Source organism: Equus caballus, chromosome 23 (assembly GCF_041296265.1).
Source record: "Equus caballus isolate H_3958 breed thoroughbred chromosome 23, TB-T2T, whole genome shotgun sequence".
Lineage (NCBI taxonomy): Eukaryota > Metazoa > Chordata > Mammalia > Perissodactyla > Equidae > Equus > Equus caballus.
In genome coordinates this window covers 20,772,275-20,844,363 of record NC_091706.1, presented here as the reverse complement: position 1 = coordinate 20,844,363, position 72,089 = coordinate 20,772,275, and the positions used below count along the sequence as shown (strand labels likewise).

The window sequence follows — 72,089 nt, the reverse complement described above, 5'->3', positions numbered from 1 at the left end:
GTGGCTTTTGCCAGGACTGACCAAAGAGTAGCCTTTGTGAGAAGCTGACCATGTTGGCTAAATGATGCTTTGAAAACATTTTATCAAACATCAAACTATGGTCCAAATAAAGTTAATGCATTTGGCAGACATTCTTCCATATTTAATAGGCTGCAAATAACTTTGCCCAACAAGTCAATTCATTCAGCTATGCAAGGCTGTATTTTGAAATTGACTGATCTAGTTTAGTATATTAAAGTATGTCTATCTTTTGAAGGGGCCAAGTGGTAAGAACTCTTAAAATTATTTAGGCTCCAAACCATTTTCTCTCATACTTTATGGTACAGAAATCTAGGGAGCTGGCTATCTATTTTTCCAGGTGCCAGAGCAGAATGGAAGGCCTTTCAGTGAGGAATGTTGGCCCTACTCACAGAACGCCCTCTATCCATGCACAAGGGAGAAGTGTGCCAGCCACTGACAGGTAGAAATACAAGGACACACCAGAACCTTCAATGTTCCCACCAATATGTCAGCTCTGCCATCTGCATGACACAGCACATGGATCTTTAATAAACAATACAGCTGAACGTTGAATTCCTAGAAGCAAAGAGTAGAATGGTGGTTACCAGAGGCTGTGGGGGATGTAGGTCAAAGGGTACAAACTTTAAGCTATAAGACGAACAAGTGCTGGAGACCTAATGCACAGCATGGTGATTATAGTCAGTAATACTGCATCGTACACTTGAAATTTGCTAAGAGAGTAGATCTAAGCATCCTCACTACATACACACACACGCTAATAATAACTGTGTGAACTGACGGATGTGTGAATGAGCTTGATTGTGGTAATCATTTCACAATGTATATGTATATCAAAACATTGCATTGTACACCTTAAATATATGCAATTTTTATTTGTTAATCATTCTTCAATAAAGCCAGGGGAAATTTTAGAAAAAGAAAAATTAGCAAATAAATAATACAGCTTTTCAGGACTCTGGGCACTTGCCTGTCAGAGAATCCAACTGTGAAAATGACTGATCTGCCCTCATCAAAAGTCTGCTTCAGACTCATGGTATTTAACAGAATCATCCTGCCTGCCTATTCCTTAGATTCTCCCAGTGTGTTCGGTTAGATCATCAGAAATCCATGGGAGTAAACCTTATTATTTATGCAGAAGTGCCTTCACTAATCTCAAGTGGGTGACAGATGGTTCCTTAACTCTCAGAGAGGGGCAACAGAAGAAATAACTATTCAAGATTTCTCTAACTCATGTCAAAATGTAACCAAGAACATTGCCCATTATATCACCCAATGTCTGTTATAAGACTTGATACAAATCATTCTTCCTGAAATAACAGAATTATAGTCCTAGCAGGAACCAGCCAGGAGGACCATGCAAAGCACTGGGATTCTCTTTCTGCTCTGTCTTCCAGAAAGCTTAGAGTTAGGGTTTGGGTTCAATTGAGAAAACCCTACTTCACACAGAAACACAGACAGACACACACACTCACACAGTCAAAAGGCAAGTCTACAGAGACGGAAAGTAGATTAGTGGTTGCCTGGGGCTGGGCATGGGAAGGGGGAGTGACTGCTAATGGGTATGGGGTTCCTTTTCTGGATGATGGAAATGGTCTAAAATTAGATTGTGGAGATGGTTGTACAGCTCTGTAAATTTACTAAAAATATCATTGAACTGACCTCTCAAAATTTAATGGTATGTATATTATGCCTCATTAAAGCTGTCTTAAAGAATCAATCTGAGATGGATCATAGACATAAATATGAAAGGTAAAACAATAAAGCTCCTGGAAGAAAATATCATCATGATCTCGGAGCAGGCTAACATCTGTTGGTACTCTTCCTCTTTTTGCTTGATGAATACTGTCCCTGAGCTAACATCTGTGCCAATCTTCCTCTATTTTGTATGTGGAATGCCACCACAGCATGGCTTGATGAACAATGTGTATGTCCGTGTCCGGGATCAGAACCAGTGAACCCCAGGACACCAAAGTAGAGAGTGCGAACCCAACCACTATGCCACTGGGTCAGCCCCTAGGCAGAGATTTCTTAAACAGAACACGAAAAGCACTAGTCATATAATAAAAACAATGATAAAATAGACTTCATTAGAATTAAGAACGTCAGTTAGACAAAGGACATCAATAAGACAATGAAGAGGCAACCAGAGGCTGGGGAGAGATCTTTGCAATATTTCTCTCTGACAAAAGACTCATGTGCAGGATGTTTAATACACTCCTACAAATAAACAAAGAGACAAACACTCCAATTTTAAAATGGGCAACAGACTTGAACAGGTAGTTCAGAAAACATAGAAAGATATCCATTTGGCCAACACACAGGAAAGGTGCACAAATGTCACAGGTATCTCCATTCTTACTTCTGCATCCCTATGCCTTCCACTTTGTTTAATGGTGTTTTTCTCTCTGTTATACAATCTGATATTCATATTTACCAAAATCCCAACAGGAAGCAGAGGGCACACTCAATTTAGGATATTGCAAGAAGGTTTCCTTTCCAAAGAGATTTTTACAATTGTGTGAGTTGGATGGAAGGGCACCACCAGAGGTAGTGTGGGCACTGGGTAAGGAGCAGCAGAATTGTCACCCCCACCACACACACATACCCCAACCAGGTGTGAATGGACGAGGGAGGAAGCAGGTACCGGGGCCCAGTGGAGAGAGTTGTGTAGATGAGCAGCCTCAGGTGAAGCAGTGACCACGGGTCCAGTAACACAGCCAGCCCAAGGCCACCTCACAGGGAAGGAGGCAGGGAAAAAATACCCAGACCTCATTCTCTCATCCTTGTGGCCACCCGGCTGGGGCTCCCACTGGTCAAACCGAAGTGGAAGCCAAAGGACAAGGTGGATCTTGGTTCAATGTCCTTGATCAGGTCTGCCTCCTGGGGCAGAGTAGGTAGAGTGTGGCTCAGGAGGGGCGAATGGAAGAGATCTGGAACTCCCTTGTAAGCTGCCTGGAATCTCTTTTAAAATATGCAGGGAATAAATAATGGACAAATACCACAACCAGTAAAACTAGGCTCCTGGAACAGGAACAGGAGATACTTTGGAGACATTATATTAGCTTTTCATGGGCAATTTGTGGAGGAGAAGAAGGAAGAGGCAAAGGGTAGTCGTTCATTATTATATACCCAACAATGATAATGCCCTACTCAATTTATTTTCTATTGATTGGACGTAGAGCTCGTTCCTGTCCAAAAGTGAATTGACATCCTCAGCAGTAGTTGGTACAACTTCTCCACAAACTCATTTCGGAGCCAGCATCTGGCACTTGGGGAAGGTTATTATCCCAGAGAGAAACAAAGCAAATCTGCTCTTCAATAGGTACCTCTTAGTTTGAATCTTCCAGCCTTTCCCTGGTCTCCCCCCATCACAACACACTTCCTCAGGTACCTCGTCCCACCCCAGTGAGCCCACTCTCTTTTCTTCATCACTTATTCTAACTCAGTTCCCAAACACAGTCTCCATTAGTGCAGGATCCAAGACATTGTCTGTACTGACTTTCTTAAAAGGCTTTAAAAGTGTCCATCGAGAAGCATGCTGATGCACTCTTCTGTTTCACAAGCCTCACCCTGCAAGGTGATCCCAGACTCTGCTCAGCTACTTCCTGTTCTAAACTTCTCTGCATTGTGGTACAAAGCAAACCAAGCTGTTCCATGCAGGAGGCTTCTATGAACCTGAAATAATCTTGTATCCTCATCAAGGTACATGTGTGTCATCTCCCCCACTAGTGTGAAGGTTCACACGAGCAGGGGCCTTGTCCGTCGCGTTCAGCTTGTATCCTCAGAGCCTCACACAGTGCCTGGCACCTAGCAGGCTAAATGTATGTTGAATAAGTAAACAAGTAACTGGATGTGACGTCTTTTCTCTGACTTCTCCTTTAGCAGCACTTGGCCTTAAGTCCGCCACCCACTCTAACTCAGCTACCTTTGTAATGAAAGTCCACTTGTGATAAGTTAAGGCGAACAGAGGATACGCCTTAAAGCATCTCTCTCTCTGAAAAGCTTCCTAGCCAGCTGCCGGAGCAGAGTCCGCCATCTTGCTTCAAGTCACACATGTTGTGCTAAGACAGCCAGCTCAACAGCCAGTCTACATGCAGCCATCTGACCACACTATTTTATCTGGCCCACAGCATCTTCCCAAACACATTCACCAAATACCACTCCTTTCTTCCCTGACTCAAACCTCTCTAATGTTCACCACACAAGAGAAAACACCAGAGCTTGGCCAGTGGTAAAAGTTAAACAATTGAGCACTGAAAGAAAAATTATACAATGATATTTTTAATTTTTGAGTTGAAAGGGACATTAGAGATCATCTGGTCCAATAGCTTTCAAAATTTTAACCACTACCCACAGTAGGATATACAGTTTACATCACAACTGAGCACACATTCGTTCTTTAACATACATATATATATTGAATTGGTGCATGTGACTAGCACTTTTCTAGATGCTAAAAACAAAACAGTAAACAAAACAGATTTAAAAAAACCCCGCCTGCTCTCATGGGGCTTATATTCTAAAATCAACTCACCTGTGTGTGCGTGTGTGCGTTCGTATCTTTTGTTTGCTTGCTTGCTGATTTGTTTGTTTTAATATTGATCACAACCCTCTCAATTATTTCCCAGGCTCACCAATGGGTCATAAACCATAGCTTGAAGACTACTAATATGATCCTATGTTTTCATTTTGTAGATATGGAAACAGGTTTGGAGACACTGAAGTCATCGGGTTTGACTTTGAGCCCATTAGCTGGAAGTGCCTGTACACTTCCGAGTGGAGATGTCCAGGAGACATTTAAATGCACAGGTGTGAGGCTCAGAGAAGATGTTTAGGATGGAGATACAGACCTGGGAAGCAGCCAGAGAATGAATGAAGTGTTGCAAAAAAAAGTGTATAAGTTCTTTTTTTTCTTTTTAACAGTGTGCTGTAGCATGTCCTGAGGAACACCAACATTTAAGGGATGTGCAAAGGAAGAAGATCAAGACAGTCAGAAAACCAAGGGAGAATGGAGGGAAGAAAGTTCCAAAAAGGGCCACAGCATCCACATTGCAAAGAGGTAAAATAAGGCTGACAAGTGTGCATTCGATTTGGAATTAGGGATGTCTGGGGACCATGGCTCCCAGAGCAGTTAGAGTGAGCCAAGGGCAGAAGCCAGGCCACCGCCGACTAAGATGTGAATGGTAGACACTAAGGGTAGACCATGCTTTCAACAAACTTGACATAAAAGAAAGGAGTGAGCAACAGCACAATAGCTGGAGAAGAGGGAGATCAGAGGGTAGGAGAAGGATATTTAAAGCAAGAACGACAGAGACGTATTCACACGGCTGAGGGAAAAGAGCCAGCAGAGCCTGAGAGGCCAAATGTCAGAGGGCAGAGCAATGAGAGATTACGAGACAGGGAGTTACAAGAGCACCAGGTTTGGACAGGAGGAGAGCAAGCTCTCCTGCTGAAACCGTGGGAAGAGGGTGAGCTTGGAGGCAGAAGCAATGAATTCTGGTCATTTCAAAATATATACTAATATTGAATCATTATGTTGTACACCTGAAACTAATATGTCAATTATATCTCAACAAAAAATCTGTATTTTTCATCATTGTACGTAATAGTATAGGAAGCTTCCAAGCCCTGTGATACAGGTTATAGAATACACAAACAGCAGCCTGAATGTACTCTTTCTCACCCAGGTTTCAAGGAGGAAGCTCATTTCCTTCTGTAAAGAGCCTCAGGCATCCCACAGCTGGCTCCTCCATTCAAGTGGCCTCCAGCAATGGATTCCCTTAAGGGAGAACAGATGCCCCTAAAGCAGAGATCTTTCAAACTTCACGCACATCAGATTCCTCCAGAGGGCTTGTTAAAACACAGATTTGGGGCTGGCCCCATGGCCGAGTGGTTAAGTTCACGGCTCTGCTTTGGCAGCCGGGGTTTTACTGGTTGGTGATGCTGGGCGTGGACCTAGCACTGCTCATCAGGCCATGCTGAGGCGGCGTCCCACATAGCAGAACTAGAAGGACCCACAACTATGTACTGGGAGATTTGAGAAGAAGAAGAAATAAAGATTGGCAACAGATGTTAGCTTAGGGTCAATCTTAAAAAATAAAATAAACACAGATTCATAGGCCCCACAGGATTTTCATTTCTAAGGAGTCCCCAAGTGTATTAGTTTCCTAGGGCTGCTGTAAGAAATTACTACAAATTGAGTTGTTTAAAACAACACAAGTTTACTAGCTCATAGTTCTGGAATTCAGACTTTAAGTCCAAGATGGGTCTCACTGGGCTAAAATCAAGGTGTTTGCAGGCCTGTATTCCTTTGGGGAGGCTCTAGGGGAAAATCCATTTTCTTGCTTCTTCCAGCTTCTGGAAACCACCTGCATTCCTTGTCTCATGACCTCTATTCTTCATCTTCAAAGCCAGTGATGGCTGGGCAAGTCTTTCTCACATCTCTTTGCTCTGACACTGACTGTTCTGCTTCCCTCCTCCACAGTTTGTTTGTGTGTGTGAGGAAGATTTGCCCTGACCTAACATCTGTGCTAATATTCCTCTACTTTGTATGTGGGATGTCTCCACAGAATGGCTGATGAGCAGAGTTAAGTCCACACACAGGATCCAAACCCATGAACCCTAGGCCACTGAAGTGGAACGTGCAGAACTTTAGCCACTTGGCCACCTGGCTGGCCCCCCTCCTCCACACTTAAAGACCCTGTGATTAGACCCACCTCGATAATGCAGGATACTCTCTTTATCTTGAGGTCAACTGCAAAGCAACTTGAGGTCAACTGCGAAGAAGTCATCACAGGTTTCATGATCAGGAGATGCTGGATGTGTGTGTGTGTGATATGTATGTGCTATGTGGGTACGGTGGGGAGCAGGACAGGAAAGATCTGGGAGGCACGATTCATATTCTGTGTTCACCTTATTCTAAAAATCACTTATATCCTCCAGCTTAACTCTATCATGTGAATTTGTTTTAGTTTTATTTTTATCATTATTATTATTTTAAAACAAATGTTGATCTTTTACAGCAGTTCTTTGGGGCACTTCTCTTCCAGAGATGAGGGAAAGTGAGTTGAACTATGTGAGAAAACAACCTAAGATAGGCCATGCACTAGAAACTCCGCATGTTCCCTCCACATGAAGATTCATCCGTGGCCTAAAATAGAAATTCAAATCTCTCTCCTGTATGTCCCTATAAACAGATCCATGTTTGCCAAAAACACCATATCTTCACAGCTCTGTTCCGCAAATGATATGTCCAGCCAGCGCTGAGCTCCCTGGAAGATCACGTGCTCGTTATCCTGTAACTCTGCCATAGGCAGCAGAATTCCAGCCGGCAGGGGAGAATGTCTCGTGGGTGGTGACAGAAAAAGGGTGGAAAAGCTAGTGAAGAAGAGAACAACCCACCACATCATCCTGAATTCCTCAAAAGGCTGAACAGCAGAAAGTGGACCAGTTGGCTTGGCACATGTGGGTGTCGGGACATTTACATTTTAAGGAATCAGACATAAGCAAACATAGTTCTACTTCTGCCTCCTGCATTCTCCAGATTAACAGATATGCATATACCACACTCATTCCCAAAGTAGCTCAATGGTAAGCCTTCCCAGGAATTGTGTTTCCTCAGCCACCCACCCCTCTGCTTATGGCAACAGTAAAGCTAAAGAGATGCTTTTTGATCTAGAAAGACACAAGTCCTTCCTCAGCAGCTCTGAAATAGTCAGCAGAGAACAATGGAAATGGCTGTCATTTGTGGAGGGCCTGCTCTGTGCTCGGCATTCTCTATACAATCTGGCATTGAATCCTCATTTCAGCCTGCAAAGCAGGTATTACTCTCCCTCTATTTTTAGTCTGAGAAATATTTGGACTCTCTGCCCCAACACAGCACATACACACAAAACTTTGCTACAATTTTAGGGGTTCATGGGCCCCCTGAAGACCATTTATAGACCTATAAGTCAAGAGACCTAAGTTCCTAAGCTGGCTCTTCTACCACTCCCAGGGAAGCCCCACAGAAGACCCTTCGCTCCTCCACACAATGAGGTGACACTCCAGTCTCTTCCACTCTCAGGGTCCAAGTGTGGGTCCCTCTCCATCAGTCAGGCAATAGTTAAGGACAAAATTAATACAAGGAGATGACAAGCTCCCCTATAACTGATGACAAAACATTTCTCAGGTGTAATCAAATGTATATTTGTTAATAAATATTTCAATTTTAGAATAAAAGTCATTTGCTATCACACAAAGCTTCATTTGCATTCATCAAATGGCTCTTGGATTTCCCTCACGTCAACAGAATTCTGAGGTCACATGGGAAGAGGGGAGACAGATGGTCACACAACTCCCTTTGGTGGAAACTGAGGGTCATTCCAGTGACAACAGATGTTTGCATCATTGCTTAGCCATGTATCACCAGTGAGCAGCTGGGGACTGTTTTGTATTGCCAAATTTGATACAAAGAATTTGTATGGAACCATGATTAGAGATGATCAGCATGGAGAAGGTAGAAAAGTGAGAGAAGTCTTAAAGTTACAGAACCTGCGTAAGTCACCACAATCACACAAGCGGGATCTCAGAGAGGAATGGGCAGGCAGGTGTAGGGGCTTGACATAGCTGCCTTAGTCAAATGTATTCAGAGTAATGAAGGGGAAGAAAGAAGTTCTCCTATCTTAAAAACAGAACACTGCGTCACTATAGGAAAACATACTGCCACGAGTAAATACCAAATAATATATCTGTAGCACTGCCACCATTTCCAAACAGATGTATCTCAGCTGGTTTAGTCTTTGAAAATGAAGAGCTAGTCTTAGCTATGGTGTACGTAACTCGACATTTCCACATTATCTCAATTAATCGGCAAACCTATCCACACAAAGCAGGTCTTCTTATTTTCATTTTTACAGGTGTGAATACAAACTCTCAGGGGAATTAAGAAGCTGCCAGGGGCCCATCCAGATCTCTCTGGCTTAGCAACCAATACCCTCCATTGTCCTGGGCTATTGCGCAACAGCACTGAAAAACGAGTTTATGAAGATGAGAGGGAGGAGATTATACCCTTCAAGCAAAATAACTATTGCAGACTGGCAACCTCTTCTCCCATCTATCTACTCTCTACTCACCCACAGGTAGAATGGCCCACCCATCAGTCCATTAAAGGATTAATGCAACAAGAGGTTTCTGCCAAAAGTGCTGAGTGAGAACAGAAACCATTGTGCCCGTTATTTGAGTTTGCTGGGTTTTAGAGGATGTACAGTATTTATAAGTTAAAATGAACACATATTCTAGTTTACAGAATAACAGTTGAGACTAAATGCAAGAGTGAGCTGGGAAGAAGACCCCTTCATGAACATTAGTGGCCAGAGCCAGAAGCCTGGGACCCGACAAGCTGTGCAAGTGCCTTCTCTCAACCAAGCGACTTGGCTGAAAAGGTGAAGCAGGCGGCTGTGGGGAGAGGCCAGGGCCAGTAACTGAAGGGCCCCAGGAGGGCTGTCATGGCATTCACCATCCTCACTGGAGACCTTGAGAGTGAAACGGGACCCTCAGGGACAACAGGAGTAAGTGTAGACTGTCCTGGGCATCTTGTTCATGAGCAATGATGGGACATTTGGACTTTTCCCTGAAAGGAGAGGGAGCCACCAAGCGTGGCATAACCCAAATTGGCACGTCACAAAGCCCATTCTGGCACCTTGTGGAGAATGGGGTCAGAAGAGGAAGAGGCTATGAAACCTCAGAGACCTACTCCATAGGCCATGTGTGCATGTGTGTTCACAAGCATGAGAAAATGAGCTAAAGAAAATCCAGAAGCTTGGGCTAATTTTAAATCCACTAATCTAAATTCACCTAAATTAGCACAAAGAGGTTGAATTTTCCCAATGCCAAAGCTCACCACCCACTCCTCTGCTCCTCCCCTGGCAAGTTCATTGCATTACAGAAAGTGAAGCCACCCCTTCAGGCCATAGGGCACCATCTGGAAAAGCAGCGAGTCACTGGCCTCAACAGGGAAACAGCCACAAACAGCAAAATGCAGCCAGTTAGTTAATATCTGTCTGGAGTGTGGGAATCATTTGTTTGTTCAACAGATATTTGTTGAGTGTCTCCTGTGTGCCAGGCACTGCAAATATAAAAAAGGATAAACAAGGCACATTTCCTGCCCTCGAGAAACTTACAGACAGAAAGGCAGTTACTATAACACAGGGTGAGACACATGAAGAGGTTGGCCCAGGTGCTAAAGGGCACAAAGGAGGGGCATTTACAGCTCGGGGAGGAGCAGGTGATGCCCAAGCTGAGTCTTAAAGTCTTAAGACTCCAGGTGAGGTCCCCAGACTCAGCAACATCCTGCAGCACCTGGGAGCTCGCTAGGAATGCAGAATCTCAGGCCCACCCCAGACCAACTGAATCAGAATCTGCATTTTAACAAGCTCACCAGGTTATCTGTGTGCACGGTCAAGTCTGAGAAACACTGTCTTAAAGGGTAAAGACGAGTAAGCAGAGAGAGATAGGTGGGAGGGGAGATCTGTGATGCACGGAAGAGCAGAAGCAAAATGTCTGGTGAGAGAGAGGGTTCCACGTTCCCACACCGCAGAGATCAACATGCTGGAAGCACAGAATAAGTCACAGGCAAGGAGTTATCAAAGAAAGTGCTCCTGGGAAGGGACAGAAAGGTCCTTGTGACTCCAGGACCAGGCTAGGTCTTTCCTAAGAGCCCTGGAAGCCCTTGAAAGGCCTCATGCAGGGGACATTTAGAAAGACTGCCTGGCCGCAGTGGGGAAGGGTCAGGTTTGGGGACCACGGAGAAAATTATGTGACACATCAATGTACGTGGCAGTGGAGACACCAAAGAAGTTAGGTGGCCCGGGGGCCAGCTGCTGGTCGGAGAGAGCCAAGAGTCGTCTGGCACAGACTCGAGCACTTGGAAATGGAGCTTAGCTGGTTATGGGAAACCAAGAAATCTTCATTCTAGAGCCACATGTTGTCTCCTAATTATATTGCTTCCCAGCTCCATTTGTGCCAAAGAAGTAAAAAGGAAAGCACTCAAGGGACCTTCACTACTGGCTCTCAGTTCCAAGAATGGGGCTTGAGCAGGATTTTTCGCCTTGAAGTAGGAATTACGTGGGGCATCTGTTGACAAGTGAGATTCCCAGGCCCTGGTCACACCCCATGGAATCTGAATCCTGGGGGAGCAGCCAAGGTGCTTCCACACAGCAGGAAACCTGGGACCTCTGGGGCAGGGTGTGGAGAGCACTCGGCTTCTGTCACTGTGAGGGGTGGCACATCGGGCCTCCCCTCCCTCCGTCACAATAACCCCAGGGGCCAGGAGGTGCAGACTTCACTGAAGGAGCCACTGAGGGTTTGTCCAGTCACCCAGTCCTCAGAGAGCCAAACATGGAAAACAGGCTTGCAGGGTCTTGGTCTAGAACAGCATCTCATGTGATGTGCTAAGTGTGCATCTTTGATGGCAGGCCTGTTTGTCTCTCTGTATTCATTCACTCAATGCTCATCATCTAGTACCTGCTATGACAGATACTTATTGGGTACAGGCACTAAACTTGATGTTTCTGCCACATAAAATAAGAATATCAATTAATATTAGCATGAATTGACTCTTGAACTTTGTCATATATATATGTCATATATATATGTATACATATATACATATATATATGCCTGACTCAGTGTCTTTATACCTTTTAAAAAGATGAGTCTAGAAAAAAATGAAGAAAAAGCATGAATAGACATTTTATGAAACAGAAAACTCATGAGGCCAACAAATATGCAAAAAGATGCTCAAGTGATCAGTAATCAGGGAAATAATATTTAAAAAACAAGATGGCATTTCTTACCCACAAGAATGGCAAACATTTTAAAGTCTGACATTTCCAAGGGTTGGTGGAATTCAGAGAAACTGGAAATTCTCACACCTTGCTGATAGGAGTGTAAATGACCACAACCACTTTAGAAAATGATTTGCCGTTACCTGGCAGAGGAGAAGATGGACATCACGAGGACCTCCGCTCTCAGGGAGAAAGTCTGGAGAAAGTCTAGCACGTGCGCACCAGGAGGGATGTACAAGACTTTCTATAGTAGCATGCTTTGTAACAGAATAAAACTGGAAACAATTCAAATATCCATCAAGAAGAGAATGGGAAAATAGTTCTTGTATATATGTGTATATATACACATACACAAACCACACACACCTATTATACACATATGTTATACTCCTATGTTTGTGTGATATCTTTTATAAACATTTAGTCCCCAGTTGATTTATTACTATTATTATTTCCACCGTTTACTAAGGCATGTGCTAGGTGTTTTCACATATTTCTAATTATCATGAAAACATTGTAAGGTGTAATTGTTACCTTACAGTTGGCGACTCTGAAGTGATGCCTTTAGCCTAAGATCACACCCTTGGGAAACACTGTAGTGAGATTTGTACCCAATAACCTCAAAGCCCAGGTTCTTTCTTACCAATAACATGGAGTCTTTTCCAGAAAAATCTCAATCAGAATGGGGTATATGTTAAGCCCATTATCTTGTTAATGACCCATCACAATAACAAATGACTCCCTCCAATATTGCTCTTGATATGTAGCCCTGTTCTTCACTGAGGCTAAAAACCAAAAGCAAAACAAAACTTCATGTGACAGCAACTAATAATAGCACGGTCTCCTGGGAGAAAAGTGAAAGCCAATTAAAGTCATCTCTACTTAATCTAGGCTGGATTAATTTGAGCTGAAGTATCTATAATTCACGAGAATTAACATGAATGATCCAGAGAAGATGTTCAGATAAAAAGAAAAGCAGCAACGAATACTTCCATTCATAGTACTGTGTAATTGCCCATCAGTTCCCAGAACAGGTCACTCCTTTCAAATCTGTACCTCTCCTGCTGTGATGTCTCACCACTGCTGAGGGCCTCCGCCCATGGAGAGCCTGCTTTCAGGTTCCTGTCACTCTGAAGATCTCTCACCCCTGGCTTTTCATCTCAGCCCACCAATTATTTACTCCATCTCCAGCCTCATCTTCTGTCTTGCCCTCTCCCTTTGAGCCCTGGTCGCAGGTGACAAACACACTCCCATGATATCCTCAGAAACGCCCTTTCCTTTCACTCTGATATGCCCTCACCCATCAAGCTCTCTCTCACTCCCTTTACCACCCATCTTCTTGAAAGAACCCACTCTGTCCCACAGTCCCACTTCCTTGCCAGCCTCTCATATCTTAAGCCAGTTTCCTTGTCTATAACATGGGGGCAATCACATCTCTTCCTAGACCCTTATGAAGCTTCAGTGAGAACATGCACATGACACCAGGTACCAAGTGGGAGCTCATTAGTCCTCCACTTCTTTTTGTTTTTGAGGAAGATTAGCCCTGAGCTAACTGCTGCCAATCCTCCTCTTTTTTTTTTTTTTTTTTTTTTGCTGAGGAAGGCTGGCTCTGAGCTAACATCCATGCCTGTCTTCCTCTCCTTTATATGTAGGATGCCTGCCACAGCATGGCTTGCCAAGTGGTGCCATGTCCGCACCCAGGATCCAGACCGGAGAACCCCAGGCTGCCGAAGTGGAATGTGAGCACTTAACCGCTGCACCACCAGGCCCACCAGTCCTCCACTTCTTGAAACTCTTTTCTCTCTTGGCTTCCATTTAGCTCCTGTTCTTTTCCCTGAACCTACATCTTTGTCTCTTACCTGTTTGTCATTTGCTCAGGGATCTCGTGGCGTCTATGTGGAGAAGAGATGGCTCTCAAGCTCTATATCTAGACTTGACATCCCACCTGTAAATCAACAGGCCCCAAGCCAGAGTCACCTTCCCTGATCACACAGAACCTTCACCGACTGCTTCTCCTTGCCACTCTTTGCCAGTTTCTTAGAGTTGAAACCTTTCAACCTCCAGGAACTCCTTTGTTTCCATCACTAACCACTTACTAAATGCTGTCTTATTCTATACGACCCATGTTTTCATCAAGCCCCTCCTTATCACATTGAGGCTACTTTATCCCTACTCCTGGCCTCAACAACTCTAGTTGAGAGATCTTCAAGAGACTCCTGCCCAACTCATCTCCCTGCCCCTCTATCTCATCCCTCCTCTCTATCCTACAAACCACTGCAAAGAGACCTTCCTAAAGGACAGCCTCTTTCTGCCACACTGCCCCCTCCTTCTGCAGCCCACTGCATCTGCCAAATAAAACCCAAGGATCAGCTCAATTTAGGAGAAAGTGAGTAATCAGTACCAAGAGCCATACTGAGGAATGTTTATCTATGTAAATGTGTGTATATATATCTATACATATGTGTATATATACATATATATATCATGTGTGTCTAGATACACACAGATCACAAAGATCTCACTAATGCTCAGAGGAGAATAGAGTAATTAGTAAGCTGACAATCATCAGTCTCTTCACATATCTATTCCTCAAGGTGGTAGAATTATAAAATCATGACCATGATAAAAGAAAAACACTTTTTACTTTCACAACTTGCTTGACTCTTTAAAAAATTCTTTCATTTCATACCAGAGAGCCAGCAAACATTTGCCTATTATATCCTTTAAGGATAAAAGCCAGAATTAGCACACTAGTGGCCCAATGACCATATCTTTGATGTCTCAAAGCCAATGTTTAAAAATTAGAAGCTTTCCCCTAAAATTTGAAAGACTGGGCTCCCTTGAAGACTCACCTGATCAGGTCACAGCAGCTCAGCACATCAGGGAGTGAGCCGGGGGAGAGTAACCAACAGCTGCCCCTTTGGCCAGGCACCCACTCTACTCTCATCAGTTCACTCAGATCACCTGTCTGATCTCACTAGGAATCTTAGGCTTTGATCCCCAGGTTCAGTAATGAGGTTTTCTTGTGATTTATATAAAATGACATTGGAGCCCTCTGACACACAAAGCATGTCCTGTAATTTCACACTGAGCAGCACTGCCTTCCAGATGGCATCCATTGGCCCCTTATGAACACGTTTAAGGAGCGTGTGTTCCAGCTTCTGCATTTCCAGCTCATTGGGACTGTCGGATGGTGTGGATGTTTCAGAACGTCGCCCACTTTAGATGCATTGTTTCCCTTGTCCAGCAAGACCCTCAGCCATAAATGAACATGACGTTGCTGTAACGTATTTCTTGTTTTGCAAAATGAAACCAGCACCACATGTGCTTCCAAATGTTTATTATTCCCTGTGAATAACTTATTCTAGTACATTTCCAGGGATAGGAATTAGGAGGACTTGTTCTGCCCTCCGAGGTCGTCTTTGTCTTCTTAAAAACTCTAGGACAAAGAATTAAATTCTAAAGTTTGAATTATATTAATTTGTTTTCAATAGTTTTCATCCTTAGACTATTTTGATATTTTTTCAATTGTGTTTTAACTTTTTACTTTGTATTTCATGAGTTACAATTTAAACAGCTTTGCAGTTTAGCTTTGTTTCTTTTTTTGAAGACTGAGATTAAACATTTGACATCTCTGTTATTTTAGTTCCCAGGAGTATCAGCTTTTCCTGAACCTACAAAGGTGTCAAAAGCGTCACTTGCCTTGGCCCTCCCTTTTTGGTGACCTGTTGATTTTAATTTCTGCAATCTGGAAGCTCCTTTATTATTTTGGTTTTCCCACTTTTATGCCAGCATTTGTTGTTATTTTTCAATACTCTCACCCCATGGCCTGGCCTGAGTTCTAATTGGAAGTTTCCACGTGCCTTTCAGAAAAGAGATCTTATCGAACAATCCCCACATGGTGAACATGCTTGCCTGCCAGCTGCTGGCACAGTGTTCTGCAGAGAGAGGACACCTAGTTACATGTGGTGCTTTGCCTTCTTCAGAGAAACCCCGGGACTCTTCAGAGAAACCCGTGGCAGCTCTAGGCACAGACAATCCTCACTGGGCGCTGAACATCCCATTCATTACCCAATTCCCTACCCCTGCTGCCCTCCCAAATCTGGCAGCTGGAGGGGACGGTGCCACACACCTGGCAGGATTGGGATCAAAACACTGCAATTCAAGAGTCTTCCCTGTGCCCCTGCCCTCTGCATGCCTAGCCTCTTCCCGGGATGATGAACCCTTTTAGAAGCCCTGCCAAACCCCATCAACTGCTTCTACAGCTCTGGCCTTGACACTGAGCCAGGAGCAGTGTCTGCCTGGGTCACTGTGCTTCCCCTGCACCAAGGAATCCAAGAATCCACTCCCAGGAGAATGCCAGAGAACACTGTCAGATGGCCAGCAGCCACCATGCTTGCCTGGTGGTCCTGGAGGAATGTGAGTGTGTGCCCTTTGTGTGGCTGCCGGCCCACAGCCTGGCCAGCCATGTTCCCCCACAGCCCACTCACATTCCAAGGTCTCAAGTTCGAAGCACAGTGAACCCCACCATCACACCACAGAAAATGCCATCACTGCCCCAAGCCCTCTGGAACGGTCAAGGCTGTCCAGCCCAGCAGGTTAAACTTTTAAAACAAAGGTCATAAGTCACTCACCAAAAACCTGCAGAAATATCTGTTTTGAGGTGTAGTATAAAAGGGATATAACTTCATATGCAATATAAGTTCAAGCACAGTATAAAGGCACTTGATTCATTTTCATTCTTAAGATGTTTATTTATGAAAAAAACAAAAATCTAGGTACAGTAAGCAGCCCAATCACTACTTGCTTTGTGTGTTATATTAACAAAGGACATGGGTCGAAGTGACCTTTAACCACATCACAAATTTCTGCATGCTCAGCAATGATGGAGGAAGCAAGAGGTGAGGAGAGACCATAAGATAAGGGGAAGAGGGATTAGGCCTTCTCCCAGAACCACGCCTGTCCCTGTCCTGTCTTCCTTACAGGCAACACTCTTTAAAGGGGATCCCCCAGAAGCCACCACCTTGCTCAGTTCGGCACATTCCCCCTTTGCCACCTCCTCTTCAGAGCAGCAGGGGGCGCACTGTTCGAGACTGAAGGGAAGCAGAAGGCTTCTTCACAGGCTTCTTTCTAAATATCAAATTCTTTCACAAATATCAAATTCTCCCCAAACCCAAAAAATGAACACTAGTCCTAGCTAGGTTGTTTTGTGCCTTGGCTACTGGACTCTTGGCCACCTGAGTCTCGGGTAGAGTTCCAGGTCCCTTTTAGGATGTTGCGCCACTGGTCTCCACAGAGCAGAAAAAAAATTTGGTCTGTTGTCCCTGGCAGTGGCATTAGACACAAAGCGACTTCAATTCACATCTTGGCCCTGGCCCTTCCTGGCTGTGTCACCTGGGACAAGCCACTTGGCTCTCTGATCCTCAGTCTCCTCAACTGTGAATTGGGGCAAGAGACCCCCATTAAATGAGATGGCTCTCGTGAAGCCCTCGGCCACCTGCCTGGCACATGGCACCAGCCTAGTAAACGTCGACTCAACCATGCCCTCCTGCTTAACCGCAGTAGAACAGTGGGGTTTCTGGATCATTAACTCATTCAACAAGATTTTAAAGCAAACCAGCCCATACCAAAGCAGACACAGGCCATGTTTACAAAGAATTCTCTCCCAATGTCTTAGACTTAAAGCTTAGGGATTCTTCTGGTTCCCAGTGGAGAGCAAGGGGAAAACAGTGTCGCACCACAATCAGTAATTTATGACTTTTCAAGAGAAAACTATAATTAACGTAAGATGCTAACATCTGCATCCTTTATTTAGTTCTTGTTCAGTGCTTCCCCAGTTCTGCAGCCGCCCATGTGGAAATTGGACCATTACTCCCATGATGATTTTCTTTTAATCTCTGTGTATATATATATTTATAGGATATGGCCATATTATCACATACAACATATATTATGTACACACATACATATGGACCCACATACATAAGTGCACACACACACGCACATACACAGAATGACAGAAAAGTCTGGAATACACATACTACGTATAAACATGCTTGGCACTCAGGATGTGATGTGAACATCACACAGACCTCATTTCATTTCCTCTCAGTTGACATGCAGTGTGCCCAGGAGCCTTCTGAACTCAAATATCCAGGACCACCTGGAAAATCCTCCTGTCCAGCCTAGTTTGGAAAAGGGAAGTTCTAATGAAATCAAGGGTCCTACTTAAGAGAAAGTGGTGCCTCTCAAAGTGGGGTCTGAAGCCCCTGCAAACCAGGAAGCCAGTGGGGAGCTCAGGGCTCCAGATCAAGAAGCTCCCGTTGAACACTGGGCCTCCTAGTGAGTCACCAGGATACAAAACCTTTCTCTAAACCACAAACACCCTCCACAAGGCTGCCTTTTAGCCACTTCTCCTTGGTAGGAATTATCTTAGTCTGATAGCTTTTGTCTTAACAGGAAGCCAACATGATTGCAATGAAGAATGTTTCGTTCATTTAATTTTTATCTGGGACGAGGGTTGAGGGGTGAAAGGGGGAGGCAGAAGCAATACAACACTCATTTCAGTGATTCTCAAATTTTTGAGAATTACCTGAGAGGCTTATTTAAAATGGAGACTTCCCGACCCACCCCAGATTCCAATTTAGTAAATCCAAGGTGGAAACCAGGAGTCTATATATTTTTAACAGTCCCCTGACCCAGTGACTCTAATGGGGTCCTCAGACCACCATATGGAGAAACTGGCTGGACCACGCAAAAATCCCTAGAACCTTAGAACCAGCTTGAAACAAAAGTTAATCTCCACAAACTAATTATTAGGGAGAGTGCTCTGAATCTGCACATGTCTGGGAATTCCTGGAGCCCCGAGGCCTCCCCGGCAGCCCCCACCACGCACCCACTCCTTTCACTCACGGCTCCATTGCAGGGAGAGGGGTGGTCAAGTCTCCAACGACAACAGTGGATCCATCTACTTCGCCTCGCGGTTCTACCAGTGTTTGCCTCACGTGGTTGGACGCTCTGTTGTCAGACACACATGCTAAGGATTGTTACATCTTCTTGGAGAATTGGCCCCTTTATCATTATGTAATGCCCCCCTTTATCCCTGATAACTTTCCTCGCCCTGAAGTCAGCTCTGTCTGAAGTTAATATAGCTATTCCCATTTTCTTTTGATTAGTGTTAGCAGGGTATTTCTTCATCCATTGACTTTTAACCTACATGTGCCTTTATATTTAAAGTGCGTATCTTGTAGATGACATATAGTTGGGTCTTATCCTGTGACTCATGGGTCCCAGCTTCAGTCTGACCCCAGCTCACCCTGCTCCTATTCCCAGAAATCCCTCTCCTACCCTTCTGATCCTGGACTCTGACTTTGCAGCATCCTCCTTGAGATTAAGCAGCTCCCCAAAGAAAGAAATGACCGTGGAAATCCATTAAAACTATTTGTTGTTCTGTCACACTGTGGGTCCAATCATAGCTCCTGAAACATAATTAAGTAAAGTAATTGGCACATAAAGCAGTCTGCACAGCAGACATCACAATGGACTCAAAGGGCTTCAAGATATTTAACTTTTTCTAAATAAGACTCTAGTGCATCTGAATTAATCACAGATTTTTATTTCATGAGGTCAAAGTTACTCAGATTTATTATATGTGTGCCCATGTGATATGTGTCTGAGGATGCAGAAAGGGTCGACACATTAGCAAAGAAAATGTTGCTTCAGGCGGAAATAAAGGGGTAATTTGAAAGTTTTCAAGTCAAAAATGTAAAATGGTATTGCTTATAAAATTAAAGACACTATAGTCATTTGCTGTATTGAAACCAATTACTTGAAAAGATTCATTTAAAACTGCGTTCTGGAACTAGATAAAAGTACAATTTTGTTTTTCAATTATGCCCTTCCAAAAATAATCATGCCATTTAAGGATACACATTTTCACTCTAAGACTGAAGTTTGCCAACCTGGACAGACAGTAAAACACAAGGGAGTGCACAGGAAAAGAATACCGATCCAGACGGTTTTCCTAGAACCTGCCGTCCCTGAAAACAGTCCATCAGACCACACTGAGAAGAAAGAAGGATCGAGCAAACTGAGACAACATTCAGGCCCTAGGTAGCCCTGAAATAGCTAACCATTTAGAATAAACAGCAAACGAAATCAGAAGGCTGTCCAGATGTTCACCAGTGGAACCACTTCTGCGACGGTTCCATTATGTACTGTTAAGAAAGATTGTCTGAAATTTGGAAATAAGTAAAAAATATGACTAGGTTTTCTTTCAGGTCACATAGAGCATTGTCTTACAAAGCCACATAGGGCACCTGATGCTTTATGGAAAATGACTTGACAATATTACCTACTCTTTAGGGTGCAGCCTGTAAAGTTAGATGTTAACTTGAAGAAGAATGATGAGCTGAAAATAGTTTCTGTCCCATTTTCTTTTTGTCCCATAAGCCAAAGGCAATGGTTTTATCACCTTACATAAAATTGCATATCTCAGTCCTGTCTCAGGAAACCTTATTTGGGCATCGTTTCATTTCATTGAGTATGTATACTTAAGCCTCTACATTCTCCTTTGAATCAGCTTTGCCATTCTGCCAGTTCCCTCATTAATGAGGTAAATAAATCTTTGACACATGCTTACTGTATGTTTGTATATGAAGAGTCATAATTTTAATTTATTGAAAATTATACAGTAAGACTTTCTTTACCACTCAGTCCACCCATCTCCCTGCCCTGGAAGCAAATGTCTGCTCTGTTCTTTCTCACTGAAGTCAGAGCTTGAAAATTACTTCCAAAATACCATAAAGACTGGGAAGGTTCCATTTGGCTTGCATAATTGTCCATCACCACTGACCAAGGTCACAGTGGCTCCTCCAGCCAAGGCCAAACAGCTCCTTCCACAGACCCCACCATCCTCTGACCAGGTTAAGACTCAGCATTTCACCAAGGTGCACCGATCTAAGTCTATCTTCCACGGAAGCAGAACAAAATGCAAAGAAAAGAGAGACAAGACACACTTGCGTCTCTTTAAGTCGGGTGTCCTATTTCATTTCGCTCCAGGGCATGGAGTTTGTATCAGACTCATCACTGTAGAAGCATGTGTATGTCACTGGAAGTGACAGAGCAAGGCTAAATGAATGAATCCGGACTTATCCTCAAGAGCACAAAAGGGAGTGTGGGATAAAGGAAGTCAAGGAAGAGAAAGAATGAGGCCATGTGAGGGCACGTGAGGGAAACACAGTTTTGCAGAATCAGCCTCTACTCTCAGCATCACCTCCCACACACTGGCTGTTCTAGTGCTCTAAGTAGACTCCCAGTGAGGCTGCAGGTACCAGTGCAAGACTCAAAATTTCTTCTGCTTTACTATAAGCACACCAAGAAAAGATCTGACTCAGGGAAACACCTTACTAGATTAAAAAAAAGAAAATGTATTTTACAAAGCAAGCCACAAAGTGTGGGGTGGCTAAGCACATAGAGCATTACCCTAAAGAATAAAACCTATGAATTCCACTTCTTAAATTGCTGAAATCAACACTGAGTGGTTATTTGGGGAAAACCATGGTTGTCACTTACAGAAGACGTGTTAAATATGTCTTGAACACAGGGACTCAGGAGGAGTCCCAGATGGTTTCCCTCTGTCCAGTCCACGTGACTCAGGAGGGAGGGAGTGCTTTCTCCATACAAATGCCGACTTGTACCATCAGGACTGACCTTGGGCACAGCCTGAATTAGGCCAACAACCTCATCAGGAGCAAGACGTAGAAACAACCTTCCTTGTTCTGAGGGTTCTGTGTGTCACACAGCTTCTAGGCCATTCAGAGGAGCTGCTCCTGCCTCTGGGCTGTGCCTCAGCATAGCTTTTCTCCTTCACAAGGAATAGGCTGCAAAGGTTGCTGTCCAGAGAAAGAAAACTCTTCTGGAAGAAGGGAGGAGACGCCCGCAAACCCTGACCCCTTTGTGTGAGCTGCACCTTCACACATGTGAGCGTCTTTTAAAAAGGCGTCTGTGAGTGAGCACTGCTCACCAGACATGCCCATTCTGAGCCCCAGAATCTTGATCATCACTACATGGGGGCCACACGCAGTCTGGAAAACTGTATATAATCATCTATTTCTGACAATATTTGATGTGTGGTTAAATATGATTTAGGACATGAAAGCCATAAAACGTTTAATGTCCGTAAATGGATAGTGTCCGTACAGGCTCCAGAGTGGGTTAGGATATTAGTTCTCACTTCCTCTTCCTTATGGACACAGTAACAGCATAACCAATGACCAAGGGAAGGGCCCTATAGTGACTGGGTCTAGATCCTCTGCTCTCAGTAACCACATGCAACATTTCTTCCTCAGGTCTGGTATACTCTGAGGAGCCTAATTCTGGCTTATTATGGACCAGAGAGAGTCCTCAGTGTTCATTGGACGCAGGCAGTGAATGGTTACAAAGCACTGAAACATCTACCTCTCTAATGTGACCACTCCTTGCCAGCCATCTTTCTTGTAGTTAGCTTCTCTCTGCAGGATCAGCATGTTGTGGGGTGGGGAGGGAAGATGAAACCCCTCTGTGAGAAAATAGAACATATATATATTGGTTTCTGCCCCCAGTTCTTGGCACAGGTTTCCTAAAACCCTTGTAACTTCCTAAGCAATATAAGCACTAGGAACATCTTTTGTTATAATATATGGTCTTTGACCCTGGTTCCTGACACAGAGTTCCTGAATCCCTTGTAACTTCCTGGGTGACAGCAGTATCTTTTGTTCTAATGAGGTGACTCCTGTATGGATCCTGGATGGGGGCTGATCACCATAAAGACCAAGCAATGATTAGAAGCTTGGGTTTTAAGCCCAGCCCTCACTCTCTTGAGAAGGGAGAGGGTTGGAATCGGAGTTAATGATCCATGATGCCACAAAAATCCCAAAAGTATGGTGTTTGGAGAGTTTCCAGGTTGGTGGACACAGCCATGTACTGGGGGGGTGACATGCCCCAACTTCACAGGGACAGAAGCTCTTGTTCTTAGGACCCTCCCAGACTCCACTCTATGTATCTCTTCATCTGGCTGTTCACCTGTATCCTTTATCATATCCTTTATTGTATAATAAACTGGTAAACATAAGTAAGTATTCCCCTGCATTCTGTGAGTTGTTCTAGCAAGTAATTGTATCCAAGGAGGAGAAGGTCATTGGAACCTCCAATTTGCAGTCAAGTTGGACAGAAGTTGTGGGCAACCTGGAGACCTACTACTTGCGATTGGCATATGAAGGGGGTACAGTCTCGTGGGACTGAGCCCTTAACCCATGGGGTATGACACTACCTCCAGGTAGACAGTGTCTGAATTGAGAGAAATTGTAAGACAACCAGCTGGTGTCTGAGAATTGCTTGTTTTGGGGAAGCCCCCTGCCCCAACACATGTGGTGTCAGAGCACTGTGTGTGTGAGTAGCGTGAGAGTAAAGGAGAAACCCAGGAGGACAAATGAGGCTTTCTTTACACTCTCTTAGCAGGATTCTTTCTTTCTGTTTGATGGGCAGTTGAAAATGGGTTTTCTGTTATGTAGAATCTTCTTGAACAACACCATTGCATACATATCATGAATATTTTATTAGTAGGTAGAGACACGATCATGAAGAGCTATGTGTGCCTTGCTGAGGTGTCTGACATTTACCCTATGGGCAATGAGAAGCCATCAGTAGGTATTTAGTCAGTGAGTGACGGTAAGTTATCAGTCAGTTCATAAGGTAGCATGAGCAGTGGTGTGTGTAAAATAAAGGGAAGCTGGATGGAAAACCGGATAGGAGACACTGATCTACTATTTCAAATTCACTTCATTGTAATTCAGATGTTTCTCAAGCAAGGAATTTCTTTTCAAGACCCATCTCAAGATCCCCAAACCCACTCACTTCTACCTCAGTGGCACTATTTCCCTGGCATTAGTCATTTTGAGAAACAAGGAAGGTGGTCTTGGGCATCAGTGGGTTTATTGTCACAGACTGGCTGGCCAAGAGAACATTCTTGTCTCTATCAGCAGAAGAGACCAGAGCAAGACTTCTTCCTAGCTGCTGACCACAGGCCTGGTCATTTCAATGACAGACCTTTACCTCCACTCTCATTCTGCAATCCAAGTCATGCCCAAGGAAAAATTTTGACCAAATTTTCACTTAAATAAAGAAACATACAGCTCCCCTTGTAAATGTAAACTTAATCAGTGTGTCATGTTGGTGTAATAGTCATGTGGTCCCTAGAGTCCAGTGACCGAGGACAGTCTTTGTCCAGTTTCTGACTGCTTCAAAGGACCCCTAGTTCTTCTCTAGTCACCTCTGGACTCTCCATATCCCTGCAGACATGATTCAGTGGATCAGCTCCCAGCTGGACAACTCTTACGGGCCATCAGCAGTTGTCCCTTCCAGCTTCCCGGTGCAATCTTCAACAATCAAAGGGCATATAAAAATTGATCACAGGAGGAGGATTAATGGGCAACATCATATCCCCGGGGAAATGTCCAATTGGGGAAAAGGTGAAAGTTAAAAGCAACATAACATAGAAGAAATTGTACAAAGTTTAGTATCAGATTCAGTCCCAACCTTGTGTACCCATAGGCAACTCACCACACCTCTCTGAGTCTGTTCTCTCATCTATGAAATGATAACAGGAACCTGTGTTTGTAAAGTTGGGTTAAAGATTACAGATGATATATTGAGGCACCTAACTCAGTCTGTACCCGGGAGGGGTGGTGGCCATCCAGGCAGCTCCCACATATTCTGGTTCTCCTCTCCTTCCAGGCATGTGGTAGAATGAGACTTTCCAGTTCTATTTGAAGTAGGTCTTGGCCATGTGACTTGTGTGGCCAATGAAGCTTAAGGAGCCAGTGAGATATTTACTCCCTTCCCCACACTCTCTTCCCACTACTGTGATGGTCATGGAAGCTTTGAGATGAAGCCTCTGTCATCCTGGGTCACCATGTGACCATAATGAGAGAGGGCCCTACAGACCCACAGAGGTCAATGCAGCATGAGTAAGAAAGAGACATTGTAGTCAGTTGCTGAGATTTGGAGTGGGTTTTTTTTTTTTTTTTTGAGGAAGATTAGCCCTGAGCTAACATCTGCTGCCAATCCCCCTCTTTTTGCTGAGGAAGCCTGGCCCTGAGCTAACATCCACGCCCATCTTCCTCTACTTTATATGTGGGATGCCTACCACAGCATGGCTTATCAAGCAGTGCCATGTCCGCACCTGGGATCTGAACTGGTGAACCCTCAGCCACCGAAGCAGAATGTGTGCATTTAACTGCTGAATTACTGCGCCAGCCCCAGATTTGGAGTGTTTTTGTTACTGCAGCATGACCTCTCCCATTCTGACTGAGAGAACAAGTACTCAGTGAATTCTAGCTAACGTGATTCTGTTTCATTATTTCAAAACGCCGCCTTCAAAAGGAAGGTGAGAATGCCTGAGGGGTCAAAGACTTGGACTGAACTGAGTGAAGACTGAACCCAAGGCAGTTCACCAGGCAAGGACTCTGATGCCTTAGTTATTTAGACTTAACAGGAGCAAAAACACATAATCCCAGTTCCTGAATCTGAACTATGCTTCCATGAATTTAAAGGGTCACATTGAGTAGGGAGATAAATACACAAAAGAGTTTCTGCAGATTAAAAGCTCTAGAGCATGTGTAACTGAAAGTTCGGTCCCTGAACTCAATGCCAATCAAAATAATGAGAACAGAGTCTTGAGTGGAAGAGGAAGGTTTTTACTATGCCAGGCACAGGGAGCAAAGCAAGGACTCATGCCTCAAAAATTGCTAGCTCCCCGATGAGGAATGGGTAGGGATTTTTATTTGGGGTTTTGGGTAGGGGAGGGGGAACACGTAGCTTGTGCAGGTCTGCGCTTTTCCACCAGCCTATGTTTGGCCTTGAGAGGCTGCTTGCAGGGAGGCGGGGTGGATGGTGAGCTAGGAGGATGGCAGGTGGGCGTCCTTCACTGCTGTCTTGCCTTCCTATTTGAGGAGGTTCCAGCGCCGAGAGCCGAGGAGTTGAGGTCTGGGAAGCCTCCGCTCCCTAACATTCTTGAGACAGCAGCTTTCCTGGCAAACTTCAAGGACACATGATTAGCTAAACTTTAGTGTGCCTCCAACTCCAGGCCACCTGGGCTTTTAACAATTTGTAACTCCCATTTAGTTGTAAAGCTGAAGGAGTCAAAGTTTAAAGAAACAGTTATTTACATATGAGTGGAGCTAGAGAAGCAGGAAAGGGGGTGGTGGGTTCTAGTTTTAACACCATAGACGCTGGGTTCAATGTGGGGAACTGATATCAGGGCTGATGTTGAGAGCCTGTAACACATGGACCCCAGCCAGAAAGATCGTAATCCAAGAATTGAGGTCAACAGCCCTGGAAAGTAACTCTTAAGTATTTCCAAACTTTAAAACTTCTCAATAGATCAAAAACATGTTTCCTAATCTAGCGGGAAAAAAGCTTAATTGCTAAATAGTATTCAGTACCCCTAAGCATGAAATTCATTGCTATTTTCCTGGGGAAAAACAAAGACACATTAACCCTTCCTCCTTTATCTGCAGCCCACCTCCACCCCCGAGAAAGCACCTGCCACTGGGAAAGTCCTTTCCTTGTACTTTTCACCAATTGCCCTTCACTCACCCCATGAACAGGGAGTGTGTCTGGGCACTGGAGGGGGAGGTGTGAAATTTACTGGACTCCAAATGTTCTAATTTATTTATAATCGAGAATATATGAAAGGGAAGGAAAACACAACCCTGCACAGTGAATTACTTTCCTCCCCACACACGTTGCCAATGTCCAAGCCCTCCCCGCAGACTGCAGATCACATTCAAACAAAATGAGAGAGGTCACCTGCCCTCCTCTCCAGTGGTCCTGTGGGGTGGGCCTCCGGGCCCTGAGTTTGTGGAAGCAGTCTGTGGGCTGAGGTTCATGCCCTCACCTAGAAAACACCTAAACCCGGTAGACAGGGATCCTCACCTGAGGAGACCAACAGGGAATCAGACCTCAGGACTGAGCCAGGCTGGAAGGACTGATCCATGGGCCGAAGGCAGCATGATGGCTGGTGTGAGACCCGCCATGGGAGCAGAATGGGGAGCTGCTGTCAGCATGGCAAGGACACAGGCTGTGGAGGAGAGCCTGACCTCAGAGTCGGAGGGTCTGCCCAGAGCAGGCAGACAGTCCCCAGAGAGGGCAAAGGGCAACCAACAGGGATGGAGGAGACCAGAGGGCAGCAGAGGCCACAAACCCAGCAGTACTGTGGTGCAGGTCAGGAGCTTCCAGACTGGAGACAGAAGTCAAATCCTAACGCCACCACATCTGGCTGAGTAACCCCAAATGGTGGGTCCTCACTGTGCCTGTTTCTTAATCTAAGAATTGGAGATGATAGACCTACTTCACAGGATTGTTGTGAGTGTTAAATGAGATATTTACAAAATGCTGGTGCATTATCGGGTACATAGTAGGTGCTCAGTGCATCTTTCTTTTTCTTTCAAGACTCTACTGAAAGCAGCAAATTCTCAGTCCCCAAGCTAAATACCTGCAGATGTGCTCTTGGGTTTTTCTGTAGTTTGTTATTTTTAGTTTGAATACCTAAAAGTTGGTTATTGATTGTGTACAAGAGTACAGTTTCAATGTTACTTCCCCTAAAGTCTTCACACCTGTCTAATCTTAAACGTATTCCTAAATACCCTCCTCTAACAGACATTATGTCACATACCTAAAAAGAAACATCTTTATTTCACTAGAGGCATGTCCATCTCTGCCACAGTCTCCACTACTCCCATTTGTCTTTCCCCTGGCCTGATTTGCACATTAATGCTACCTGCATGGGCCTGCAGGCATCTGAGTTTGTGACCCCTGCCCTTAAACCAAGAATCAGAGTAAATAGCAGGCAGAGGCTCATGCATATGAGAGGTGAAGGCGAACAGGCCACTATGGGCCAAGCTCATATTGCCCACCCTCAACCCTATCACAGGCAGCCATGAGTCCACGATGACCACCCTACATCCCATGGCAGCAGAGCCAAACCCAGCAGAGCAGCTCTCAGTCTTTAGGCGGCACCAGACAAAGGGTGCCTTGGCAAGTTGGCTAGGAAAGGAGGTGCATCAGCAACCTTCTGGGGGCAGCCAATGCAAGTAGCAAGTCAGCAGCATCAGCTCAGTCTTTGAAGCTCCACTGAAGCTCAGAACAGAAACAACTACCCAGGTAAATAAAGGTACGTGAGCCAGTCTCCAATCATCTCCCCAAGACCTCAGAGGGGAAAAGATGCTTGAAATCGGACCTGATTTTCAAGCTTCCACTTCGCTTTGGCTAAGATGACTTAAGCTATTGAAACCTTGAAAGCACCTCGTCCCACATGTTCGCCATTATCCTGGCCGCAGTGGAGTGAGCAGTGACCAACACTTTCTTCTCTGGATTTCTTGCAGCTCTAGCGGTACAGCGGGAAGAAGCAAAAGCAGACACCCCCCAACAGGCAGATCCAGGCTTTGCTAGAGATTCCCGGGTGTCCTGCAGCCTGTGGTCTTGGTTAGCTCACTGTGATGCAGCTGAATGAGTCTTGGGGTTTTATTCACATGAAACATGACTTTGTTCCAAGCAGAAGGCTGGCTGAGCCCCTGCGGGCAGCAGGGAAATCAGGAGGCGACATTGCATTTATTGAGGGAGGTGCCCACTTCTCATGGGATGCTTTGGGGGGCTAGGGACCATATTCAAAATATGTAACAATAGAGATGACAAGGCAGCAGTGCCAAATAGAACAATTGTCCCAGCAGCCAACAGCCCCCTGGAGAAAGTAGTATTATTATCCACATCTTGTGGTTTTGAAAACCTAGCACAAATGTTCAAAAAATAAAAATACTGGCACAGAACTAGTGAATGGCTCTGTGAATGTGCGTCCAGCCTGCTGAGAGGCCTGGCCACTGCCTCTAGGAAGACAGAATGAGGCCGGCGAACAGCTGTAAGATGTCTTTTAGAAAACTGACATCTGTTCTGGCTCCTGGATCACGGAAGTTTCCTGGATGAACCTTGGCATTTTGGGTTTTTCTGTTCTTACATGACAGGCCATATTTCCACTGGAATCATACTGCCATCACATTGTAGGGCAGGACTTCAGAACTCAAACCCAAACATAGTGAGGTTCCCTGCTGGCTAGTGACAGAGCTGGGTACAGAACACCGGCCTCTGGCTCCCACTCCAGGAGTCTCCAGGCATCAAAGTCTCCCGTTTGTGTCCATCTGACCTCCATGGCATCGTGCCCTGTTGGCAATCTCAGCTTCATCTGCAGTGAAGACAGGTGCAGACATATCACAGCCCTAGCATCACTTTCGTTGGTTGGAAATGATAACCAAGTGACAAACTTCATCTCAGAAGCTTTACATGAAGATTCAGGAACTGGGAACTGGACTCGGGGGTAGGGAATGGCAGTGGTGGATGCTGAGAGTGGAAACTCATGTATTCCTACAATGATCAAATGAAGGCCTGTACCCTCCAGAGTATGGGAGCACTCTCACCTTGATTGGGGCTGTCGGCTTGCGATAGTGTACTGGAGTCATTTACTGTAAGCATTTCAGGCCACAGTAATGAAGAAAAAACAAAGCCATAGTGTGTCTATTCTTCACAGCAAATGCCCCTCGAAGGAGCCTACGCTGAAATTTAAAGATTTTCAAGAAGCATCCATAAAGAAAAATAACCAAGCCTGATGCAACCCAACTGACAATGTTTTTTAAAGCTGAAGCAAGTAAATTACATGGCAAAGCCTGAAATGTCTGCCCCACTGCCAGGCAAGCACTGCACACACACACGCACACGCACACACACGCACACACACTCAGACACTCAGTTTCAGCTCCTCAGACACCGTCAGCCGCATGCCCACAGCCTCCTTCCTGGATATACTGTGACAGCCACTAAGCTAATGAGATTCCAGTGTCGCCCTCAGTTTTTACATCTGTTTTTCAAGTTTTCCTCCCAAGACCATTGCTCAGAAAGCAGTGATGGGCAGAATGCATACCATCAGCATTCTTCCTCCTCCCCTTCGCAAGAGCAGGGTGCCCACGTGGCAGCCTGGAACAAAGACCCTCAGCTCCTGGGAAGGGAGGGCTGGGACTCCAGGGACACAGCAGAGCAGGGGGCTCTGTGGCCACTGGGCCGGGTACTGATCCACCAAGGCTGCTGCTGCAGAGACTGCCTACCCATTGTCCTGGGCAGGAGAGAAGAAATTCTGCCTCTCTAGAAGAATGCCCTGCTGGGAACCAAGAGCCAGAGCCAGCAACAGGGACAGCTGAATGCTTGCGCTGGCGAGATCATTCAGAGTCGAAGCAGTGTAAAAGAGAGACAATTTCAAATTGGAGGATGGGGGTGATCTTTCCAAACGGATAAAATGTGGGAATGAGGCTGTAATGAACGCCCGTGTAAGAAGTACCCACACGTGAAACATCATGTCTGTAGGAGGTCTGGGACATGAGCAATCCACCGCAAAACCCCCGTCTGGCCGAGAGCACTGAGCGCAGTGCCTCGGAGCTACAAGCAATTTGTTTGCTGGTTTTTATAACCAAAAACCCCATGAAAAGTGCCTCTTATCCTTTTAACCAAAGTGGGTGGAATTTTTCCTACAGGATCATTTTTAAACACTGGAGGGAGACAGGCTTCTTCAGTGATCATTCTGAGTGGGGAGTTAAGCGAGGGTATATTGTTCTTTGTGGGTTTCCATATTTTCCATAAGATGCATGCATTTATTAGAAAATGTAGTTTTTCAACTTCTTTTAAGAGCAATGGAAGGAAATGTTAAACTGCCCCAAAGCACAGGTACACATGCACGCAAATATGCACATCTCACACACATAAATACTAAATACTCCCATTGTGTCTGTATTGTAATGGGACCCACCGGAGTGATCGCCTTGGAAACAATGCAGGGTGACAGAGCCACAGCTGGGTGCAGGCTGCTGCCAGACAGCCTGAGGAGTCCCTGACAGGAATGCTGACAGGAAGTTTTCAGGAGCACTCATGGCTGGCTTCTTACAGGATGTGCTGTGAAATCAGGTTGAAGGTTTAACCAGGCAAGAGAGTGAAGTGGGAGCTGGCAGGGATGAGGTGAGACGAGACAGCCATTCCCCTCCTGAAAATGAGTCATCCCCAGGATGTATCCCACAAAAGAGCACTCAGGTCAGATTTGGTCCCTTCCCTGCCCCTCCCTTTGACAGATAAAACAGCCTGTCAGGGAGTCTGTACATTATTAATAATTATTTCAGGGATCCCAGGGGTTTGTGAGTTTAAGGGGAAGAACTAACTCTATTTCCTCTGAAAATCCCAAGTCCCAGGCCTTGATTCCTCTTACAAGACATCAGCAGGGATGTGGGAGCACTAAAGACTCTTGCCTCCTTTCTCTGGGCTCTGAGAACGTTCCAGCAGCTGTGCTGATGGGGGAACAAATACCTGTGGCCTTCCTCCAACAGTTCTCTTCTAGCCAACTGGACCTTTGACGTGACAGACTCCCACATCTACACGAGTCTCCTCTTACACGATATGGGAGGTGTCAAAAATGTGGAACAAAGGGGCTGGCCCCGTGGCCGAGTGGTTAAGTCTGTGCGCTCCGCTGCAGGCGGCCCAGTGTTTCGTTGGTTCGAACCCTGGGCACGGACATGGCACTGCTCATCAAACCACGCTGAGGCAGCGTCCCACATGCTACAACTAGAAGGACCCACAACGAAGAATATACAACTATGTACTGGGGGGCTTTGGGGAGAAAAAGGAAAAAAATAAAATCTTTAAAAAAAAAGAAAAATGATGCATTAAAAAAAAAAATCTGGAACAAAATCTATACTCAAAACTGGTTTGCTCAATTTCAAATTCTACTAGTTTATGTTCAGTAGCTAAATAAACCACCCCTGGTTACCTAATTCTTGAGATTCATTTAAACCATGAAATTATATTTTCTATATTTTTAACGTTTTGTTCGATTATTTGTGAATGGGATCTTTCTTTTATATCCAAATTTATTGCCTTTTTCTCTAATAACTGGAAAGTTAGATATCTCTTCTTAGGCTAAGAGTTACCTGGATCATTTGACCTGAGCTTAAGTATATTTGTGAAAGAATTATCATCTGGAATTTTATTCACCTTAAATCTTAGATCTTAAACCTGAGTTCTCAGAATCAGGTTCATCAAAACAGCTACAACACTCATGCAGAAAACTAATTTAACTCAAAGCAATATGTACCGCTGTTTTATTAGTTTATAATCTAATAGAGTAAGGTACGTCTAATCTTCATTATATACCCTCAAAAATATATTAACAAACAGGTGATTGGAATCAGGAAAGAAATCTAATGTAGAAAGTCATGAATAAGTTCTAACTCTGCACCATACTGAGTACTGGAAGTGTCAGTAGTGAGACTGAGGAACTAAACATTTAATTTTAAATAATTTTAATTAAAAAACTCATGCCCATTCAGTTATTGGAAAATTTTTAAGTATATATAGAAGAACTTGGGTATGTGAATCTACTTTTTCAACTGTAAATTCTGTAAAGTCTAAATACAGATCAAGTATTTCTGATGAAAATTTAGCATCCCACTGGAGACACAAAATACACATGGGATTTCTGAGACTCAGGGTGAATAAAAATAGTGTAAAATCTCATTAAAACTTTTTAACATTGATTATGTATTGAAATTAACATATTTTTATATTGAGTTAAATAAAATTATGATTCAAATTAATTTCATCTTTCTTTTCATTTGGTATTAGTTTATTGAGGTCATATTGGTTTATAACATTGTGTAAATTTTAGGTGTACATTATTATATTTCAGTTTCTGTATAGACTGCATCGTGTTCACCACAAATAGTCTAGTTTTTATGTGATACCATACATACGGGCCCCTTTACCCCTTTCACCCTTGCCTCGCCACATTCTTCTCTGGTAACTGCCAATCTGTTCTCCTTATCTATGTATTTATCTTCCACATATGAGGGAAATCATACTGTATTTGTCTTTCTCTGTCTGACCTATTTCTCTCAGCATAACACCCTCAAGGTCCACCTGTGTTGTTGCAAATGTCACAATTTTGCCTTTTGTTATTTCTGAGTAGTATTCCATCATATATATACACCACATCTTCTTTATCGACTCATCCATGGATGGACATTTGGGTTGCTTCCACACTGTGCCTATTGTGAATAATGCTGCAATGAACGTGGGGGCGCATAAATCCTTTTGAGTTATTGATTTCATGTTCTTTGGATAAATACCTACTAGTGGATTAGCAACACCATATGGTGTTTCTATGTTTAAATTTTTGAGAAATCTCCATATTGTTTTCCGTAGTGGCTGCATCAGTTTGCAAGCCCACCAGCAGTGTATGAGGGTTCCCTTTTCTCCAAATCCTCTCCAACACTTGTTATATCTTGTCTTGTTAATTATAGCCATTCTGATGGGTGTAAGGTGATGTCTTATTGTAGTTTTGATTTGCATTTCCCTAATAATTAGTGCTGTTGAACATCTTTTCACATGCCTGTTGGCCATCTGTAAATTTTCTTTGGAGAAATGTCTGTTCATATCCTCTGCCCATTTTTTGATAGGGTTGCTCATTTTTTTTGTTGTTGAGTTGTATGAGTTCCTTGTATATTTTTTAAATTAACCCCTTGTTGGATATAAGATTTGCAAATATTTTCTCCCAGTTGGTGGGTTGTCTTTTCATTTTGTTGATTGTTTCTTTTGCCTTACAGAAGCTTTTTAGTCTGATGGAGTCCCATTTGTTTATTTTTTGTTTTGTTTCCCTTGCCTGAGTAGACATGGTGTTTGAAAAGATACTGTTAAGACTGATGTCAATGAGTGTACTGCCTATATTTTCTTCTAAGAGTTTTATGGTTTCAGGTCTTATATTCAGGTCTTTAAACCATTTTGAGTTAATTTGTGTGTATGGTGTAAGACAATGGCCTACTTTCATTCTTTTGCATGTAGTTGTTTTCCCAACACCATTTATTGAAGAGACTTTCCTTTCTTCATTGTATGTTCTTGGCTCCTTTGTTTGCAGGATATTTGTCAAAGATAAGCTGTCCAAAGAGATGTCGTTTTACTTCTGGGATTTTAATTCTGTTCCATTGATCTGTGTGTATGTTTTTGTGCCAGTACCATGGTGTTTTGATTACTATAGCTTTGTAGTATATTTTGAATTCAGGGAGTAAGATACCTCCAGCCTTATTCTTCTTTCTCAGGATTGTTTTGGCTATTCAGGGTCTTTTGTTGTTCTATATAAATTTTAGGATTCTTTGTTCTATTTCTGTGAAGAATGTTGTTGGTTTCTGAGTGGGATTACATTGAATCTATAGATTGCTTTAGGTAATATGGGCATTTTAACTATGTTTATTCTTCCAATCCATGAGCATGGAATAATTCTTTCTAATTCTTTACATTTTTTTTCAATTTCTTTCAATAATGTCTTATAGTTTTTAGTGTATAGCTCTTTCACCTACTTGGTTAAATTTATTCCTGGGTATTTTATTCGTTTTGTTGCTGTTGTAAATAAGATTGTTTTCTTGACTTCTCTTTCTGCTAGTTCATTATTAACGTATACAAATGCAACCGATTTTTATGTTGATTTTTTATGCTGCAACTTTACTGAATTGAATATTTCTAATAGTTTTTTGGTGGACTCTTTAGGGTTTTATAGATAAAGAATCATGTCATCTGCAAATAGAGACAGTTTTACTTCCTCCTTTAAAATGTGGATCCTTTTATTTCTTTTTCTTGCCTAATTGCTCTGGCTAAAACTTCTAGTACTATTTTGAATAAGAGTGGTGAGAGTGGGCTTCCTTGTCTTGTTCAAGTTCTAAGAGGAAGAGCTTTCAGGTTTTCCACCATTGAATATGATGTTGGCTGTGGGTTTGTCATATGTGACCTTTATTATGTTGAGGTACTCTTTTTCTGTATCCATTTTATTGAGAGTTTTTATAATGAATGGATGTTGGATCTTGTCAAATGCTTTTTCAGTATCTATTGAGATGATCATGTGATTTTTATTCACCATTTTGTTAATGTAGTGTATCACATTGATTAATTTACAGTTGTTGAACCATCCCTGGAATAAATCCCAGTTGATCATGGTGTATGGTCCTTTCAATGTATTGTTGTATTCGATTTGCTAATATTTTGTTGAGTATTTGTCTATCCATGTTCATCAGTGGTATTGACCTTAAATTTTCCTTTTTTGTGTTGTCCTTGTCTTGTTTTGGTATCAGGGAAATATTGGCCTTGTAAAATGAGTTAGGAAGCATCACATCCTCTTCAATTTCTCAGAATAGTTTGAGAAGGATAGGTATTAAATCTTCTCTGAATGTTTGGTAGAATTTGCCAATCTGTCTTGTCCTGGACTTTTGTCGTGTGGAGGTTTTCTTTTTTTTGGGTGATGTTCCTGAGCTAACATTTGTTGCCAGTCTTCCTCTATTTTGTATGTGGGATGCCACCACAGCATGGCTTGATGAGCAGTGCATAGGTCTGTGCCCATGATCCAAACCCTCAAACCACAGACTGCCAAAGTGCAGCATGCAAACTTAACTACTATGCCACGGGGCTGGCCTGAGGAGGTTTTAGATTACTGTTTCAATCTCTTTACTTGTGATTGGTCTATTCAGATTCTCTATTTCTTCTTGATTCAGTTTTGGGAGGTGGTGTGAGTCTAAGAATTTATACACTTTTTCTAGGTTAGCCAATTTGTTGGCATATAGCTTTTCATAGTATTCTCTTACAGTCTTTTGTATGTTTTTGGTCCCTTGTAATTTCTCGTCTTTCATTTCTGATTTTATTTACTTGAGTCTTCTCACTGTTTTTCTTATTGAGTCTGCCTAAGAGTTTGTCAGTTTGGTTTATGTTTTCAAAGAACCAGCTCTTAGTTTCATGGATCCTTTCTATTGTTTTTTAGCGTCTTTTAAAAAAAATTCTGCTCTGATATTTATTACTTCCTTTATTCTTCTTACTTTGGGCTTAGTTTGTTCTTCCGTCTCTTCTTCTTTTTTGCATAGTGTAAGACTGTTTATTTGAGATTTATTTTATTTGTTGAGGTAGGCCTGTACTGCTATAAATTTCCCTCCTGGTAGCGCTTTTGCTGCATCCCATAACGTTTGATATGTCGTATTCTCATTTTCATTTGTCTCCAGGTATTTTTTGATTCCTCTTTTGATTTCTTCATTGACTCAATAGTTGTTCAGTAGAATGTTGTTTGCTCTCCACATATTTGTGACTATTCCCACTTTTTTCTTGTGGTTGATTTCCAGTTTCATACCATTGTGCTTGGAAAAGACGCTTGACATGATTTCAATCTTATTAAGTTTATTGAGGCTTGCCTTTTTTTCCAAACATATGATCGTGAAGAATGTTCCATGTGCGCTTGAGAAGAATGTGTATCATGCTATTTTGGGATGGAACGTTCTATATGTATCTACTAAATCCATCCTGTCTAGTCTTTAACTTAAGGCCATTGTTTCCAGCTTCAATTTCTGTCGGGATGACCTATCCATTGATGTAAGTGGGGGATTAAAGTCCCTTCCTACTATTGTGTTGCTGTCAACTTCTCCCTTTAAGTCTGTTAATGGCAGCTTTATATAATTTGCTGCTCCTGTGCTATGTGAATATATATTAATAAGTATCATGTCTTCTTGCAGGAATGTCCTTATTATCATTATATAATGCTCATCTTTGTCTCTTGCCCTCTTTTTTGTTTTGAAGTCTGTTTGTCTGATATAAGTACGGCTACACTCACACTTTTCTTTTGCTTGTTATTTGTTTGGAGTATCATCTTCTATTCCTTCTCTCTGAGCCTATGTCTGTCTTTAAAGCTGAGATGTGTTTCATGGAAGCAGAATCTTGTTGAGTCTTGTTTTTTAATCCATCCAGCTGTTCTGTGTCTTTTGATTGTGAATTCAATCCATTTACATGTAGAGTGATTGTTGATATATGAGGGCTTAATACTGCCATTTTCTCTGATGTTTTCTGGTTGTTATATATTTGCATCTTTTCTTCTTTCTTGTATTTCTGACTGTCATTTCAGTTTGGTGGGGTTTTGTGATGGTTTTTTCAGTATTTATGGTTTGTGAGCTTCCTCCAATTTTTTGTTTTGTGGTTACCATGAGGCTTGTATAAAAGATCTCCTAGATGAGATACTCCATTTTCTGATAGCCTCTTACTCCATTAGACTAGGCAGGGTCTGTCTTTTCCTCTTACCTTTCTATGTTTTTGTTGTCACAAATTATTCTTTTTTGTGTTGTGGGTTTGTCACCAAACTGAAGTGGTTAGAATTATTTTTGATTCTTCCTTCACCTTTATCCTTTATGGTATAATTATGTATTTACTAACCTATTGTCTGTCTGTCTATTTATCTCCTCACTCAAAGCTTTGTAAACTTTTGCCTTTTTGTTTCAGGTAGGAGGGTTCCTTTCAATATTTCTTGTAAGGCAGGTCTGGTGACAATGAATTCACTTAGTTTTGTTTGTCTGGGAAAGCTTTTATTTCTCTTTCATAGCTGAAGGATAATCTCACTGGATAGAGTATTCTTGGCTGATTGTTTCTGTCTTTCAGTATTTTGAGTATCATTCTATTCCTCTTAGCCTATAGGGTTTCTGCTGAGAAAGCCACTGAAAGCCTGATGGGAGTTCCTTTGTAGGTTATTTTCTTCTCTCTTGCTGCCTTTATTATTCTTTCTTTGTCATTGACTTATGACAGTTTTAATATTACATGCCTTGGAGAAGGGCTTTTTGCATTGAGATAATTAGGAGTTGTATTAGTTTCATGTATTTGTATATCCATTCCTTCCCCAGGTTTGTGAAGTTCTCAGCTATTATTTCTTTGAATAAGCTCTCTGATCTTTTGTTCCTCTCTTCTCTTTCTGGTATATACATTATCCTTATGTTACTTATCCTCATTGAGTTGGATATTTCTTGTAGAATTTCTACATTTTAAAAAAATCTTAGTTCTCTCACCTCCCCCACGTCAGTCATCTCTAGATTTCTTTTTTTTTCAAGGTACGCTTTTTGGAGAGGAAGATTGGTCCTGAGCTGACATCTGCTGCCAATCTTCCTCTTTATTTTTTCTCCCCAAAGCCCCAGTACATAGTTGTATATCGTAGTTGTAAGTCCTTCTAGTTCTTCTATGTGGGATGCCATCACAGCACGGCTTGATGTGCAGTGTCTAGCTCTGCACCCAGGATCTGAACTGGCAAACCCTGGGGCTGATGAAGTGGAGCACATAAACTTAAACACTCAGCCATGAGGCTGGCCCCCATTTCTAGATTTCTATCTTTGAACTCACTAATTCTCTCTCCCATATGGGCTGCTCTATTTTTAATGTTTTCTACATTATTTTTCATCTCATTAATTGTGTTCATCTCCAGAATTTCTGTTTGGTTTTTTTTTGGAGTTTCAATCTCTTCGGTGAAGTATTCCTTGTGTCCATTAATTTCACTCCTGAGCTGACCGAACTGTCTTTCCAAGTTTTTTGTAGGTCATTGAGTATCTTCATGACAGCTATTTTGAATTCTCTGCCAGTTTGATTGTAATCTTTTCTGACTTAAAGTTTGGCTTCTGAGGAGCTGTCATTTTCTTTCTCTTCTGCCATGTTACTATAGTTCTTCATGTTGTTTGATGAATTGATCCTCTATCAGCACATTGTGGTAGTACTAAACTTTCTTATTTGAGTACAGCTTTGGCTACTTTGGTTCTGAGCTGCTTCTGGTTGTATTTGAGAGCCTGCATTTTTCACTCTCCACTGCCTCTGCCAGAGGCATCATCAGTGCCCTCCTTGTCCCGCTTGTCCCCCTGAGGTTGCCAGTGCATTGCTGCTTATGATGTTACTGCAGTCTCAGGTGTTGCCACTGGGGTCACCAGGCTGCAAGCATTTCTGCTGCTTCTGGGGTTGCCTGAGTCTCATGTCCTCTACTGTCTTTCCATGGGCTCTCCACATTCTCAGATGCTTCTGATCCTTGTATCACCTATGCTGCTGCTCCAAGGTTGTCTGGGGGTGCTGGTTGCTCTGCTGCTGGGGTTCTGGGTTCGTGGGTGTTGCTGCTGCTGCTGGGGGCCCAGGGATCTAGGGATTTGTGAGCAGCCCCTGCTGCAGTGGGAGCTAGTGTCAGGGCTGCTGCCATTGGGAGCTGGGTTACCACTTCTGCTGTGGTTCCTGAAGCCTCTGGTCACAGGTTCACCTGCTACCACTGGGGTTGAACAGAGAATAAACAAGGCGAGGTCATTATTCCCATTCACTCACGCAGCCTCTGTTCTCTGGTGCTAGCCGGCAAGGTTTTAAAAATCAGTTCTGGGTGCACAACCCCAGGAAAATCCGAGTTTTGAATGTTGTCCCCACAGTTGGAAAGACCTGGCCACTGCTAAGGGAGTGGGAGGGGGCACCCACATTAGATCTTCTGGGAGATGGGCAGGGACCAAGCTGTGCCTAATGTATTTGGTCCTGGTGGTTCTGCTTGCAGTCGTATGGGCTGGGTCCACTAGGGAACAGGTAAGGACCAACCTGCACCATGGTTTCTGCTCTCCCAGAGTCTGCTCACAGACACATATGTCAGTGTGAGGATCCACGCCCCAAATCACTGCTGAAAGGAAAGGGGTAGGGGGCTGCTCTCTTGTTTCCACTTCTTACCAGGGATCCAATCTACCCACCTTCAGATGTATAGATGCATAGATCTCTTAGTCATCCTGTTGTGTTCTGTAGGGAATCCTCTGTTGGTCAATGGATGTCCAGTTGGTTGTAACTTAGAAGGGAGAGACAAAGGGAATAACTCACTCTCCCATGATGCTGACATCACTCCCACATTAATTTTTCAGAGAAAAGAACTACATCCTGAAATTCTTATAAGTGTGCAATGTTCTTTCATGGGAGCGTTATAATGCATTCAGGTTATACAGCTGAGCTATCAAGCTAATGGCTATAACATGAAATTTCTTACAGATATAATTACCTACACTTCTTCTGTAGAAAAATGACACAAATGTGTCAATAATTACATTATACAAAATTAAGCATTTTAAACTAAGCAGTAATGTTTGAAATTGTAACACCACCATCAGCCAACACCCATCATGAAAACCCATATTTGCTACCTTTGGGTAACAAGGTGCCTGCTGTGAAGGAAACAGCAAGGCAATCACAACTTCTGCAGCCAAGTGCCCTCATTGAGAGACGCACCAGGTTAAGTGACTCCATGCAGTTGAGTAGAGAGGAAAGGAAAATCAATTCTAAGTTTAGTATGACCCTTTTTGCTCTGTAATGAATTTACCTCCTCCTTTCAGTGCAACTCTAAATGAGGCACAATTTAAATCAAGAACCAAAATTTGTTACTTATGGAAGTAACTTCTCTCAATTGCCTGAATCATTAACTTCTTTTATTTATCTATTTATGGGCCTTGTTCTGGAAAGGATTTAAGACAGGAAACATTAACTGTTTCTAGGTAAAGAATTGGAATGACTCACAAGGCTGGGCAATGTCAATAGGGGGAACACACAAATACCTAAGTTCTGAAGGCGACTGCATCCCATCATAAGTACTAATGGTACCTACTCTGAATGATGCCTTGCGCTCGGAGCTGGGGATACGGTGGGGAGTACAACAGAGAAGGTTCCTGCAAGTGATGGAGCCTATATTCTGAAGGGGCACCCACCACCAAAAGTGAAGTTAACATTCCAGGTAGTCTGGCAAAACTCAAGTCTAATTGGAGAAGAGATACTCTGAGTCTTGATATTTGCCTCCAAACATCTGAATAACCATATTTTATAAGAAAAAAGAGGGATTTGGTGTGGCTATAGGCCATGAATGGCTACTCTGTGTTAAAGTCAGAAAGGTGCCAATATGGGCCAATAAAAGGAAGAATTTTTTAATAGATAGACTTGTCCAAGAATGGAATAGAGCACATTGTAAGGTAATGAGCTCCAGTCACAAGAGGTACAAGCAGAGGTGGAAAGACTCATCCAGTATGTTACGTGGAAGTTGGCTGTGATGGGTAAAAGCAGATGTTCAGGGACATTAGAGATTCCTTCCAATTTTATGATTCAGGAGACTTCAAACACAAAATGTACCTTGACCATCTCAGCTCTCATAATTTTACCTTTAAACAGAAGCTTCAATGGTCATATAGTGATATAATAGGCCATAATTTCCTTGGTTTTCTGCTATTCAGAGTCGGAAACACTAAGCATTGATTTCTGATCACTATGCTGTGTTTTGGGCACCAAGTGGCTTCAAAATGCCAACTGCCTCTCTAAAAAAAGAGGGAAATCTTTTAAATAAAAAAAGCACTGTAGTAATTGCCAAGGCACACCAGCCATGAGGGCAAAGGCAGGTCTGCAAATACTACTGATATTCGAAGCAAAGACTCTCTTGGTAGGCAGAATTTCTAAGGTGGCCCCCAATAATGTCCTGCCCTAATCCTTGGAACCTATCACCGTGATGAGAGAACAGTCTCATGCTTCTGCTGTGCTACATGGCACAGCTGACCTTCACACAGGGAAGTGATCTTGGATTATACAGTTTGGCCAAACATAATCACGTGAGCCCTAGAAGCCAAGACCTTTCTCCAGCTGGTGGCAGAAGAGAAGTCACAGAGAGTTAAAGCATGAGAAGAATTCGATGCACCATTGCTGGCTTGAAGATGGAGAGGCCACATGACAAAGAATGTGGGTGACCTCTGGAAGCTGAGAGTAGCTCCTGGTCAACAGCCAAGAAAAGGGGGACTTCGGTTCTACAATTGCAAATAACTGGATTTTACCACCAACCTGAATGACCTTGGACACAGACTCTTGCCCTGAGCCTCTAGATAACAGCCCAGCCCAGCCGATGCCTTGATTTTAGCTTTGTGATTCCCTGAGCACAGAACCCAGCTGAGCCCACATTGTTTTAAGGCACTCACTGTGGTCATTTGTTACACACCAGCAGATAACCAATCCAGAATCCAAATGATGAAGATAAAGCATTTTAAACCAGACCTAAGAGCTGGAATGACCGACATTCATGAGCCACACCTCCACTAGCTAAGTGAACCAGGGGAGTCCAGTCCCTGAGGAGTCTGAGGAAAGTGCACCCTGGTTGACTTAGGTGAAATCATGGTGAGAAAAGGCCCACCTCCACCTCACACCCGTAAGAATGGCTATCATCAAGAAGATGAAAAAATAAGTGTTGCGAGGATGTGCAGAAAAGGGGATCCTTGTGCACTGTCGGTGGAAATGTTAACTGCTGCGGCCACTACAGAAAATGTTATGGAGGTTCCTCAAAAATTAAAAGTGGAACTATCATATGATCCAGCAATCCCACCTCTGGGTATATTTCCCAAGATATGGAAGAGATATATGCGCTCCCATGTTCACAACAGTCAGTATATGGAAACAACCTAAGTGTCCATCAACAGATGAATGGATAAAGAAGATATGGTCTATTTATACAATGGAGTAATTTTCAGCTATTAGAAAGAAGGAAATCCTGTCATTTGTGACAACATGGATGGACCTTGAGGGCATTATGCTAAGTGAAATAAGCCAGACAGAGAAAGACAAATAGTTTATGACTTCACCTGTATGTGGACTCTAAAAATTCTGAACTCATAAAAACAAAGAGTAGAAAGGTGGTTACCAGGGGCTGGGGTGGGGGTGGGGCATTAGTGAGATATTCCTAAGGGGTAAAGACTCACCACTAAAAGATAAATAAGTTCTGAAGATTGAATGCACAGCAGAGTGATTGTGGTCAACAATATTGTATTATGTACTTAAAATTGCTAAGAAAGTAGATCTTAAATGTTCTTACCACAAAAAAGAAATAATTATGTGACACAATAGAGGTATGATCTAACACTATAGTGGTAATCATATTGCAGTATATAAATAGATCAAATCAACATTTTACATCTAAATCTTACCCAAGGTTATATATCAATTATATCTTGATTAAAAAAAGGAAGAAAGGCCTAACTCATTCCCACAAGAAGGCCAGGGGGAAGGCACAGGGGGAAGCCCCAGTAGGGGCCCTGGGTGATCAATGCTGGGTGAGACTCTCCTGCTCCTCAGATGAGAGGGCTGCCCTGCAGCTGGTGACAGTGGGTGTGGAAGGTGAATTATGAGGAAACACTTGGGGTCCTACTGTAATTTCAGGTGTGCAATGAGTGTTCCTGACACCCAGATGTACAGTGCTCTGCTGGGGTTTGCGTTCTGTGGTGACAGCCCTCATAGAAGAAGAAGGTGGGGGCTGGGGACTAGGGAAGCCCTTGCCAGCTCCCCCTCCAAGGCCAAGACCATGTTTATCTCCTGAGCTTGAAATTCACACAAAAGTAGAGCCATCTGTTCTGGACCACTGCACATTCTGGCAGCCTTGGGCGTACTGAACCTTCTCACCACACAGGACACATCTCCTCTGGAGTAGTGCACTAGCCTCCTAAGGGGTCTCCCTGTCATTGCTCCTGTCGCCCTGGGCTTACTCCTAACACAGCAACTGAGGGATCCTCCTAAAACACACAGTCTGAGCAGGCCAGCCTCTACCAGAGCCTTCCAGTGGCCCCCAAGTTCTCCCAGTGACCTGTAACACCCTCATGTTGGGCCCCCACTCCCTCTCTGGGCTTCTCTCCCAGCTCTATCCCTTCACTCACTCCACTCCCTCATGTTCCTCAAACACACCATGCTCCCTTCTGCTCTAAGACCTCTGAGCCTCTTCTCCTTTCCAGAACACTCTTCTCCCAGATATCCACTCAGCTCTCTCCCTCACTTCCTTCAGCCTCTGCTCAGATATCACCTCAGGAGAGAGACCTTCCCAGACCACCTATGGAGAACACCCCTCTTCCCTGCTCTGCTGCACCCTAACCTACTTACCCAGCTTTATCTTCTACACAGACCTCATTAGCACCTGTCACGACTTTGATTTGCATGAGTATTTGCTTCCTGTCAGCCTCTCCCCACAGAACAGAAGCCTCACGAGGTTATCTCGTCTGGTCCACCGCTGTTTCCCAAGATCCCCTTTGGGTACCTGGCACAGCGAATATCAGATGAATGAATGAATGACAGGAAGTCTTCTAGAAGATATTGGGTGGTCAGACTGGGTCAGCTAGAGTCAAACAGCAAGCAATGTTGGGTTGAGAAGACACCAATATAGGGGATGTCAGAGTTGCTGCATGAAGTTAAAAGACATACTTTCCTTATTCATTCTTTCAGTAAACAATTTCCACGCATCTACTTTGTGCCAGGTGTCTATTCCTCTCATGAGAATTTCTTTCATGTCAGAGGAGAGCACCCCTCCTATAATAATGCACCATGAAACAGATATTTTACAATGATCCTCATAGTACAGTGGAATAGTCTAGAAATACCCATGCTACTGGGAACTAGTGTAAAATGTGTCATACATATATAAACACGTGAGAATGTTCAGAACTGCTAACTTGCAAGGTCTCTCTTGCCTTTTCCAGCCTAATTATTTCCTCAGATTACCAGCTTGTTTGTCTTCTTTGGGCTCCTCAATTTAGAATGAGTCCACAAGGGGGAATTTCGCCCTCCAGTCGGATCAGAGAGTGCTCAAGGATACGGAGGCCATGGAAACCCGCTGGTGACTCGGGAGTGTTCCATGATTAGCCAGGTGCCAAGGCCATCTGATGGGCAGCTGGGGCCACAGGGTTTACTAAGAGGATGACTTACAGATGGGAGGGGAGTTGTGCAGGCTGAGCAGAGGGGCAAGAGGACAGGTGGGGCTGGGAGAAATGGGAGAGCCACCAAGGTCATCCTAATAAAGTGATCAGGTTTCCACCTCATGACTCTACAGCTGCACCTGGTCTGCATTCTCATCACAAGAACCACATTCTCAAAAAGGTCAGCTTCAAAATCATCAAAAAGTGATCTGTCATGGTGCTGCTTGAGCACTTCATGAAGAATATTTGCAAACAGTCTCCTCTTCTCTAGGCACATTCCCCTTGAGTTGCCTAAACTTTTAAGTTCCTTCCCAGGACGTGGGAAGAAAATTTCCTGCACCGTGGGCTTACGGGTCTGGAGAAGGCAGGTTCTTCGTGATCACACAGATCATGGCTGTGGAAGAGCTCGTGAGAGCCCTGGAAACCCCATCACATAGAAGTCTCATTGTGGAACAGACAAACACCTACTGGAGGAACGGCAAAGGGGAAGGTGGAGTGTGCCGAGGACAACTTGAGCAACCACACCAACTCATGATGAACGTCCACTGCCTGCCAGGCCCGGGCAGCTGCAGCGCGGACGGCTCTGACCTTTTCAGCTGCAGCAGCAGGACGACCACCTCATCCCTGGACGGGTCTGCGAATGGTCCCGGCCTGTCCTGTTCTCACAGAAAAGCTTTCCAAAAACTCCAAAAGCCCCTAAATATTTAGCTGGCTCTGTGTACTTAAGAGTTTACTATTTATTAAAAAAAGTTAAAGTTAAACCAGTTTGTAATGGCCCAAACTGGCAACAACCTAAATGTCCATCAACACTAGAAAAAATAACTAAATAATGTCATATTCATAGAATTGACTCCCATACATCAGTGAGAATTAAAGAATTACAACTACAAGCAGCAACAAGGATGCATCTCAAAAACACGACAGTGTGCTCAGGGAGCCAGACGCAAGAAGACAACCGGGTGCCGACCGCATGATGCCTTTATGAGAAATTCTATGAAGTTCACCAACGGGCACCTCTAACCTACGGTGTTGAAAGCCAGGATGGTGGTCACCCTCCAGCAGCCGCACCCGAGAGGAGGCATGATTAGGGCTTCCGGGGTGCCAGTCATGGCGTGTTTCTGGATCTGGGCACCATCACCCAAGAGTGTTCGCTTTATAAAAGTGTGTCATGTCACTTATAATTTTCCATTCTTTTCTATATGCATGTCATAATTTCACTGTTAGAAAAGCAGTTCACTGATTATTCTTTTGAATCTTCTTAATAAACATGTACTGAGTTTACACCGGCCTGCAAACCCCTGTAGGACTGGCCCGACCATCTCTCTCACTTCATCTCCTGTTGCCCTTCCGCTTGTTCACTCAACTCTTACTGTTCTCTCTCACACCACCCAGGGCCTTGCACTGGCTGATCCTTCTGCTTGGAATGCTCTCGCCACAGATATCTGCAGGGCCTGATTTCTCACCTCCTTCACATTTTATTCTAATGCAAGGGATTGACAAGCTGCAGGCTGGGCCAAACTTGGTCTACTGCCCATTTCTGTAAATGAAGTTTCATGAGACACAGCCATGCTCATTCCCGTATGTAATGTCTAGGGCTGCGTTTGCACTAGGACGTTGTGGAGTAGTTGGCCAGCAAAGGATAAAGTGTGTACTCTCTGGTCCTTTGCAGAAAAAGTTCGCCAACCCCTGCTCTGAGGCCACCTTCCCAAGGAGGGCTTCCCTGACCTCGTTTAAAACTGGAATCCACTGGATGTGGAGAAAAGGGGACCCTTGTGCATTGCTGGTGGGAGTGTAAGTTGGGGCAATCAGTATGGAAAACAGTATGGTGGTTCTTCAAAAAATTAAAGAGAAAACGACCATATGATCCAGGAATTCCACTTCTGGGTATTTACCGAAGGAAAAAAGTCAGTACATTGAGAAGATATCTGCATCCCATGTTCACTGCAGCATAATTCACAATAGCCAAGACATAGAAACAACCTAAATTTCCATGGATGGAAGAAGAAGAATATTATTCAACCACCAAAAAGAAGGAAATCCTGCCATTTGCAACAACCTGGATAGACCTTGAGGGCAATATGCTAAGTGAAATAAGTCAGAGAAGGACAAACCTCATATGATCTCATTGATGTGTGGAATCTAAAAATAAAAGAATGCATAGAGACAGAGAACCAATGGATGGTTGCCAGAGGCAGAGGCTGTGTGGTAAGTGAAATGGATGAAGGCCATCACAAGGTACAAACTTCCAGTTACAAGATGAATAAGTCCTGGGGATGTAAAGTACTGCAAGTGCACGCTAGTAAAAATTTCAAGAGAAACTGGAATCCATCCCCACTCCCCTTCCCTCCCACTTTGCCCCTCCCCTCTACATTTCACCTAAAGCGTTTACCAACAACTGGCAGACTCCAGATATTACTGTTGTTGCTGCTGTTTTAAATGTTTTGGTCTCCCATAGGAGAATGTAAGCTCCATGAGGGCAGGGCTTTCTGTGTGTTTTGTTCTCTGACTGTGACCCTAGCACCTCAAGCAGGGCCTCACACAGAGTGATAATTCTATAAACGTGTGGGAGCAGTGAGAGCACTGGACTCAGCTGATGTGCCAGGTGCTACGCTGACCAACTTTATCATCTTTAGCTCATTTACATTCTTTGCCTCATTTAGAGGATTTTTTTTCCTAGAGTGGTAGGTCTAAGTTAAAATGAGATCTTTGGCAGGCATAATTTCTTTTAAAATTTCAGTGGATTAGGGGTAGCAGCAGCCATGGTAGAAAGTATTCAATATTAGCATCTGACCCTGAAGAGCGGGGATGAGCTTAAGAAAGAGAGGGGTGTGATATTAGGTTTGTCTACTTTAAGCCAAAATAAATTGCAAAGCTGAAGAGCCCCTCTGAAGAAAGAACCATCCTTGGGAGCAGCTCATATGATCGTGGGGTCCTATGGCCCTCATCCTGGGAAAAGCAGGAGCTGACGGCAGCAGAGTTTGAATTCTTGGCTCACTTCCAGAGTTATTTTCCAATTCCTCAGTAAATCTTCACTTTCTCTCACAGTGAAACAGATCCAAGGATGGGATCTCTCAGTATTACTTTTTACAGCTACCTGTGAATTTACAACTATCTCTAAATAAAGAATTTAATTAAAACTACCTTTCCAAGGGTTTGGCTATGCTTATCTCTTCATTCTTGAGGACACAGGAAAGCTGGAAAACACACACATTCTTCTGTGTTGTGGGCTTGATGTACAGTGTCTTCACAAAAACGCTTGTGACCTTAGAAACTTTCATAACTAATGTTGTAGGCATGACAGGACAACTCTGTAACTGACTTTTCAAAGCAAATTGCTTTGAATCTTCATTTTTCTAGTGGATCATGTGATAATTAAAAATGGCCAGTACAGCTGAAGGCCAACTCTGACAGTGGCTAAGAGAGTGAGGGCCTGGGCAGTGGTTCGGTCACGGTCCACCACCTCCAGCCCTACAGATGGAAAAGGCTCAGGGTGGCGGACGCCCATGGCCATGAGGCTGCCTGAGGAGAGTCGGGCTCCAGAGACAGCCCCACTCTCCTCACCTGTTCAAATGTTAACCCCAACAGAACATCCAGCCACCTAAGGAAAAGTTTCCTGTCAAGATGCAGGTTGAAGCCATCAGGGAAATGCAAACCCAAGCCACAGTGCAAATTCGCTTCACCACGTCACCCCACTAGGATGGCTACAATCAATAAGTGAGATAATAGCAAGTGTTCCAGGTGAGGACATGGAGAAATCACAGCCCTCACACACTGTCGGTGGGAATGTAAAATAGTGCAGCCACCGTGGAAAACAGTCGGCCAGTTCTTCAAAATTTAAACATACAGTTACCACATAAACCAGCAGTTCTAGCCACTCCTGGGTAAATGAAAACATACATCCACACAAAAATGTGCACACACGCGTTCACAGCAGCAGCATTCATAAGAGCCAAAAAGTGGAAACAACTCAAATGTCCATCAACCAATGAACGGACCGACACATTGTGGTACATCCATACAATGGAAAATTATTTGGTAATAAAAAGAAATGAAATCCTGAAACAACAATGTAGAGGAACCTGGGAAAACTTATGCTAACTGAAAGACTCCAGTCGCAAAGACCTCACGTTGTATGATTCCATCATATGATCTGTCCAGAACAGGCAAATCTATGGAGACAGAAAGCAGATTAGTGGCTGCCTAGGGCCGGGAGAAATGCAGGGGTTGGGGGAGTGACAACCAAGGGGTCTGATGTCTCCTTTGGAGGGGATGAAGCATTCTACAATTGACTGTGGTGGCGGTTGCACAACTCTGTGAATTTACTGAAAACCACTGAATCACACACTTTAAATGGGTGACTTGTGTGAGATGTGCATTATATCCCAATAAAGCTGTTAAACAGATGTGAGAGGATGCCGCTCAGAGACTCGGAACAGGCCTGACCCTCATTCACAAGATGCACCTGGGCCCTCTTGAAAGTTCTGCCCTGGCCCGGTTACCTCACCAGCCTGAGCCTGGCTGTGGGGCCTGCATCTTCCCAGTTCTCCTCCTTCCCTGCTTAGTGAGTGACTTAGGAAACGACCATAAACTGAATGTGAGGCCTTTTACAAAATACAACGTGCTGTATAAATTCACCATAATCCGCCTCAGTTGGTCCCCAAACAGCATAAAGCCGAGGAGGCGGGAAAGCAGTGAGGCTCGGAGCGCCCAGAGAGGATGGAGTTTGCCAGGACGGGGCGCTCATTAGGCCTCTTCTCTCTGCTGGAGCTCTCCTGGTAGGAAAATGCATAAGACTGAGCGCTCTCTGCGCACCCAGAACGGGAAAATGGCTCTCGTGTATTTTGCAACATATGACATAACAAAAATAAAAAGACTCACAACACGCAGGGGCCATCCAGAGTGAGAGGAAAGAAAAACAAAAAGGTGAGACACATGGCTGACGGCTGAAGGGTGGTTTTCCCTCCCCCATTCATTAACAGGAAAATAAGTGAGTAACTGCTGAACCGCTTGACTTTAACTTCATGCACAATTTTCAGTTGGGATTCAATGCCAGGAAGTGTTTCTACCACAGCACCTAAATGATTCACAACTGCTCAAAATATCTCCCACGAACCTGCATCAGGGATGAACCCACTCCCCAGCACTCTGTTGACAGGCTCTGTGTCTGTCTGTGTGTGTGTGCATGTGTCTCCATCTCAGTTCCTGAAGAGAAGGTGCCTGGTCTCCTACCATCGCTGGACCTCACCTGGAAGGCAGAAACCTGCTCTTTGGCCGGCCCCCTTTCTGAAGGTACCGCTTAGCCTGACATCTCTAGGGATTACACTTTACTTTGTTAAACTTCTTAGTCTTGGTCAGAGCAGGGTTCAAATCTCAGCCCCCCACTCACTGGCTCTGGGACTTGGGACAGGATACATTTCTGTGGCCCATTTTCCGCACCTGTAACACAGAGACATGGATTCCCACTTCATAGGGCTGCTTCTAGGATGAAATGAAAGGAAAGGAGCTTAGCAGGGGGGCTGGCACTGTAGCAAGTACTCAACAGACTGTGGAAGTCCCTGTCACCACTGCCATGACTATTTGGTAAAGTGTGTTCACGTATGGATTCTTTCAGCTAACCAATGTTTGTGTTGAGCACCTGTGGTGTCCCAGGCGCTGGGGCTGTTCTAGACCCTGGGAGGCAGCAGCATCCCTGCCCCCGTCTACCTGGGAAGACAAGCAAGCAGGCACCCGAAGAAAGGAGTTAATAAACAGCCATAAGTGCTATGAAAAAGTGACAAGGAGCAACACGATCAGGAGTGTCACTTTAGAGAGAAGACTCCAACAGAGTGTGTGATGGAGGGTTAAAATTGTGTGTTTCCATAAATGCTCATCGGTTGATCAATTGATCAACTGGAGAACCTTTCTAAGCCCTCCTGCAAAAGTGAGGCGAGGGACGAGTGGTCGGACATGCACCTGATACCCTCACTGCATCCCACTCACACACAACTGAGACATCTCCAGGACTTCCCTTTCTGCTCACCTCCTCCCTGAGGCCAGGCCCCTTTCCTCTTGTCCCCACTGTGTCGGGTCCTCAGGGATCTACGTGAATCACTGTTCCTTGAAAGGAATCTCACAGGTCAGATGTCTTTCAGCATCTCTGACTCTTCTTCTCACATCACTGAGGGAGTCCAATTTTAAACAGGGTCCTTGGGAGGAAAGGTCCTCTCTGAAGACATCCTGAGTCTGAAAGACACAGAGGCAAGCAGAGAAGGGGGAACAGCATTTATTCCGGTCACACTGGAAAGGAGAAAAACAGAATGATGCAACGGAAGAAGCAGGGAGGACATTCCAAAAAACTGGGATGTGAATTCCATTCATCCAGCACAAATACAAGCCCAGGTCATTCTGGCCCATACAAAATACCCCTCAATGGGGTTGCTATTATTCCCTAATAAAAGACAGTCAATATTGTTTTCTAAAACAGAAAATTCTGGAAGGATGCACGAAAAACATCTGTTGAGAGTGGTAACCCCTAAGGAGTCCATCTGGGGTCAGGTACAGGAGGGTGATTTATTTTTCATTGAATCATCTTTTGTATTATTTGAACTTTCACTATAATAATTATTAAAGAGAATTATTGTGCTCTATAATAATTATTAAAGAAAATAGCTATTATCACTAAAATAGATGATGGGAAATTACCGATTTGAGAGTTGCTGTTTATTAATCAATGATTACAAGTTCTAGGAGTTACTATCCTTTGTCTAAACCATTGGATGATCCAACAATGTATAAAAAGAATTACAGACCACAACCAAGTGGGATTCATCCCAGGTATGCAAGGCAGGTTTGCCACTAAAAATCAATCAATATAGGGGCCGGCCTGGTGGTGCAGCGGTTTTTTGCACATTCCTCTTTGGCAGCCCAGGGTTTGCCAGTTCGGATCCCGGGTGCGGACCTACACACCACTTATCAAGCCATGCTGTGACAGGCATCCCACATATAAAGTAGAGAAACCATGGATGTTAGCTCAGGGCCAGTCTTCCTGAACAAAAAAAGGGGGATCGGCAGCGGATGTTAATTCAAATCTTCCTCAAAAAAAAAAAAGGAAATCAATTAATATAATCAACCACCACAACAAACTGAAAAAGAAAAATCACACGATCATATTAATAAATGCAGAAAAATTTATCTGACAAAATCCAATACCGATTCATGTTAAAAACTCTCAGTAAACTAGAAATAGAGGAAACTTTCTCAACTTGACAAAAAATAGCTACAAAAAAACGTGCAGCTCGTATCACACTCAATGGTGAGAAACTCACAGCTTTCTCCCTAGGATCAGGTACAAGGCAAGGATGTCCCCTCTCACCACTCCTTTTTCAATGTCACACTGGAAGTCCTTGCCAATGCAAAAAGGCAACAGAAGGCAATAAAAGGCATACAGCTGGGAAGGGAGTAATAAAACTGTTATTGGTCACAGATGACATGATTATCTATGTAGAAAGTTTGAAAGAATCAACAAAAGAAATCCTGGAAATAATAACAGCAATGTTGTGGCATACAATGTTGATACAGAAACGTCAGTCTCTTCCCTATTTACCAGCAATGAACAGTGGAATTTGAACTTCAATCATTGTATGTCACTTATTTCTAGAACAAAGGAAAAACATAGCAGTGGTGACCATGCTCACGTCAACAATGCCTTATCATGAGGAGAAAAGAACCATGCAAACAGGTGTCTGGAGGCCTTGGTCCCGGTCCTCTCTGTCACTCACCAGGTTAAGTGCATCCTTCTCTGGACTTCAGGTGCTCCTGAGAAAGATGCAGGCATTGGACTAAAAGTCGAAAATCCTTTCCAACTTCCTAAGTCCTCTCTGACAATAAAGGCATGTTTACCTTCTTCAAAATGACTTATGCTCTACAAATTACAAAACACATGCTTACCAAGAGTTCAAATGGCACAGAAGTAAATAGAGAAAGGCAGGGAAATTTTCATATGCTTCCCCCGACCTGGGCTCGCAATTCCTCTCTCCTTGCAGAGTTAACACTGCTTAAGAGGCTAGCACGGTGCTGTCCAATATGGCAGCCACTAGCATTGCAGCTATTTAAATTTAGGTTTAAGTGAATTAAAATTAAATAATGTTAAAAATTCACTACCTCAGATATTTAGAAGTCCTCCAAATATCATGGTCTAGGATTGCTAGGTTTTTCAATTCCAGAGGCAACCTCAAAACTACAAGGTAAATTACCATAGAGGATGGATAGAAAATTCTATTGATATCATCGTTCATCTTTTTTTTCTTTGCAATTTCTTGGGAGTGAATTTTAAATTTCAAGCTACAAACTATGTCTGAATCATGCCAAACATGTAAAGGGAATGGGAAGATATTTTTCAATTACCTAGTTACATTAGATGGCAAAACATTCATAAATACACGGTAAGTCGATTGCAATTTTCATTTGGATAAACATTTTGCCACATAGTGACTAAAAGAAAGTAGAGAAGAACTAAAACTCTGTCCTTAGATGACAGGTCTAAGATATCAAGGTGCTTGCTGGCCCAGAAATGCGGTCAGTGTACGGTTTTTCTCTTGTGCAATTAAAAGAGTTGTCAGTGGGGAAGAATTACATCATTTAGGCTACCAAGGAAGATTCAAAAGCAAAATAACAGTAGTATTTAGTGGTGTAGGAGCACACCTAAAAGCTAAGACACCATACCCCATCCTAACTTTGCTAAATATGCAACCATATGCAAATTACACACCATCTCTTGATCTCAACATAATCAAATAGCTAATGTACATTATTTACATAAGACTCAAGGATATCAAGAGGTTTATGAGTGAAGAGAAAGGATGCTGCTAAACAAAGAACCAATAAATACCCAAGAGCACCGTAACACTGTAGATGACACCTACATACAGATACAGATCACATTATTTTCACAACAATGAGCAGTAATATGTGCACAGACAAGCCCCCAAAATAACATCAGCTAGCAACATCAAGGAAGGACTATTAGCCAACTTATTAATTAGGTTTTGGTCCTGTCTTCTATTATTAAGGCTAATTATTACTGATTTTTTAAGACTGCTTAATTTTATTATCAATCTATTAGTAAATGATATTGTATTTGAATTTTTAGTTTGTATGTGAAGACCCTGGTTCAGTCAGTCCTTTTCAGACCAACATTTACCACCAAGGCCTAGTGCCTTAAAGCAACAAACTATGCTTCTGAGGTGACAGATAATAAACCAAATACTGATCTGTTAACATGCTAATTGCTTTCCCCTGCTACAGAATAACCATATATCAAACCTTATCGTAGTACATAGATATATTCAAACAAAACTCTATTGCACATCTAAGATCCAGGTCATTACGTTACTAATACTAGATTATTTCTTGGAGCGATTTTACAGAATTTGGATGTATTATAACTAATATTCACAATAATGCTCTGGAAACCAAATAGAAAACAAAATTTGCCAAAGAAGACATCTGAGATATAAACCAATACTAAGCAAAGGATAAATTACTGCAGCCTAATTTGCAAAGCTGTCCCTCATATAACATGTTTGCTTTAATTTGGTGCCAGATTGACAGAATTTTTAAATGGATTATCTATTTAATGTTCACAACACTGTCTTAAAGGGCAACTTTCCTAGAGTGAAAATCCTGTGCTTGTAACTCAGAACCTTAAAGCTGAGAGAGGCCTTTTTCATTTGTTAGTCCAAGCTGGGAAATGAGGATTAAGAGCAGGAAAATGCTTTTCCACTGATAACTCTATTTGGCTGCCTTGCTTGCGGAAGAAAATGGAGAAGCTCTTGTTTAGGTCAGAGTTGCCTAACAAAGGAAAAATGATCAAGTACCCTAGGAAATAATTCCAGAGCTCGTAATCCATTGGCTTCATCTACAAGGATGCCCCAAGCAGAAACAGACGAAAAAGGAAGAGAAGCATGATGAAGTTTTGGTCATTCCACATTGTGTCTGTGTGGAATTTTTTTGATCTGTGTCTCCATACCAGACCCCTCTGCTGACTTTCATTCCTTATTTCCAACCATCTGCTGGCAATTCTCTGCTCAGATACCCTAGAGGCACCTCAACGTGAATGCCCAAAATGGGACTCATCATCTCCTCGCCAAGCTGCTTCTCCTTTACTCTAGTTGCTCAGGGCCAGCTTCATGGGCGGGTGACCTGTGCATCTGCACAGGCACCATGTTTAGAAGGGCCCCATACTTAGTTTAACAGTCTGCTGTTGCAATCTTTAATTCTTAATAAGTTTTGAATATTTTCATTTTGCACTGGGCCCCCAAAATTATGTGGCCAGTCCTGTCTCTACAGGAGTGACATCGCCATTACTCCTGTCACTGAAACCAACCACCTGGGACTAATCCCCGATTCTCCCTTCCTTCATTTCCATGCCCAATCATGCTGTTTCACACCCAGGGTTTTGTACCAAGCAAAGCCTCACCTTGCGTGGAGTGCCTTTTTCCCCTTCTTCAGAGAGTTAGCTTCCACTGTCCTTTCATTGTTAATCAAGATTCACCTCTACCAGAGATACTACTGATGCCCCAGTCTGCTACTGACTCTTCCTCTTGGTCCTCCACCTGCACAGACTTGTCCCTACATCTGTCATTTTGTCGTTGTGTCACTATCTTGTCTCTCTTCTCCCAACTGACTGTGAGCCTCTTGATGGCTGATTTTATTTTCTTTTTATCTCCAGTTCCCAGCTCAGTGTTTGGCATATAGAAAATATTTTAAAAATATTTATCGAATAAGATTGCTATTATTTCAAAAAAGTTTACTAATTCACTTTTGAAAAACGTAATCGCTTGATCTGTACAAATGTTCTTCCCTTTTAAAATAAAATTCATTTTCTCCTAAAGCGATCCTCTCATTTCCCTCCTGCACCTTCAGAGAAACTCACCACAGCCAACTGCTCCAGAGCTTATGTTACACCCCGAATGCATTTTTAACCATCCTCCAGGACATAGTCCCTTGGGGTCACTTCTTCAAGTAAGAACAGCTGGCCCTCTATGCCACTGGGAGCTTCCAGACAGTGCTGGCTCATACACAATGAATGGTTTTGTGCTGAAAAGTTGCCAGAATTCCTTGGCAATGCCACCAAGAGTCGAGGATACAGGAAAGCAAACTGGGAAGCAGAGGGACAAGAAGTCTCTCTCTAACCCCAGGCCCCCATTTGCTCTCATGGACCTTCAACAGTCATCAGACTGGACATCCTGGGAAATCCTATTTAAAAAACAATCTCTTGATTTGGCTGCAGCAGGGAGTTAAAAGAAACCATCCCATCCCCATCATCAGAACCTAGTCAGCATTGATTATCACCTCATCATTCACTGAACATCTACTGAGGGAAACGCGCTGGGTGAGGTATCATCAAGGGAGACAAGGGCCAAAAAGTCTCCACATTCAGGAAATTGAGAATATTATTATGAGATAGATAAATTTCACTAATGCCTTACTACTCCAAGTGTGGTCCACAGACCAGCAGCATAAGCATCCCCTGGAAGTTTGTCAGAAATGCCAAATTCCAAGGCCCTCCTCAAGACCTCCTGAATCAGAATTTGCATTTTAACAAGAGCAGAGAAGAGCCACATGAACACCCTAGGCCAAGAAGCACTTACACATCCCTCCCAGGGCTGAATACCGACTCCTTTTAGCTTGAATCGAGTTCAAATCTCAGTTGCAAAACCTGCCATAACGTCTTCTGATCATAATCTCATTTTTTTCCATCTCTGGACTCCCCATCCGGCTCTCTGATACTTCATAGGAGCAGCGACTTGAATCCTTCATCACACACAGTGGGAACTAGGAGAACACTGTGCTCTCTACAGAATGCCTATCATGCAGGCATGTCAATCTCATATTAGATTCTCCATGGGGCAAATTCTGATATTTCCATTCCTGCAATGTTTCTAAGTTGTCCCAAAAAGCTACTTAGAAAAAGAATAACTTAAAAATTCAAGTGACTAACAGACCTGAATCAGGTGGCTTACATTTTAAACACAGTACATTGTTGCTGTACATTTTCCTCAATCAAGATGGGTCTCAACGTGTGACATGGCTTTATCTAATTATTAGAGTTGAAAAACTCAAGATTCAGCTGGAGAACAAGTACAATGGGGAAATGCTTACTACAGCAGAGGCTGACCTTGTCCTTACTCTTAACATTGTGACACACACAAACACACACACATGCAAGTATATAGTTACTACTAAGAATTCCAAATACACATATATATATTTTCCGTACATATTGGGTGTTTTTAATTTAAGTGCTATCATTTCAAGCTCTTGTACCTTGCAATCTTGGAGGCCAGGATGCATGAGAGCTTTATTTCATTTTGTTTTTTTAAATTTTACAGGAAGTTTGCTATATTGACAGTCACCGAAATCAGCAATTCTTAAGCTAGTTAGCCTCAAAACTTCTTTACACTATTGAGGACCTATAGAACTCTTATTTGGGTTGTCTATATCAATATCTGCTGAGAATATTTTTACATACTCAATTTTTCAATCAAATAAAAATAATAAGAAATCCACTGCACATTAACATAAATTACATATTTGTATGAAAAATATATTTTACTTACAAAATAATAACTAATTTAGTGAGAAAAGTAGCATTGTTTTACATTTTTTCAAATATCTTTTATGTCTGGCTCAAGAGAAGATAGCTGGATTCTCACATCAGTTTCTTTATTCAACGTGTTGCCATATCACCTATCACACAGCCTCTGGAAGACTCCACTGTACACTTGTGAGAGAATGAGAGTGGAAAGGCAAACAATATCTCAACAAGTGTGACAAGACAATTCAATGGAGAAAAAATAGTTTTTTCAAGAAATGGCTCTGGGACAACTGGATGTCCACATGCAAAAGAAGAAAGTTGGATACCTGCTTTACACCCTACACAAAAATTAACTCAAAGTGGACCCAAGATGCGGAGTGGCTTTGTGATGTAATTTATATTAAGAAATATACATTTTGTTTTCCTTCCAGTTTCTGACAAACAGCTCCTAAAACTCAGAATTTCCTAAGAAGTGAGAGCAATAAGGGTGTCTTCTGTTATGTTAATGAGGTGGCTTTTGGAAAGCACCTAAGGATTGGGGCTGGTTTCCAGGGGAACCAATCAGGTGACTAGAGGATTGGAATTCTCAGTGCCACCCCCTGAGCTGGGGGGTTAGGGACTGGTGATTGAGTTCAACCACCAAGGACTAATGATTTAATCAATCACGACTGTGTAATGAAGCCTCCATAAAAACCCAAAAGGATGGGGTTCAAAGAGCTCCTGGTTGGTGAACACATGGACATCTGGGGAGAGTGGCGTACCCCTAGAGGACAGGGAAGCTACGTGCCCTTTTCCTATACTTTGCCCTATGTAGCTCTTCCATAGGGCTGTTCCTGAGTTGTACCCTTTTAGGATAAACTGGTGATCTAGTAAGCAGGCTGTTTCTCTGAGTTCTGTGAGCCAGTCAAGCAAATTAATCAAACCCACACATGAGGTCATGGGAACCTCCAATCTATAGCCAGTGGGTCAGAAGCCCAGGTGACAACCTGGACTTGGGACTGTCACCTGAAGGGGAGGGCAGTCTTGTGGGCCTGAGCCCTTAACCTGTGGGTTTTGATGCTATCTCCAGGTAGACAGTGTCAGAACTGAGTTGAATTGTAGGTGCAGCTGTTGTCAGAGAATTGTTGCACGTGTGGGGAAAACCCCTCATACAGTGGAATTGGTACAGAACCCTCTTAGGCTGTTAATGGGCACAGGTTTATTTGGGAGATGATGAAAATGTTTCAGAATTAGATGGTGGTGATGGTTGCGCAGCCTTGTGAATATACAAAAATCCACTCAATTGTACATTTTTAAATGGTGAGTTTATCGTATGTCAATTACATATTAACACAACAATGAATCAAAGATCTGAATAGAAGTGCTAAAACTATAAAATTGATATAAGAAGACATAGGCATAATTCCTCATGCCCTTGGATTAGGCCATAGTTTCTTAGCTATGACATCCAAAACATAAGCAACAAGAGAAAAAACAGATACAGCGGATATCTTCAAAATTTAAAAATTTTTGACGCCACCAAGAAAGTAAAAAGACAGCCCACAGAATGGGAAAAAATATTTGCAAATCATTTATTGTATAAGCGGTTTGTATCCAGAATATATAAAGAATTCTTACAATTCAATAATAAAAAGACAACCCAATTTATAAATGGGCAAAAGATCCAAATAGAGAGTACTCCAAAGAAGATATGCAAATGGCCAAGAAGCACATGAAAAGAAGCTCAACATCAAGGAAATGCAAGTCAAAACCACAATGAGACACCACTTCGCACCCACTAAGACGGTATAATCAGACAGATAAGGGTTAGCAAATATGTGGAGAAATTTGAAACCATTATGCACTGCTGGTGGGATCGTAAACTGGGCAGCCACTTGGGAAAACAGTTTGGCCTTCTTCAGAAGGTTAAACATAGAGTTACCACATGACCCAGTAATTTCAAGCCTAGGTATACACCCAAGAGAAATGAACTATGTATTTATACAGCAAGTTTTACAAGAATGTTCACTGCAACATTATTCATGTTAGCCAAAAGGGGGAAACAATCCTATTGATGAGTTAATAAATAAAATGTGATCTATCCATACAATGAAATATTATTCAGCAATAAAAAGGAAAGAAACATTGATATGTGGTACAAAATGGATAATCTTGAAAACATGCTAAGTGAAAGAAGCCAGACAAAAAAGCCCACATATTGGACAATTACATTTTTATCAAATGTCTACAATAGACAAATCCATAGAGACAGAAAGTAGATTAGTGATTACCTAGGGGTGAGAGGTTTGGGAGGAAGTAAGGGTATGAATGGTCCAGGGCTCAGAGCTTCTTTCAGGGATGATGAAAGTTCTAAAATTGATTGTGGCGACGCTCACACAATTCTGTGAATATATTAAATTTATACACTTTGAGTACGTGTGTGAATTTTACAGTATGTGAATCATATCTCAATAAAACTGCTACCCAATAAAAGCAAACAACATCTTCGCATTATTTTGAAATTACTGTGAACCTCATAGATGCCCTGAAAGGATCTCAGGGACTTCCAGGGGTCCCAGAACAACCTTGAGAACCGCTGACCCAGACAAAGCATCTAGACTAGCTATTGGAGGTCATCTTCCTAGAAGTCATTGCCCCCTTCCCCTTCCTCCTTCTGGAGAGAGGCCTGGGTTTTTGGTATTCACCCCTCTCCCGTGCAGAACACCACCAGGAGGGAAGTTGGTCCCACCCTGAGTCCCAGGGTCAGACTCCGGTCACCTTAAGCTAATCAGTAAATTCCCTTCCACTGATGACAGTCACTGGTGCAGGGTTGGGCATGTGGCCTAGGAGGTCTGATCAGAGTGACTGCAGGACTTTTGCTTAGAATGCTGAGTCGGAAGAGGTTTCTCTCTTCCTCTGGAGGGGACCCTACAAAAATATGAGAACTGGAACTACTACAACCATTCCAACAGCAGTCCGAGGATAAAGCCATCACAAAAGGCAGGGTGGTCCTTGAATTAAGTCCTTAACCCAGGACTCCTGGATATATGAGCCAGTAAATGTCCTTAATGTTAAAGTCAGTTTGAATTAGAGTTTGCTAGATGAGTGAAAAGCATCCAGCTATATACTGTCCAACCAATGTGGAGCTAACAGGATTGCATTTTCCTCACAGTCAATGCACTCTGCCATTGCTTTGAGGACGTCAAGACATAATGATGCAGGGTCGGTGAGGCAAGGAGTCGAAAGAAAGATTTCTTGGACTCTCAAGATCTGGGAGTAGTGCTCTTTTATTTAGAGAATAGTGTGGAATAGCATGGGGACAGGACCCATGGGCAGGCAGAGATGATGCTGGCATGGGAAGCTGCTGCTGCCACCGCTACTGCTGCCGCTTCTGCTGCCAACATGGGTGGAGAGTAAGGCTAAATTTAAGGCATAGGTATGTGAGCCATCTCTTTACAAGACAAAAGAAAGAACATGTAAAAAGTTAAAATGGTATCAGTGCAGGTGGGGTCTGGCCATTGGGTGGTCCCACAACTCTTAGATAAGAATCAAATTGTAAGTAAAGGCCAGAAGCCACCACCCTAAATCAGTTACATGAGGTTGCCAGACAGTAACCAACTTAAGTTCTTGCCTTCCCCATTAATAGTTTCCAGAGACAAGGCCATCCCGCTTCCCCCTGGCACACAGAGGGAGGCATCTCCACAGATGGAGGTTCCCCCCACAAATGCAAATGCCTCCCAACAAAGGGCAAGCAAATTCCACTCCTTGGAGCTTGCCTCTCATCTGCAGTTTTAAAATTAACCAGCCTAAAATCCTCAACAATAAGATCTTAGTAGACCATTGAAATAACATTACTTTTTTTCAGAATATATTTAATACAAAGAGCTGGCCCATGTAATCTAGGCCTAAAAACGTCAGACCTGGGCCACACTATTTAACAAACTGTCTCTCCCTTCTGTTCCTTTTGTGTCTGATTTTCAGTGGACCCTGAATGGCATTCTAGATGAGTTTGATAGAGAAAAGTGTGGGATTGTCCTTCTAGCAGAAAAGATGTGGCTGGGGCTGGCCCCAAGGCCGAGTGGTTGGGTTCGCGTGCTCCACTTAGGCGGCCCAGTGTTCAGATCCTGGGTGGGGAAATGGCACTGCTCATTAGGCCATGTTGAGGTGGCGTCCCACATGCCACAACTAGAAGGACTCACAAGCAAAATATGCAACTATGTACTGGGGAGATCTGGGGAGAAAAAAAAAGCAGAAAAAAAAAAAGAAAAGGCGTGGCTGTTATTTGCTCTTGGCTTGGATTTCACAGCAGGATTGTCATGGGGCCCGACACTCAGCTTAGCACATATGGATGTCTGCATGTGACCATCCAATTCCTGCTCCAACAGAGAAGAAACTCAGGGAGCAGCAGCTCTTGCCTTTTTTTAAAACTAAATTGATTAGAGTAGTACTCTCCATTTGGATGGTGTTTTGACAGTCACAATGTGCTTTTGCACACATCATCTCAGGTCTTGCACAGTCAGAAACTGATAGAATTTGGGCTAAAAACATTAGATTCTAAGTCAAGGACTTCCCACTACTTAGGATTACCTCTAATACACCTTCACATAATATCAAGATAACAGTTGATATTTTTCTCAGCGCTTACTGTGGGCCGGCGACTAAGCACTTGACATATGAGATGGCTTGTAGCTGCCCAGAACCCAGCAATTCAGTAAGGACTGAACTGATATTTAGTAACACAAACTAAGAAGAATTATCCAATAATTTTTCTTGTCCTGGAATTTGATCACACAGAGAGTCCCTGAAATACACCAGGGTTTATGTAACTTCTTATTAAACTCTCCTGACAGTTGTATTGTAACAATAATTCTAATTCACTTTGACCTATTCTGACAGACACTACTGCTTGCTCAGCCAACAGCCATCCCTGCCCCTCACCACAGACACACACACACCTCTCCATTCCCCCCATAATGGCAAAGTCCATCTCTCGTTATAGAGAGTGAAGAGTGAAGACACCAGACACACACCATCCTAGACACTTCTGCAGCTAGGGCATGGGTATATGACCCAATCCTGGCCAATGGGATCCGATGAGAAGATTTATGAGGGCCTCTAGAAAAGGTGTTCTTCCATGATTAAAAGAAATGCACGAGGAAATACCACCTTTTATATGGTGGATGTGGTAATGCCTAGCGACATCCAGAATTACTGCAGCCATCTCATAATCATGACGACTGGGTGACATAACTGATGTGCTGAGGATGGCAGAGTGGAAAGGTGGAAAGCGTGTGGGTCCATGCAGAGCTGCTGAACAACACTGAAGCTGCCCTACCTCTGGACTTCTCCTTAGGTAAGATAATAAGTGTCCTTACTATTGAAGCCACGTTAGCTGGCCTGCTGTCTTACTTTCAGCCTAAAGCATCCTAAGTCTCAAGTCTCAAGAGGCAGTGCTCCAGAGAAGAAAGGGCTCCAGACTTTGAGTCAAATGACCTGGGTTCTGGTTCACTTACTTCCCAGGTGACCCAAATTGCTTCATCTCTCTGAACCTCCTTTTCCATAACTCTAAGATTGAGATAAAACAGAGATAATACAAGAGAGTTATAAAAATCACAGGAGATAATATGTATACAACCACTCTGTCAACAGCAATGTTTTACGCAAATGTAATTGATTTTATGTAATAAGTAAACCATATACTTTTAAAACTGGAGTCATCCATCTACCCAATTCCCTTATTTTACAAAAGAAGAAACTTTGACTCCAATGTCAAATGAGTTACTCAATGTCACACAACTGGTTAGTAACATAACTAAACCACACATCTCCTGATTCCCAATCTAATGTTGTCATGCTACCCTCACGCTGATAGGTAATGAGCTAGACTAAATGTTGGGCACTCATTCATTCAGCAAGTGTTTACTGAACACATACTATATGTCAGATTCTACTCTAGCTACTGGGGACTCCTTGATGAACAACAACAACAAAATGTTCCTGAACTCATGGATTTAATAGTGTGGAAAGGAAATTAATCTATATCTACAAGTATTTGCTGAGTGCCTACTACGTGCTAGGACTATGCTAGGATTTCTACTCAAATCCAGATCCAAATTTGCAGCCGATTCCAACAATATCAACCATGTGTACCAGGCTTTGCTAAAGAATGAATAATGTGAAAGTCTACAGATTACTCAATCAAAGTCAGCATTAAAAATAGCAGGTTCATTAGAAGAACTTGTGAATACCATGCTGGCATCCAAAAATGTGAACAGATGGGGAAGATGGCTAGGACTCCGCTCCACTTGAAAGAGGAAGACTGAATGAAAGAGGTTAGAGCTCAGCCACATCCTTCTACAGTCTCCAGGATCAAGGGTTGGCTCAACCCGAAAAGACCAGTAGAGAGCATTTAGCGACTCCTTCCCTTCCCCAGGCCTCTGTCTGGTGCCCTAGACTCTGCTTTGCTCATTGTCAATTTGAATTCCTCTTCCACCCTACCTAAACATTCACATGCAAATGACGTGATGACAAAAAATCCCAGACCCTGTGAAAAAAGACAGAGCAAGTGGCTTTTGGCATCTCCTCCTGGGAATGGCTATCAGGCTGCTGAGACCTGCCATTAGGTCAGTTGTTGGAGAGTTTTCTTTGCCAAAATACACCACAATATATAATTTGGAAAAAGAATGCTTAAAGAATATTTAAAGGCTATTGTTTTTCAAAAAGAACCCATAAACCACCTCTTGCGCAGGTTATGGAGAGAGGATGTGTTCGTCACTGTGCAACAGTCCATACGCTCCTTTAACTTGGCAATTCCAAGGAATGGAGGAAAAAGGCAAGGAAGGAAGGAAGGAAGGAAGGAAGGACAGATGGACTTCCCAGGGTACGTACTGGTGACTCCAAAAGGTTCTTTAAAAAAAAAAAAAATCCCTTTGTTCTCACTCTAAACAAATGGAAAGTTTCTTGGGACCTTACACCCAGAAATGCAATTTCAATTCCAGGGTACAGAACACTCTAGGAAGGTACAAGGTCCAAAATTATCAAAATAAAAACCTTTTAATTCATTTTAATTGGTTAAATGATAATTTCCACTTAAGGGCAGCAAAAGATGTGCCACAAAATGAAACATTGGATTTCTTTTCAGAATGCCAAAATCAACATTTTGGAACACTGCATTTTACCTCTTTGGCATCAGTTGGGCAGAACAAACTCTAACTTTCCACACTGTTATTGGGCTGGCACAATTTGTTTCCCAGAACACCAGACAACAAATACATGTCCTTTGGGGATGGCTTATCTATTCTAGGACTTAGTCCGGAAAGGGGAAAAAGTCAGGGGCGCTCCCACCAAATGAGTCTGGACAGGGCAGACAGAGGGCTGAGAGAGCAGAGGAGAAGTCCACAGCCCACTGCCTGCTCTTGCCCCTCATTATCGGCATGTTCAGGATGGGTTAAAGGACTTGTACATGCACTTTAGGACTTAAAGCAAAGAGCACAATCACTCTCTCTGGATCACAGGACAGTACACTCCAAACGTTTGTGCGCAACCCTGTGGCAGCAGGAAAACTGCCCACGCTGCTAATCCTTTCATTAAGGATTAAGCAGTGCTCAGCTCAGAATGAAATCAAGATCCTCCAGAACATTCAGTGGGCAAGGAGCTCTGCATTTAGAAGACAGCTCAATCCTGGAGCTTCAAGCCTTGGAGAAGGTGAGAAGAGGAATTCCCAGAGATAAGTAAGTAAATAGATTCAAGAGTCAGAAGCTAACATGCTGAGCCCTGACATGACTCTTCCGGATTGTGCGCACCGAGTGGGTCATGGCAGCGGGCACACACCAGCCTACATATACACGCACCTAAAGTGCACACATGCGCGCACACGCCCACACAAACACACACGCCCTAGCAGCTCACACCAGATCTCCTGCAAGCACAAAGGCACTTACTACCTGAGGATGGGACTGTCAGAAAAACTGCCTTCACCCAAACAACTCTCCCTTCTCCAGCTTGGCGAGAGCCAACATCCACCAACAATCCAAGGGGCGTTTTTTCCCAGGGACCCAGGTCCCGCAGGGTCCCTCCCTGCCCGCCTCACAGCCCTTTTCCTTTGTCTGAAACAGATTTCACAGGATTCCTTCTGAGGTAGCTCCAGTTCCGCGCAGCGCGTGCCCGTACCTCAAGGCTGAAGCTCTGGGCAGCCTGGCCTCTCTCACTCCCAGGAAACGTAGCCGCCGCCCCACGCGAAGAAAGGGCACGGGAAGGGAGGCGGCAGGGAGCGGGAGCGGGAGCGGGTCCCTGGGGCTGAGGGCACCTTCAGAGCCCAGGTGCGGGAGAGAGAAATGAGGCAACCCAGGCTGGTGCATGCCTCCTCTACGTGGTAGAAGAGAGGAAGGATAGTGGTGACATGCAGGTGCCCCTGTGGGCTCTCAGAGCTCCCATTTCCTGGCGCGGTGGGGGACAGCAGTGTTAGGGTCTCCCAGGAGACAGCTGCCCCGCGCCCCAAGCCTGGGCGCAGCGAGACGTGCGCATAGCATGCACTCCGGGAAAGAGCCAAGACTGGTACATGCGACTGGCGCCTGCCTGGGACACTATTCCCCATTGTTTGGTTGGCGCCCAACCTCAGAGGGCGGAGGAAGTGAAATCTGGCTTTCCAGTAGGCACCAGGGTGGGGTCCTCGCCCCTGCCAGCACACGCCCACCCGCGGAGCCCCACCCCCCCAGCCCCGCCCTGTGAGTCCCAGCCTCCTTTGTCCCGCGCTGCCCACACCTGGATGCGTCAGGAAATATCCGAGTCGTTCACTGCCTTTCACCTCCTGGGTGAGCGATTTGATGCTGGAGCACGAAAGTGGATCATTTTCATGGTCCTCCTGCCTCTCGGCACACAGTTGCAAGAGGCGAACATACACCGCGGCCCAGAGGAGCGAGCCGGTGGCTCGGGGCCGGGGCGGCGCTTGTCCGCGCGGACACACACCCTGGTGGACGCACCGTCCGGGACACCCGGAGCGGCTCAGCCACAGGACAACAGTGGAGATGGGCGCCTGTGGCCACACCTGCTGGACAGCCTGGGCGCGGCAGGCGGGTCCCTCCCTCGCTTTCCCTCCTCCCTCGCCTCCGCCTCGCCCGCTCCTTCCCCCTCCTCTGCCCGTCGGGCGCGCTCATGCGCCTCCCTGTGGCTGGGTTCCCTTGCCCAGGACGCCCTGAGCCCGAGACCCCCAGTGGGCCCGCGACGCCTTCACTCCCACGCGTGCAGAGCAGCGGGAGGAGAAGACGGAGGGACGGCTGGCGCTGGTGGCCTGGGTGCCCCGGCAGTGGGCTGCTCCGGCGTCACTGCATCAGGCTGGGCCTGGCCGCCTCCTGCTCCCGCCGGGATTGCTCTAGGTCCTGGTCGCGCTTGTCCCTGCCTGGGCTCCCCTACTTGTCCAACAGCGCCCTGCTAGACTAGGCCCCAGGGACCTGGCCGCGGGCGGGGGTGGAGGGTGATCCTGGCCTACACTCCCGGGATTATTCCACCGCAGGAGAGGATTGTTGGACCAGGGGCGAACCCTGGAGAGGGACAGGAGGCCTTGGCAGGGCTACACCAGGAATGTGGCTAATAGCAACAACAATCTTTGTACTCATGGGGATTTTTTTTAAGCCTGTATTTTATTTTATATTAACCGGGAGTCAGTCTCCTCCTCTAAGAATTTCAGAGCCTCCCTTACGCAACTTCTCGTTTATGTCTTCCGACATCTCCCTGTGATCTTTGGTAGCGGTACCTTAGACCAGCAAGAGGGTCCCTCTCCTGCCCCTCCCTCTTTAGGAACCTTTCTCCTGCTCCCCTTGTGGAGGGATCCGGATGGGCCCCGTCCGGATTTAGACCAATCTCTGGGTACTGGGGACTCTGGAATTCCCTGCCCGCCTCCACGGTGTTGGGGGTAGCGGATCTCCTGCCCCTCTGTCTGCCCCAGGGCGGCTCAGTCCCCCGTGTGATGTGTTCATAGGCCCAAGGAGGGGCCAAGACTCGACTCTGGAGGCAGGTGGTCGGAGGTTGGACCTGGGGGCCAGGACGTCCTGGAGTAGAAAGAGAAGGAGGGCCTCTCACCCCGCTGCCCTTCCTGAGCCGAACAGGTCATTATCACGGAGTATTTGTTAGAGGAGGGCCTTGTCGCCCTGTTCTCAGCTCTTGCTGCAGCTGCCCAGGGCCCCCTCTCCAGAGGTACACCCTGTCCTGGGGCTGGGGGCGGGGTGGCCCAGCCATTTCACCCAACCTTGGCAAACTCCGAGGGGCCACATATGCCCTGGGACACCCGGTGGGGTCGGCTGAGGCTTGGTGGGGCCTGCACTGCAGTGGGACATCTCCCTCTGCCTGCTCCTGCTTTCTCTCCCTGCTGATTACTAATAAATACCCTACAGGCCAAACTCAGTCTCAGGATCTGCTTCTGGAGACTCCAAACTGTGACAATTTACCAAGATGGGAGGATAGAGTATATTTTATTTGACACTTGATGTGTTGATTGTTGCATTTAAATCTTTAGATAATAGTGTGTAGCCTTGCCCTGGGCTTTTGAGGGTTAGGGCCAGGCCTGACAGGGAGGTCAGCATGGAGGCTCTGGGAAGATGTGGATTTGATTCTTGGCCCAGCTATTGGCCAACCCTAGGGGTCCTGGGAAAGTCTCTTCATTTCATTTCTCAGCTTCCAAGGCGAGCACATCTGTGTTTGTTCTGGCCATCTCACAGGTGGCTGAGAAGCTGGAGGAGGCAAGGCCAGTGGAGGGCAGGTTATAGTCTGTGGTCTGTAAAGCCCCATGTGCATAGATGAGCTGGCAGTGATAGGACTGTCCCACTCCAGTGTGAAACTGCAGCGGGAGTCGACTCATCTCTCCCACCCCAAGGAGCAGATCTGAGATTGCCTAGAGATCAAAGAAAAGTCACCACCGACACAGTCCAAGCTTTTCTTTAAGGTTATATACTTGTCCATCCTAATTATAGTGACCTTTGGCGCCACAAGAGTCATGTTCAATACCCGAAAATTGTTATCTCACATTTCAAGGAAGCAGAATGAGGATGGTGGAAAAACGAACAGAACGAAGATCACCCAAAGTGGGACTGCAAGGCACAGAAGTTTGAGGAAATGAGAAGAAACCAGGACTGGCCACCTGGCCTGGTTTGTCGTGAAGGCTGGGCTTCAGCTGCTGTAAAGATCTGGTCTCTGGAAGCCCTGGGCACACATGGAAAAACAACGAATTACTCCTCATGGTCACCTGGAGTGACGTACCCACTGAAGACAAGGCTTTGGGAAACCAAGTGGCCACAGTCCAAAAAATAACATGAAGAGCAAGAGGAATTCAAGACTGAACTCAAGTGATGAGGTTAAAGCTGGACCACTCAAAGGAATGCAGTGACATGCTCGGAGTCCTGAATGCTCAGCTCAAGAGTTAAAAATCTGTATTTTCTTAGAACAGAGCTAAAAAACAATTATTAATTGAACCGCAAGGCTAAAACCCAAACTCAAAATTTTGCCTACAAGATGCCAAATTAGAAAGTCAATTGACTTACCAGCCTCCCCATATTTCATGTGTGAGAGATAGTTATCACTAGGAAAAAGCGGGAATCTGGGAATGGAAATGGGACCATAAAGGAGGATTTGGATAAGCCTAGTAACTGAAGCCCCCAGGCCCCTCTTGGCAGCAGAAGCAAAGCCTTTTCCCTTCCGTATGAGGCTGTCCCTGCCTTGTTTGAGGCCCTATCTGACCTCCCCTGACACAATTACCTTGGAAATCTCCTGCCCCACCCACCAGCCCATCTCCTCTGACTCCTGTCACTCTTAATACTTGGATCAGATGCAGGCACACCCTGGGAGGCCAGTTACAAAGTCAATCCCAGGAACAGGAAGAATTGCAAGGTTTTGAGAATTTAAGTGGAAAAGTATACATATGAATAAACATAGATTTGTCAATTTGAGTGCAGTGTCCAGTGACTCTGGTTTCAATGTATCATCTAGATAAATTGACTGACTTCTGGACTCAGCTAGATGAGAATGAGACAGAGGAAATCCCCTGGTATTTGTATAGAAAAAAATCCAAAGAATCAAGAAGAAGGGGATATTGAAGTGCATTTTCACATGTAGCCAGCTCACTTCTCTTGTAACCATGTCTCTTGAAGGGGCCTCCACCAAGGCTTTTGGAGAATCATTGGTGAAGTAACCACTGCCATCTTTAGAAATGACCACAGTGGCTGCTCTCATTGGCCAGGGATGCTGTGAAAGACAGTGCAGTTGAAAGGAGCTCCCTGATTTAAGTGGAGTGATGGGAGCCTGGATTAGCAGAGGACAAGTTGTAGTACTTAGCCTTCAGTGCTGAGGAGGGTGTGAGGACAGACATGAACAGAGGAGCTCAAGTAGACTTCAGAGTGATGTGACCCACAGAGAATTTGCTGATCACCAACATCCAACTGAGGTCCCATTTGATCTGTAGGACAGACAAAGTGTCTAGGTCTGGTAAACAAAAGGCTGAGTAAAACTCCCCTCCAAAAATTCCCAAATCTGAACCTGTTCCTACAGATGACCAGAGGCATTTGAGTAAAGGAAAGATGGGCCTACCTGAGGAGTGAGAATTGAGAATGTTGGTCACAGCCGGAAGAGCCGGAAGAGCCGGCAAGAGCCAGTTTTTAATAAATAAGTGGCAGTGGAAGAAGCTGTAGTGTGTCAGGCTCAGTGGTAGCAGCTGCTGCTCCTCAACAGAAAATTCCTAACCCACGGGTCACCACGCTTGAGCCACAGATGGAAAACAAGTGTCTGGGCCACAAAAGATTGAGGGCTGTAAATATTGTGCATTGCTAAAAACATAAATAAACATTTTTATAGCCATTAAAAGTTGATAATTGGAAAAAGAAATACTTAGATATAAATCTAAAAGAATAATACAAGATTTGTAGGAGGAATGCTACAAAAGTCTGATGTAAGAAATCGAAAAAGAACAAAGTAAAGGCCGAGATATTCCGTGTTTGTGGATGAGACGACTCATTGTTGTTAAGACCAGTTAATCTCAACTTGATTTATGGATTCAATGCAGTTCAAATCAAAATCCCAGCAAGATATTTTGTGGGTACTGACAAATTTTTTCAAAAGTTTCTATGGCAAGGCAAAACACAACACAATACTAAAGAAAAACAAAGTTGGAGGACTGACTTTAGGACTTGATATACAGCTACATTGATCAAGACAGTGCCTACTAGGAAAAGAAGAAAGAAATAATCAATGGAACAGAAGAGAGCCCAGAAATAAACCTACATAAATGTAGTAAACTGATCTTTGACAAAGGAGCAAAGTCAACCCAGTGGAGAATGGATAGGTTTTCTTTTTTTCCCTATTATCCTTTTTATGTTCTGGAATAACTGGACATCCACATGCAAAAAAATTAATCTAGATACAGACCTAAACTATTCATAAAAATGAACTCAAAATGGATCATAGACTTAAATGTAAAATGCAAAACTATAGCACTTCAAGAAGATAATATAAGAGAAAATCAGGGTAACTTTGAGTTTGGTGATGACTCTTTAGATAGAACACCAAAAGCACGATAAGTCAGACTTCATTAAAATTGAAAACTTCTGCTCTGCAAAAGACACTGTTAAGGGAGTGACAAGACAAACCACAGTCTGGAAGAAAATATTTGCAAAACATATATCAGACAAAGGACTTGTATCCAAAATATACAAACAACTCTTAAAACTCAAAGTAACAAAGTGAATATTTCAATTTAAAAGTAGGCAAAAGATCTGAACAGATAACTGTAGATAATACTGCACACCTTTTAGAGAGCTAAAATCCAAAATACTGATGACACCCAATGCTGGTGAGGAGGTGGAGCAACAAGAACTCCCAGTCAGTGCTGGTGGGAGTGTCAAATGGTACAACCGCTTTGGAAGACAGTTTGGTGTTTTCTTACAAAGCTAAACATATGGTTCCCATGAAGTCCAGCAATTGTGCTCCTGGGCATTAACCCAAATGAGTTGAAAACTGTGTCCACACAAAACCCTACAAACAAATGTTTATAGCAGCTTCACTCATAATTGCCAAAAAGAAGCATCCAAGATGCCCTTCAATAGGTGAGTGGATGAAGAGACAGTGGCGCATCCATATAATGGAATACTATTCAGCAGTAAAAGCAAGTGAGCTATCAAGCCATGAAAAGACATGGAGGCACCTTAAATGGATATTGTTGAGCTAAAGAAGCCAGTCTGAAAAAGCTATAATGCTGTGTGATTCCAACTATATGACCTTCTGGAAAAGGCAAAGATGATAATACTAGGGAAAATTGGGGCCCAAAGCCTGGAGGTAAGATATATGGGACCTCTCTGTGTTTTCTGCACAGTTTTTCTGTAAACCTAAAAATGCTGTAAAAGAATTAACTGTGTTAAAAGTTTGATCACTCGGGGCCAGCCCGGTGGTGCAGTGGTTAAGTGCACACGTTCCGCTTCTCTGCAGCCCAGGGTTCGCCGGTTTTGGATCCCGGGTGCAGACATGGCACCACTTGGCACCCCATGCTGTGGTAGGAGTCCCATGTATAAAGTAGAGGAAGATGGGTGCAGATGTTAGCTCAGGGCCAGGCTTCCTCAGCAAAAAGTGGAGGACTGGCAGTAGTTAGCTCAGGGCTAATCTTCCTCAGGAAAAAAAAAAATTGATCGCTCTTCACCATGTGAGGACACAGCCTCAAAGGCAGCCATCTGCAAGCCAGGAAGGGAGCTCTCACCCGGAACCACATTGCCTGGCACCTGATCTTGGACTTACCAGCCTCTAGAAGTGTGAGAAGATAAATTTCTCTTGCTAAAGCAAAAAAAAATTCATTAAAAATATTTTCTTTTGCGGAAGATTAGCCCTGAGCTAACTACGCCAGTCCTCCTCTTTTTTGCTGAGGAAGCCTGGATTGGAAAGTCGCCTTTTCAAGTATAAAATTTGATCTGAAAGAAGTTATATATCAAATTGTCAAAAGTCATCAAATTGTACACTTCTAATGGGTGCATTTTTGTACATAAATTATACCTCAATAAGATAGGTTCACAGACG

At 43.9% G+C, this 72,089-nt stretch overlaps 1 long non-coding RNA gene across 1 annotated transcript; it reads right to left on the bottom strand.

Annotated features, from left to right (window-relative positions):
• Positions 1–35,848: 35,848 nt before the first annotated feature.
• Positions 35,849–66,475, bottom strand: LOC138920327 (uncharacterized). The gene is made up of 4 exons (XR_011431319.1): positions 65,811–66,475; positions 50,514–50,716; positions 39,500–39,591; positions 35,849–39,042 (listed from the first exon to the last, which is right to left on the bottom strand). It is a non-coding gene; the product is annotated as an uncharacterized lncRNA (long non-coding RNA).
• Positions 66,476–72,089: the final 5,614 nt, after the last annotated feature.